The sequence below is a fragment of the Pyrus communis genome, chromosome 7, assembly GCF_963583255.1.
Source record: "Pyrus communis chromosome 7, drPyrComm1.1, whole genome shotgun sequence".
Classification (NCBI taxonomy): Eukaryota; Viridiplantae; Streptophyta; class Magnoliopsida; order Rosales; family Rosaceae; genus Pyrus; species Pyrus communis.
Window position 1 is genome coordinate 25,125,622 of NC_084809.1, and position 72,089 is coordinate 25,197,710.

At 38.3% G+C, this 72,089-nt stretch overlaps 5 protein-coding genes across 5 annotated transcripts; 1 reads left to right on the forward strand and 4 right to left on the reverse strand.

Moving 5' to 3' along the window:
* Window positions 1-2,861: 2,861 nt before the first annotated feature.
* Window positions 2,862-5,311, reverse strand: LOC137740142 (uncharacterized). Its single transcript, XM_068479955.1, has 5 exons — window positions 5,144-5,311; window positions 4,677-4,891; window positions 4,142-4,312; window positions 3,751-3,986; window positions 2,862-3,410 (listed from the first exon to the last, which is right to left on the reverse strand). The coding sequence occupies exons 1-5, from the start codon at window positions 5,211-5,213 to the stop codon at window positions 3,161-3,163; spliced, it is 942 nt and encodes a 313-aa protein (XP_068336056.1). The 5' UTR covers window positions 5,214-5,311; the 3' UTR covers window positions 2,862-3,160.
* A 2,838-nt stretch (window positions 5,312-8,149) lies between these two features.
* On the reverse strand, window positions 8,150-9,667 carry LOC137740727 (probable polyol transporter 4). The gene has a single exon (XM_068480547.1). It carries the CDS (start codon window positions 9,665-9,667, stop codon window positions 8,315-8,317), a length of 1,353 nt encoding a protein of 450 aa, XP_068336648.1. The 3' UTR covers window positions 8,150-8,314.
* Window positions 9,668-13,293: 3,626 nt separating this feature from the next.
* On the forward strand, window positions 13,294-16,733 carry LOC137739792 (protein STABILIZED1-like). Its single transcript, XM_068479502.1, has one exon. The coding sequence runs from the start codon at window positions 13,432-13,434 to the stop codon at window positions 16,510-16,512; it is 3,081 nt and encodes a 1,026-aa protein (XP_068335603.1). The 5' UTR covers window positions 13,294-13,431; the 3' UTR covers window positions 16,513-16,733.
* A 10,566-nt stretch (window positions 16,734-27,299) lies between these two features.
* Window positions 27,300-30,030, reverse strand: LOC137740307 (ethylene-responsive transcription factor ERF053-like). The gene has a single exon (XM_068480169.1). It carries the CDS (start codon window positions 29,516-29,518, stop codon window positions 28,166-28,168), a length of 1,353 nt encoding a protein of 450 aa, XP_068336270.1. The 5' UTR covers window positions 29,519-30,030; the 3' UTR covers window positions 27,300-28,165.
* A 35,251-nt stretch (window positions 30,031-65,281) lies between these two features.
* LOC137740312 (caffeoylshikimate esterase-like) lies at window positions 65,282-70,238 on the reverse strand. Its single transcript, XM_068480174.1, has 9 exons — window positions 69,967-70,238; window positions 69,662-69,873; window positions 68,991-69,020; window positions 68,658-68,784; window positions 68,420-68,566; window positions 67,329-67,459; window positions 67,069-67,206; window positions 66,768-66,866; window positions 65,282-65,788 (listed from the first exon to the last, which is right to left on the reverse strand). Exons 1-9 carry the CDS (start codon window positions 70,022-70,024, stop codon window positions 65,561-65,563), a joined length of 1,170 nt encoding a protein of 389 aa, XP_068336275.1. The 5' UTR covers window positions 70,025-70,238; the 3' UTR covers window positions 65,282-65,560.
* Window positions 70,239-72,089: the final 1,851 nt, after the last annotated feature.

The following is a 72,089-nucleotide window of genomic DNA, read 5'->3' on the forward strand; positions in this document are numbered from 1 at the left end:
GTGTCATTCACGCAACATGGTGTGCGTGGTTGCACTGTCTGCCAGACAACTAACTTCCTTACTAGACATACCTAGAAATAAATTGATTGAATTGGTCACATGCATAAATATAAGTCCATTCATTCAATTAAGAAATTCGAGAAAATAATATCCATTCAAAATAACAATCCATAATTCAAAACAAACCAAAACCAAACAAATTATTCCAAATACTTAGAAAAATTGTTCAAAATTAAACCAGAACCCTAGAAAAATAAGGGGGGGGGGAGGGGGGAAAGGCCAACCACTCCTAGTGGGTTCGACCACTAGGGATAAACACCCTAAAAACATGTCTAATTTATTCATCCATAGGAGCTGACGTCTCCTAAAAATATGATATCTCCATTGATATAATATCATCTTTTGGATGATTCACATGTGCAAAGTCAAACTCACGGCAAGAATAATACTTGGAAATAGCCTTTGGGGAAGCTCGGCATATGTGTGACCAATGATCCCTTGATCCATAGTGGTAGCACATGTCCAGTTCAGTAGAAGCAGGATGAACGGGAGCTTTGCCCTTATTCTTGAAGTTTGGGGCCTTAAGGGCAATTGGTGGACGCTGCTGGGTCACATTTCCTCCCTTAGGTACGACACTCTACTGACCTTGGGCCTGTGGCTGAGTTTGCCACCCATTGCCATGGCCACGACAGTTCTTTCGTCGTTTGTGGCTGCTAGAATTAGTCGCATACATTTCAGGCGTGGCGTTTAAACCAATGGGTCAAGCTTGATGATTTTTCATCAAAAGATAGTTCTACTTTGTAGCGAGAAGTAAAACAAAGATCAAATTTGAAAACTTGGTGAATTTCGGTGCCCTACATCCTTGCTGCAGGACAATATTGGTGGCATGGAAGGTCGAATAGGTATTCTCCTGTAGATCTGATTCGATTAGTTCCACTTTACAGAATTTCAATAGTGAATGGATTCTACAAACTTTGGAGTTATATTCATTCATGGACTTAAAGTCCTAAAAGCGAAGGTGCTGCCAATCGTGTTTTACTTTAGGCAAGTATATGTCTTTCTGGTGATCAAAACGGTCGGCTAAAGTAAACCAGAGGGTGCATGGGTCCTCCTCAGCAAGGTACTCGGTTTGTAGTGCATCATGGATATGTCTTCAAATGAAGACCATTGCAGTAGCCTTCTAAGCTTTGTCAACAGGTTTGTTGTCGATATGTGCCTTAATGGTGGCTCTAATACCCTTTGTAGTCAGATGGAACTTCACGTCTTGAACCCACTTCAGATAGTTTCTTCCGAAGACTTCTAGAGCGAAGAAATCAAGCTTGTTCAAGCTCGACATGTCCTTAAAACGGAGGGCAAAAAAACATGATTAGTCATATGGTAAGCCATAGACATATATCGTAGAACATACAAGTTCTATAGACATGTATTAGTTTAATTTATGCATGAAAACTACAGGTTTCATGTGGTATGTTTTGAATGAAAACTTCAGGTTTCAAATGCACTAAATTTGAACCTATAGGTTCAATTTAGTTTTTATGAACAATTAGCTCATAAGGAGAAGTTCCTACAAGAAACACAGAATGCAATATACTAATTTAAATATAATGGGTTTGAGTTTCTTTGGAACTCAAGTGTGAAAGTTTCATTACTACGAAAGTATGTCAACGGTTCAAAGTATAAAAATAAATTATTGAATCATTAATGTCCAAAAGTGATCTTCAGGTCAATAATTTTGGATTCATTATCAGATTAATGGACTGCATGCCACTTTTAATTAATTCAATAGATCGGGACCAAATAGGGTTGATCGTAGAAGAAAAATAAGACTAAAATAATAACATTGGGTAGAAAATACCATAGCCCAAAAATTTGGGTTGGGTGCAGTGAGCAAAAGAGCTCGGGTTGGGTACAGCTACAAAAGCAGCCCTTGGGGTGGTCTTCAGGCCACAAGACAAGTCTGGGAGCCCAGTAGCAACGGCTACTGGCGTTTAGACCAGGGAGTTAGGCACGGGAGTAGGCCCAGCAAAATGTTGGCTTGGGGTTTGCATGGGGAGCCCAGTTGAGGCTAGGTCTGGGTCGGGGCATGCTTCAACCCAGCAGACAAAGCTGCGGGGTGCGTGACACAGCCCAATGGGCTATGAGTTGCTACAAGCAGGGTCCAACCATGGGACAACGGGCCAAGAAAAGGCTGCAGGTTTTCTTGGATGGGTTTAAGGGTCTTCGGGCCCTAGAGATCTAAGCAGGTCGAAAGCCTGGGTTGTCTAGGTCAGTGTAGCAAACCCAAAGGGTGTTGCCATGTGGTCCACTTGTCTGAGTTTCAGGCCAGCGGTGGTTCATGGTGTCACGGTGGGTGTTACGGTGGTGGTGCCGCATGGTGCCCAAGAATTTTTTTTTTAAAAAATTTCGACACAGGTAGGGTTTTACAAACCCTAGATTTGCTTCTAATTTATTTTATATACATTGACTCACAAATTCTGCATAGCAAAAATAATTGCGTAATGCTTGAAACAAATATATATATATATATATATATATATATATATTGACAAATATATGAACATATACAATATATATATATATATCGTAAGGAAAATATAAATATAGAGGGGTTCATGCATCATGGGAAATGTTTTCATGCTTCGTGGATGTTTCAAATATCTTCTTTTATTTTAAGCGTACCTGATTAGCAGAAAACAAATATAAGCCCTTGAATTTTGTGGATGATAGCCTCCTCCTACGATCCGTCAATTCCTCAGCTTCTGGCAAGAGCGTGCTGATAACGTGTTGTAGACTTATTTGATTGAACGATCTTTATGGTTTAGAGAGAGAGGGGGCCGACGGCAATTAGAGAGAGGAGATAGTGATTTAATTGTGAGGTGTGTTTGTATCACCCCATTGTGCCTTTATTTATAGTAGTATAATAGGTAAGAACCCTTCTTTTTAGGATTACAATATTTAATAGGTAATCAACTCCTAATAGGAATATAAGATACATTCTCATATCTACTAGGATTTACACAATCACATTCTTATTCTAAATATGACTGCAACACATAGTACTCGTGTAACATATTTTCTGGTTCAAGAAGCATTTATCACTACATCAAATGATAATTGGTCTCACTCCTCAGGCACATTGGCAACATTGAGCATCTACTCATCAGATAGCAAGTTTGTCAAGGAATGTGAGGATCAGCTGGTTCACTTTCTCCGCAAGTTGTTCGTGCACAAAATGGCTCCCTTCTTCGATGAATGTAATCTCCAGATCCGGCACAAAATGTTTAACTGCCCCAGTGCGGATGTAGTCCTCCATCCCCGGAAACTTTAAGACGTAATCCTTCTCGCCCACGATCAGTAGAGATGGAGCCGAGACTTTGGGATCAGTTATACCGCAATCCACGGCTAAGGTTCTGCATCAATAAGGGCAATCTATATGTGAAATGATATTTCGCCAGAGATTCATTTTTAGACAAAACTAGATCATATATGCCTCCATCGTAACGCTAGAATCGTCAAACTTAATCACCAAATGGTGCGGCAACGTGCATCTTGTTACTAATAAATAAGGTTAAAGTGGGGCGATAATGGATCAATCAGATACTGCTATGTCATTCGATCAATAAGCATCGTATGTTTGACGAGAAGAGTATGACTTTAGTACTTCAAACCACATACTCACATCTTAGTTAACTGCTAGAGTAAAGAAAGGAAATCATTTCTTGTGAGAATAGAATCATTTTTTGTTACTACCTGTATGGAACTCGCAGTGGATAACGGAATCCAGATTTCTCGTACAAAGATGCATAGACATCAAGATCTTCTTCCGAAAACCCTGGCGGCAGAGGAGTTGCAGGGTCAAACAGGTCCATGATTTCTTGATCAGGGGCAGCTATTGGGATGTCGCTTCTAGAGAAGAGAATGTAGATGTTCCTAATCACCGTCTTCACATCAAAGCGGCCAAAATCTGCTTCTGCCCGCCCTGGCTCCTGAAATTAGGTAATAAGAACTTAAGTAGTACCATTGTGATTTATGTCATAGATCATAGATGAATAATTAAGTTTATGAATGATTGGAACATGACAGTGTGAATTATCAGCCAAAAATTGAAGGTATTGATGGAAAAATGAATGTATATACGTACCTGCCACCTTGATATGTAGAAGCCTTCAGGGAGGAGATGATTTTGGATAGCAGAGGGACCTGGTAGCATAAAAGGAACACCAAGTGTAACGACGCCAGATACCCGATCCGGGTGGAGAGCAGCTACTAAGTATGCAGGCAATGCTCCAAAATCTTTCCCAATAAGAAAAGTCTGTACGTACCAATAATCAAATTCTTTTAGGATGTGTGCATATAATTAACTTCAAGGATGTGTTAGACTTGTGTATGGTAGATCTACTATATACATGACACTTTGCAGGTGCGCTTACGAAGTGGATGCAAGTATTGTCTAAAATAGTGTAACAACATATACCGCAGAGAAATGAGAGCAGATCTGTACTGGTGGCTTGTTTACTTATCCATAAGAGGAATCAAAGTACTAAGTTGGATTCCGATTACGGGATACTCATGTGTTTACTTAAGTTAGATCAACAGAAATAATTACTGGTAATAGTATTACCTCGTTAATGGTATATATTCTATCAAACAAGTAGCTGAATAGTTAATAGTATTACCTTGTTAATTGCCAAAGAATCCAAAAGGGCAATGATATCGTGGACAAGGTCAATGAAGGTGTCCTTCTCAGGTTCAGCCGGCTGCTCGGAAAGTCCATATCCCCTGAAATCAATGGCTATTGCCCGGTAGCTTCTTTTCGCCATCGCAACCATTTGATGCCTCCATGTGTACCATATTTCTGGAAATCCATGAAGGAACACCACAGCCTTTGGACCTGCACAAATTCATCATCATTTCATTGTTTTTTTTTTTTTTTCTTTTTTCTTTTGACAACAAAATGAATACTACAAAGAAGATCCTCGACGAATTTTTAAACCGTACAAATCAAAACTAACCCTAGGTATGACCTCGTCCGGAAAAATTATAAAACCAAATACAAGAATGATTATACTTATGTCCTAAGTTCGCAAAAGCGTCCGGTGTCATGTTAAGATCAAATCACAACTTCTGGAAGGATCATATGTACCACTTCCGATTTCGGCTACGTGAAGCTTGAGTCCTCTTACTTCCACATGTTTTTGCTGGATATTTTCCATTACCGAGAGAGATGGAGAAAGAGACTGTGGACTCTTGAGTGAGGAGAAAATTGAACAAGATAGAGAGACTTGGAGAGAGGATAATAAGTCGTTAGATGATGTCAGTGCTTAGACCATTTGTTGTGCTGTCTTTACATTGAGTGAACCTAACCTAATCACACGAAGAAAAATAATAATAAATAAAACAAAGTTAAAAACTATTTGGTACGAGACTCTTCTCAGTATTGGTTTGGTACTGAGTTATTTTTATAAAAAGTTGTATAAAAAAAACTGAGCTCAAAAAAATGTTTGGTAAACACTTAAAAATACCTTATTTTCATAGTTTTGGATGAAAAAAAAAGAGTTGAAAACGTGAAGTAGCAAAAGTGAGTTTATTCTCACAGCACAGCAGAAGCAGTTTTTTTTCGAAGCATGGCAATACCAAACCAGCCCTTAAGGGGATCCCGCTTTACAGTAGCTGGAATGGAAGGAGCTGGATAAAATCACGTTGGCAACATTAAAGGGTTAGCCAATTGTCTATCAAAGTGTTTTACGTTCTGTTTTATCGAAGTGTTAAATTTAGAAGGGATATTTCGTTGTCTATCTATCTAGAGTGTGGCATCTCAATGACCTCAAAACAAAGCATCTAACAACAATGACCAGACAAAATTGATGAGAAGATTGCATCGCGCTCCTTCAAATGCGGGATAGAACTAGATTCAGTAACATCAATAAATAAAAAATAAAAAAAAAAGGAAGAAAAGTGGAAGTGGGAGGAGGGAAGGAAGAGACGCTACACCTTCCTTATCTCCCCTCTGTTGGCCTTATTTCCGTCTTGGCAGGGGGTAGCAGTGGCGATGGCAATGGGTGGTACAATAGGAGGTCCAACAAGCATATAAAGGATTGTTTCAACCTGCTTTTCCGCCATCGGCTCATGTGTTTTACACCGTTGGACTGAAAAAATTTCAAGATAATTTTCGTGGGTACTGTTGCGTTATTTATAGCCTCGGTAGTTATCTCCAAGATTTTGTTAAAGTTTATCTAGATCTTTTAAAAGTTACAATAATTTTAACCGTTAAATTAAATTTCAAAGATCCGGATTACTTGATCCGCAAACTTTGGTAGAAGAGCTTCGGAGAGAATCTCTTTCCATCCTCATATTTGAAAAAGCATGCCTGATGGGCACGTTCACACGCCACAGATGCTATTTGAAAAAGCAAGATGGCATTGGAAAGCAAGATGGTATCTCAAGGTTGATGGGCAGGTGTGATGGCTTTATCATGATAAAGCTAGTCGATAAGTCTTCCAATAAGAGCAAATCCATCGGGACCATTAGCCCGATGGACCGACGACTTCCCCATCCCAATAGTCCCAGCTACGAGCTCCAGCCCATGTGGGTGTGTGGGCTAAGGGGGGGCCTGAGCGAGAAGTCTAGCTGGAATTGGTGGCCCGAGAGCCTGAGGGCTGTGTGATGTGTGGTTGACATCAGGGTGACCCAATTTGTCCATTTTCCCTTGTCGGAATCTGGAAAAAGAATGGGATGCATGCAGGGAATTAAGCCCTCGAATTAAACCACAAGAATTGTAGCACAACAGGATTTAAAGTTCAAAAACACAAGATAGTGATAGAAACATCACCTGGGTTCGAGATTGAGAGCTCAAGCTCTCGGCTTCAATGGTAGGACCTCGCACCATGCACCGATGCCGCATGCAAGGCCATGGTTGGGTTCCTTGAGATCCAGGGATTCCAAAAATATTATTTTTGAGCTTGATTTGTTGAAGGTTTGAAGAGGAAGGAGGAAGAGAGCTCACAAGAGTGAGCTGGAAAAGAGGGAGAGAAAGAAAGAAAAAGGAAGAGAGAGATAGAAAGAAGAGAGAGAGAGAGAGAGAGAGAGAGAGAGAGGAAGAACCGGTCAAATGAGGGGAAAAAGGAAAAGGGTGATGGGGATGTCTGATGGATTGGGTGAGGAAAAAATACTAATATTTTATTGCCTATTGTCATGGTTATTTAGTTTAGGGGTAGAGATGCAAAAGGCAGTAACTGTTCATTAAAGGCAGTTACTGTTCACATGATGGATTCAATAGTGAGTTGCCCTAATGGGGCCTTTGCAACGCTGGAGCATTATTAATACAAACAGACAAAGGTTAATGCGGATTTAGTCATACAAATACAAAGCCCTGTGCAACATGAAAAGGACCTTCAACCCACAACACTCTACACGAAACTTTCTTAACACTTTGAGAATACATTAACTGCTCTAACATTCGTCAACACATATTCAGTTTGGATACATCTATGTGTTAACAACCGACGACACATTTCATTTGGTTAAACATCATTGGAGCCGTAGAATTAGTCGGATATTTGACCTTTTGCTAAACAAGGTCAATTGATTAGCTTTCTTGACGAAGCAAGATGTTACCCAAGTTACTTTTAGTGTTCGGCACACTGAACATTGAAAGCTGAATCATTATTAAACTTCATAGTAAAGGCATAACCTTGTCCTCGGGTTAGCAGAATTAGGTCGAGAGTATTCCTTCCTGAGCCAAAGTTGCTCGGTGTAGAAGTCAGTAGCGTGTTTCATCGCCACACCACCACATCCACCTCACTTGCCCAACCTAGCTCAATAACGAGCGAGTTGGCACGCCAACATTAGCAAACCATAAAAGAACGTATAGTTACTCAATCTACGTGCCACATAGGTTTTGTAATTTGCTTTAGCATCAACAAGGATGTTCATAATTCAAAAGCACTAAAAACATATAAAATATTTCTGCTAAACTTTCAAATGTTAATATTTTTCATTGATGTAAAATTGCATGCAAAGATAAGTAAGAACAGTAAGAATACTACCGTGAACGAATTTGATTCCGAAAAGTCTAATAGTTGTAAACCCTAATACAACTCAAACATGTAATGTGCCTCCCTCTGGTAGCTATCTTATTTGGTTGCAGAGAACTATTTATACAAGCGCAAGGTTCTATTTCGAAATTCACATCCAGCAACTTCATACTCACAATAGTTCCATTAGTGGTGTGAACGCTGTACCCCTTTTCAAACCGGTTGGAGGACGGTAAGACGTGGAAGATATATCTGTTCATCGAATGAGCTTTCCCGATCAATCATCCTTTCTGCACAAGGTGCTCGACATCTCCTAGTTCCACTTGACCTCCTTTCTGATCGTGTTCAGTTTGAAAAAGCAACTCAATCTGCTCCAATGACTTTCCTTTGGTTTCTGGAACAAAGGTGTAGACGAATGCAACAGAAAGAGAGGAAAATGCAGAAAAGATAAAGAATGTTCCACCAAATGAAATTGCATTGGAAACTGAGAGAAAAGACATGGCAACTAGGCCACTGCACACCCTATTACCCACTGCTCCAAGTGCTGCTGCTTGTGCACGCAACCTTAGAGGGAAGATTTCGGATGTCAAAACCCAGCAAACAGGTCCAATTCCAACAGAGAAGAAAGCTACGTTTCCGCAAACTAATAGAATTGCCATCACAACACCAAACTGTCCTTTCCCAAGAACAGATAGAGTAAATGCTAAACTGAACAAACAAATCGTCATTCCAATAGTGCTTATGTAGAGCAAGGGCTTTCTTCCGAGCTTGTCTATAAGGAGAATAGCGACCATTATAAAAACAGTCTTTGTAACACCCACCGCAACAGTTGCAGCAAGTACATTTTGTTTATCTTTAACTCCTGCTTCTTGGAAGATTTCAGGGCTGTAATACACAGTCGCATCTATTCCTGTTATCTGTTGAAAACATTGAATTCCAAAACCTGTGATAAGCATCCAACGAAGTGAAGGAGATGGACTCATTAGTTCACTCGTCACACTTTTCTCCTCATACTTCTCCGCACTGGAATTGTCAGCGGCTGCTAGTATTTCATTCAGTCTGTCCTCCACCTCACTTTCATTCTCATTTGTTTTCATCAACACTGATCTTGCCTCATCAACACGGTTCTGAAGGACCAACCACCTTGGAGACTCGGGGATTACGAAAAGTGCAAAACCAATGAAAATTGAAGGCGTAATTCCTACTGCAAGCATTATCCTCCAGTTTATATGTGCTGGGAGACCAGAAAATGCATAGTTTGAGACGTAGCCGAGTAAAATTCCCAGATTTATAAATATTTCCGGGAATGAGGTCAGTGAGCCTCTGTCAATAGTGGGTGATATCTCAGCAATATAAACAGGGGCAACCATGCCACCGAAGCCAATTCCAATGCCCGCCAAGAGTCTTCCGACCATCAATATTTCAAATGAAGGCGCAAGGGTCATTATAGCTGCACCTGTTTGAAAGACAACAGCAGCCAAGGCCATGGTCCACTTCCTACCAATGATATCTGATGTTTTACCACCACCTAAACTACCGAAAAGCGAAACAATGCTCAAAATCCCAACAAGAATTTCTTCTTGTACCTCGGTTATCTTTAAATCTTCCTGAATGAATATGATAGCTCCACTCATGACACCTACATCTGCCGATTAAAAATATATATATATATATATTCAAACACATATCTTCAGAGTCACCTTGTTCAAACACTTAAAAAAATGGGGTACGTTGAGAACAGGTATGACCATCATCTCTTTCGTTTACTAACGTGTTGCAAGGAGTTAGCTGCAAACAGTGTGAGAGGAGGGGATGGAAAGAGGAGATGAGATAATCCCGTAATATTTTCCCACATAAATAATGAGGAGATGTACACAAAATTGCCAATAAGACGTGAAAATTTTTCCAACAAAGTTTTAATGCAGTACTTATTAGACCCAAAAAATTAATTTAGGGACTAAATTTGGACAAATTATAGTCGAGCACGAAGAATGAAAAAACCCCAGAAATAGATCGAATCGTTCTGCTGTCATGTAGGATAAGTTTTGGAGTTATTCATAAATTGGAACAGAAGATTCTTAAAGCAATTAAGCACAACAGTTAACCAAATAAAGCAGATGATAACAGAACATACACGCCAACTAATAATGTCTGCCGACAGCAGCAGCTTCCTATAACAATAACAAACAGAACTCACCGCCTCTCAAGACATGTTCAAATTCCCCTCCCGTAGTTTTAGATTAAGTAAATAGAATATCACTCGTATAGAAAAACACAGAGCAGACATTATCGTACACACGAACAGATGTACATACACAAATACATGATTACGTACAAACGAATACACATTTTTATAGATACATCTATATAGATACACATGCATACGTAAAAGTTAAAGTAAGTAGTTATTTACCATAGCCAAGAAGAACATGGTTGAGAGAAGCAAAAATGGCGCAAGCGAGGACATATTTCCTGGTTTGTTTGCTCCGAATTTGTTGAAGATGGTGGCGAGAAGCAGCATCCTCGTATTTCTCTGTGAGCTCGACCTCGGACTCAGAATCCATCCTCTTGTACTTGTTCTTGGTCCCCAATGGAATCCCAGACAAACCGATTTCTCCATTTCCAATTTCTGGAACACCAACCAACCCCATCTCGATTTTCTTTCTGAATATCTCTGTTCGTTTCCAATCATAAAACTGGACGAACAGAGCACAACACCCAGATGTTGGTTTTTTGGGGGGTTTGGTTTGGTTTTTGTTTGACTGCCCAATACTTGGAGTCTATTGGAGGAGAACCATGGGTTTTGCTTGAGTTTTAGATCTGAAACAATAATTAATTAAAAAAAAGGCAGAGAAATAATTAGAAAAATACAAATTGAGATGCAGGCAAAGATGAGACCTTTCTGCAATGCAATGCAAGAAAGAAAACCCACTTGTGACAGTTTTACATGTGCAACCGGTTTAACGTCACAGGACCTCGAACTCTTGCTTGCTTAGGCTCAAACGGCGCTTTCTATGTGACAGCTGTGGAGATTGTCTGTATTTTTGTGTTCTAAATTATTAAAGAAGATGATGATAATCACATATTTTTATTTCTCGCACACTTTTTTTAATTTTCGACAATCGAATTGACTGAATTAAAAATATCAATGGACAAAATTGTGTGAAAAGTTAGAAGGGGTTTGTGAATAGCACTATGCCACTACGCATTACTAGATTTTTGTTGGTTAAGTGCAAGCCATATGAAACAAATTTACAACCACTTGATCTTATATTGTTAGATCAGATGATCATCAAGCATAAGAAACAAATTTGTTTGATATATTTAATTAATTTGGTATTAATATTTCCCTTCTTATGAGAAAGAATAGTTATGTGCTTTTCATGTAAGATTGTGTTGAAAGAAAAGTTGTGCCCTAAGAAAGTGCTAAGCTTGTCAAAAGACTAATGAGATGAGAAGTGGAAAAAAGGTTGTGGGAGAGGAGACAAATGGAAAATTAGTCAAAAGTAAGTTGGAAATTTGATTTTTTTTTTTTCCCTAAGGAATTTCTTTGTGACGCATTTACAAGACAAGCACCGCAAGAATCGACAAGACAATATTCATTCAAAGAAAAGGGGAAAGGATCCTCGTCGCATCTTTTTTGTGAGGATTCTGCATATCCTTCAATCACATATATTAATCGTATATCGTGCAACCAGTTTTTATCAGGTACTATTTATATTCAATTTTAAATAAAAAAATTTACAATGATTTCTGACCGCATGATATATGATGAAAATATGTGATTGAAAGATCCGGCGAGATCCTCACAAAGAGAATCCGGTGATGATCCTCCTGGGAAGAAAATAAAGGCCAATGCAATATTCATAGTTTGCACTCATTATTATGTGGATTAGTGGCATGCACCTCTATTGGGTAAAGATTTCCAAGTGTTTTTCATTATTCATTTGAAATAAGACATTACAAAATATCTAATATCGTCGACGGTTCAAATTTCGTCGGTGATTAATTTAACAATTTATCGTTTGATAAAAATAAAAATAAAAACAAGTTAAATTTTAATTTAAAAATTATTAGGATTGGAATAATACAAAACCAAATAAAAAATCAAAAATATTGATACGTCATCTGCCACCATATTAGAAAGTTGCTCTAAAAGGTCAGAATTTAGATGATTTACACAATCAAACCTACCTAATATTAACTATTACTAATTAAGGAAGATTTTCATTAATTAGCGTAAGTCAAATGTGTTAGGATGTATCATAACCTATAAATACAAGCTTTGTACAAGAGAAAGGACCACCGATCAAATACACAACTTGTCAATCTATATTATTTTCAATTCATATCCTAGCATAATGTAGCCCAATCTAAATTATTTCTTAGGTAATTCTCACTTTATTATACTAAAAAATTGTGAAATTTTCACTTTGCTACTCTAAGTTTTTTATTTATTTATTTATTTTTTTTATCTCACTTTCATACCTAAAATTACGATTTACTCCCAAAATCATATTTCTGTTAGTCTATGTGATAACTCGTCCCTAATTTTACGATTTTATTAATTTTAAAAGAGTGAATTGACGAGAATGCCCTAGAGGCAAGGATTTTGACTTCCGTTGACCGTATTTTCATGACGCGTACGAGTTACTATTTGTGTCATATTCTCGAAGTACTAGACGGTATGAACGCATAGGCGCAATTAGAATAGAAATCGGAGTTACGGTTAAAATTTTACAAAACATCGAATACTGAAGGCAAATTGGCAATTTCATGTTTAGGAATATTTTGTGTTGTTTGTGAGACATGTGGGGCCCACGCCCCATTCCCTCACCACTCCGAGACTCCCTATTTCTCGGGACACCTATCCTTCATTTTCAAGTCTCCCCATCTCATTTGCTCCACTAAATGGCTGCCCGTCATTTGCTCCATTGAACTTAAGATGTATGACAACTTAAACAAAAATGGGTAATTAGCCGGCCTAGCCTTGGGCGTAAACACAAATCACACTCACATCTTTTTTAACAAATCTAAGCCGAATAGTGGCACGCTTGTGCACCTAAACAAAAGAAAGACGAGAAATTCTTCTAGGCGGCCAAGTCCCTCCGAAAAGAGTGAAACAATCGGAACTCTAGGATTAGGCATAGGTTAATATTTAAATTCTTTGTTAACCATAGTTGAAGAGTAGACATGTTACAAATAAAATGATGATTCACCTATTCCAAAATAAAAAATTATTTATTAGACTAAACCGACTCTTCTTAAAAATCTCGTCCCATCCGACCTGAACCCGCTTTGTAGCCCGCCCATATTTAACCGACTCGGCATCTCTTTTGACCCGTATTCATATTCTTCCAACTTCTCCCAAATCGTAATCGTCTCTCTCGATCTCGCCATGGTGTTCATCACATCCCCCAATCACAAAACCCTAACCCTAAATCTAAACCCTAAGACCACCACTCTCCAAGCCCTAAAGCTCCAAATCGAGCAAAATTCCCACATACCCATTCCTCTGCAGCGCCTATTCATCTCCCAGAGCCTCCAATTGCTCACCCAATCCGACTCCGCCCTCCTCTCCGACCTCGGAATCCGACCCCTCTCAACCCTAACTCTTCACATCCCCGTATTCGGCGGCACCCAACCTCCCGCCGTCCCTAAACCCCGCCTCGAGTTCCTGAACTCCAAGCCTCCCCCGAATTATGTCGCCGGGCTCGGCCGTGGGGCCACTGGCTTTACCACCAGGTCTGATATCGGGCCCGCACGTGCCGCGCCCGACCTGCCTGATAGGTCGGCCACCACAATCGGAGGCGCTGCTGCTCCTGCTGCGCCGCCTGGGGTCGGCCGAGGGCGCGGGAAGCCCGACGAAGAGGAGGAGGATGAAGGGGAGGATAAAGGGTACGATGAGAATCAGAAGTTTGATGAATTCGAAGGGAATGATGTTGGGTTGTTTGCATCGGCGGAATATGATGATGAGGACAAGGAGGCTGATGCGGTGTGGGAAGCCATTGAGCAAAGAATGGACTCGCGGAGGAAGGACAGGAGAGAAGCACGGTTGAAAGAAGAGATTGAAAAGTACAGAGCTTCGAACCCAAAGATCACAGAGCAGTTCGCTACTCTGAAGAGGAAGTTGTACACTGTGTCTGCTCAGGAATGGGAGAGCATACCAGAAATTGGAGACTATTCGTCGAGGAACAAGAAGAAGAGATTTGAGAGCTTTGTGCCGGTGCCCGATACACTTTTAGAGAAAGCAAGACAGGAAAAGGAGCATGTTACGGCATTGGACCCCAAGAGTAGGGGAGCTGGTGGTACGGAGACTCCGTGGTCTCAAACTCCGGTTACGGATTTGACTGCTGTAGGTGAGGGTAGAGGTACTGTTTTGTCATTGAAATTAGATAGGCTTTCTGATTCTGTTTCTGGATTGACGGTTGTGGACCCGAAAGGGTACCTTACTGATCTTAAGAGTATGAAGATTACTAGTGATGCCGAGATTTCGGATATTAAAAAGGCTAGGTTGTTGCTTAAGAGTGTTATACAGACGAATCCAAAGCACCCACCTGGTTGGATTGCAGCTGCAAGGCTGGAGGAGGTGGCTGGGAAGATTCAGGCAGCTAGACAATTGATTCAGAAAGGGTGTGAAGAATGTCCTAAGAGTGAGGATGTGTGGTTAGAGGCGTGTAGGCTTTCAAGCCCTGATGAAGCTAAGTCCGTGATTTCTAAGGGAGTGAAGTCGATTCCCAATTCGGTGAAGTTGTGGATGCAGGCTGCGAAATTGGAGCGTGATGATTTGAATAGGAGCAGGGTATTGAGGAAAGGTTTGGAACACATTCCCGATTCTGTTAGGCTATGGAAGTCAGTGGTGGAGCTTGCCAATGAGGAGGATGCGAGACTTCTGCTTCATAGGGCTGTGGAGTGTTGTCCCTTGCACATTGAGTTATGGCTTGCACTTGCAAGATTGGAAACTTATGATAATGCGAGGAAGGTCCTTAATAGGGCAAGAGAGAAGTTATCAAAAGAGCCTGCCATTTGGATCACAGCAGCGAAGTTGGAGGAAGCTAATGGGAACACGGCCATGGTTGGGAAGATTATTGAAAGGGGTATAAGGGCTTTGCAAAGAGAAGGGTTGGCGATTGATAGAGAGGCATGGATGAAGGAGGCTGAAGCTGCTGAGCGTGCAGGGTCTGTTGCAACTTGCCAAGCAATCATTCGGAACACAATTGGGATTGGTGTGGAGGAAGAGGATAGAAAGAGGACATGGGTTGCTGATGCTGAGGAATGCAAGAAAAGGGGTTCCATTGAAACAGCCAGAGCTATTTATGCACACGCACTTACTGTCTTTCTAACCAAGAAGAGCATATGGCTCAAAGCCGCACAGCTTGAAAAGAGCCATGGGACTAGGGAATCTCTTGATGCCTTACTTCGTAAAGCGGTGACATACCGACCACAGGCTGAAGTCTTGTGGCTTATGGGAGCTAAGGAGAAGTGGCTTGCTGGGGATGTGCCTGCTGCTCGTGCCATCCTTCAAGAAGCTTATGCTGCCATTCCCAATTCTGAAGAAATTTGGCTTGCTGCATTTAAACTTGAATTTGAGAACCATGAACCAGAGAGAGCTAGAATGCTTCTTGCCAAAGCCCGAGAAAAGGGAGGCACTGAAAGAGTGTGGATGAAATCAGCAATTGTTGAGAGAGAATTAGGGAACATTAATGCGGAGAGGAAGTTGCTTGATGATGGGTTGAAGCGCTTCCCTTCCTTTTATAAATTATGGTTGATGCTTGGACAGCTAGAGGAACGCCTTGGTCATTTGGAGAAAGCCAAGGAGGCCTATGATTCGGGTCTGAAGTACTGCTCCAGTTCTATTCCACTGTGGCTTTCTCTTGCTAATCTTGAAGAGAAGATGACTGGTCTGAGTAAAGCTCGTGCAATTCTGACGATGGCCCGAAAGAAGAATCCTCAGAACCCTGAATTGTGGCTTGCTGCTGTTCGAGCTGAATTAAGGCATGGAAATAAGAAGGAAGCTGATATCTTGATGGCAAAGGCTTTGCAGGAGTGTCCCAATAGTGGTATATTGTGGGCTGCGTCCATTGAGATGGTACCCCGTCCACAACGGAAGACGAAGAGTATGGATGCCCTGAAGAAATGTGATCATGATCCCCATGTCATTGCTGCTGTGTCTAAGTTATTTTGGCATGACAGGAAGGTTGACAAAGCTAGGACTTGGCTTAACAGGGCAGTGACACTAGCGCCAGATATTGGGGATTTCTGGGCTTTATACTACAAATTTGAACTTCAACATGGAACCGATGAGAACCAGAAAGATGTACTTAAAAGGTGCATAGCTGCGGAACCAAAGCATGGTGAGAAATGGCAACCTATTTCAAAGGCCGTGGAGAACTCCCACCAACCAACTGAAGCCATCTTGAAGAAAGTGGTGGTTGCTCTTGGGAAGGAAGAGAGTGCAGCTGAACATAATAAACAGTAGTTCAAGCTGTTCTGTTCCAGGTTCTGCTGTAAAACTTTGTAATGTGGAAGCATGCTTCGCTGTAATTCTAGTTTTGCTCCTTTTATTGATAGTTCACTGCATAAATTCTCAGTATCAACAATGACGTAGCATGTCTATATTTGTTGTTCGATTTACAATGGTATGTGGCAACATATTTTTATTTATTGTTTGAATTACAATGGTTATGCGTTTTTCTTCCATTGTATGTTCAGGTTCCCCTGTAGATTTTTTTCGATCACTTTTCTCGTTTCAATTCAAGCGTTGTACGTTATGTTGCATTTTTTATTTTCTGACTACAGCAGCTCTTATGGTTTTCCCTCTGTGGTTGTATCCAACGGTATCACGCTGCGTTCTGTCTTACCTTCATTTTCCGCTCTTTTGCTAGTTTATGTTGAATCTACTTGTGCATTGATTGACTTAAACCGTGTAATCCAAGATCCAGTTGGTACTGTGCTTCTTTGATTCCTTACCTGAATTTTGTATGCGAATTGAACAGTTGCTTGTAAGAATGTATTTCTCATATCGGATCACCTCGTTATTTAACCCTGGATTTGGCACTGAAATGAATGACTATACCTACTGCTACTTTTATTTCTGTATTACTGCCATGCCAATTAACAGGAGCTTCTTCCGTTGTCGGGAAATAACTGTCTTTGACGTACTAAGGTTTTGTCTTATTGTTTGGTTTTTGGTTTGAGTTTATAGAAGGGGGTTCCCAGTTCCCTCTGGTAGGGGTTTTCTGAAAGGTTAAACTGCTGTTTTGCCCCTCCATTGTGTTTTGCAGCTCACCCCTCCTCCCTTTCCCTTTCTCACCGTTTGAATATATGCCGAGTGAAGTGTGTCGTACCAAATTTCTCATTCTGACACAGTTGCAATATATACACATACGTAATATGTATCCTCGTAATGTTCATATCCAGTCGTTCAATAACAAATACCATTCAAAGTTTACAGATTCTGTTTCTGGGTTGACGGTTGAGGAACAAGAAGAAGACATTCAAGAGCTTTCTGGTGGTGGCCGCTGCGCTTTCAAACAAGGCAGGACAGGAACCGGAGTCGAAAGGGTACCCTTACTGATCTTAAGAATATGAATACTACTAGTGATGCCGAGATTTCAAATTTATATGGTGTTGGACATTTTCTGTAGTAAATAAGCATTTTCCGTCGTGTCCTCACTCTGTCTGGTTTGTGGTTTGAGTTTTATAAAAGGGGTTTCCTCAAGGGCTAATAGAAATAGGGAGAGAGTATGGAAGGAGGAGCCGACGAATTCTTCAGTCGTACCACGTTTCATATTCCTGTACATATATCCCTCGATCGTATATTGTGTATTCCATTGGATGTGGACATATATATAATGGTAATCCTACGGAACAGAGTCCCTTGTACATTTTGTTCTTTGGTAAACTCTTGTAGATTGTTTTGTTACCAATATCTTTATCTGGTAAAAAATCCAGGAAAGAACAAGCTCTTTTCTCTCCTCCCGTGAGAGATCTTTTCTCCTCTTGTGAGAATCTTTCTTACCTTTGTGTGGGTGTTCTTCATTTCGTTAAATTCGCATCACCGCTGGCCCTAGCTGTGGCTAGGGTCGGTTGTAATCTCATGGTTTTCCTTTCTTTTCCCTTTCTCTTTGCTCTCTCTGTTGTCTGCACTTTTCCCCATCCCTGCAATTCTCAATTTCCTCATGTGGAGTCTTCCCTTGCTTTTGATCACACCATCTCTAAATCTAATTCCCAATCATCCGATTCTTCCATCTCCTTGATCCATCCCCTTCCACTCCCCTCCCTCCATCTCCCTTCCATCCATCTCCTTTCATCTTTTTCATCAGTTTGACTCGATTCCAATCATCTTCCGCATATATTCACCGCGATACTGCACAGATTTACGAGAAGATGTGTAGAGCTTCAACTCGGGTGTTCGCACCACCATCCTTGTTGGCCTTCCCTAATGTTTTCCCTTGGTGGCGATGTTGCTTGCTTTCTTGTGGCGGGCTTCGCTTTCTTGTGGCGGGCTTCATTTACTTTGTGGTAACGGTCGGTATGGTGGTCCCTGGTGGATGATGCATCCTTCTTCATCAAGTCTGGTTCTCGATGTTGGTTTTCGATCAATTTGCTTATTTGTTGTCGTTAGTTTTCTCTCTCTCTCTCTCTCTCTCTCTCTCTCTCTCTCTCTCTCTCTCTCTCTCTCTCTCTCTCTCTCTCTCTCTGTGTTGATCATGAAGCATTGTGAGCATAAGAAGAGTACATTGCTTGCTTGCTGTTTTGCCCTAGATCGAGCAGTATGGTTCTCGAATTCCTTGTTACGTTTTGTATGCCAAGTAAGAAACTATTTCAGTGAATCTTCTGTCTCATATGGTTTTCGATTTTCTCTGCTCAATCTCAAGATTACAGATTAGAGGGTGGAAGAAATGATGCAAGTATGCAAGGGGAACATATTTATTCACTTGTATCCTATTGTTGACCCCAAAAACTATCAAACCTACGTGGTGCACAACTCGAGCAATTAATAAGCTACCTATGTCCTTCGATTGTGTGCAGGGTGTGCCAACTCGTCGGCCGGGGAGTAAAATACGTTGATGTCATGTTGGGCACATTGCTGACTTCTCGATCTTGCGATTGCCGTCAAAGAAGGAACACTTCTTGGCCTTCGGGTTCTAGAACCTGAAGACAAGGTTGCTAGTTCTGCGAAGTTTAATATCAAATGCGGCTTTCAACGTGCTGAATGTAGTAACCTGGTAACACCTCATTTCGCCGAGAAGGCTGATGAGATGACCTCTACCAACAAGGACTAAAAAAATCCTTCTTGATAGAGACTTGGATAAATAACCAGTGGGTCTCGAAGCAATGTTGTTTATCTAAACTGAAGATGCTCCTCGGTCGACTGATTCTACGACTCCAGTGCTGTTTATCCAAACTGAAGATGTCGCTGGTTGCATTCACAGTGTTGTTTATCCAAACTGAGATGTGTTGGCCGGAAGAAAGGGGAAGAGGAAAAAATCTCAAAGGTTGTTGAAAAGATTTGCGCAGGGCAATTTATGTGTTGATTTTAAGGGGCTTTAAATGTTGCCTGCAACTCTGTATTTATAGCATCCATACTTTTTTGCTTGGCACAGCTTGATAATTTTGTAGAAACCAACTGAAACTCAAACTATTAGAATGAAAGACTGATTCGTGGCATAGCCTATCTTCCAGATGGCTGACTTTTTAAACAAAATAAAAGCCTATCTAGGCTTATCACATCACATCGGAAGCCTAGCCCACCTAGGCTTCTTATCTCATCATCAAAACTCCATCAGTAGCCTTGCTTTATCCGGAAATGGATCCTCTCCGAGGCAACCCCGCGAGATCCTCCTGACCAGTGTTAATGGGCCGTTGGATTTTTATCCAACGGCTACAATTATTATAACTTTTAGAAGGCATCTCTATTTGTAGCCGTTGGATAAAAATCCAATGGCCCATTAACACTGATCAGGAGGATCCCCGAGGGGTTGCCTCGGAGAGGATCCATTTCTGCTTTATCCTATTAAGCCGTCGCTCATAGCCAAGACTCCCAATGCAAACTAATAATTGCAATATTAGCTACTCACTTAAGATGCCATCTTCCATCAAATACCACTTTGCACAGGAGACCTAATGATGCATGACTCACGTGGCCAAAACAATGCCACAAATGCAAAACATATCCCCAATATCTTTGCATGTTGTTACCTGATGACATGCCTTAATGCACATCCATATTCCCCATATTCCATCATTATTCAAATCAATTGGGGAATTAGGCAACACTAAGTTGAAATAATTCAATATATTACTAAAAGATAAATATTATAATTAAAACACAATATTATCCCTCCATAATAATTAAAATCATCTCAACCATTGGTCTAGAATTCTGCTCACTCAACTGCCTCGATTGCTAGGACTGATGGTGCAAAATTGGGTCCAAACACCTATGTATGGCTCCTAAGTCGATTGTTTGAAATGGCAATTTTAACCACATGTGTTTAATTAATATATTTTTTTCACCACATGGACCACCAACAAAACTTGGCCTCCCCCTGAAAAAAAGAAAAAAAAAATCCTATATAGTCATAAAGTTAGGACTAAATCAATTTTATCACTATAAGGCGGTTATTACAAAACAGATGTGCATTTAAATATAACTTAATGAAGGTCATACTAATACGAAAAACAATAATAGTGGTGGAGCATTCCAATTTTCGGTATTTAACGTTAGAAACTGAGATACACCTAATCTTGCTCTTTCTGTTTGAAACAATTTTGTCTTCCCCATATTATTATATCTTTAGAATCAGTAGTTTTATAAGAAGAAATCACTTGCTACATTACTCTTTAATTTTATGCTAAAGTCTATCATGTAAAGGTAATCAAGTTGGATACCAAAATTCCATGCCATTAAGTTGTACACATGCTTGAGAAACTACAAACATTTTTTCCTTCAACAAAGACGAGTCCATGTTGACAAAGTATTATGTGTAATACTTGCAAACTCAAAGACATGAAATGAACTCTAAAAATTAAAAGTATTGTCCTGAATAACTTTAGAGAAATATTCTAGTTCATATATTAATACTTTAAAGCATTGTCCCAAACAACCATAACCCATAATTGATCTTAACGTACATAATTATACAATGTTGGATGTCCCACTAAACTTTAGTAATCTATTAATAGTTTAAAGCATTGTCCCAAATAACCATAACCCATAATTTTCCTTGACAATACACATTGACCAACCTTGCATCGGTGAAGCAATCATCTACTCTCGAGCCGATCGAGGGTTAATTGTTTTAGTTTTCAACCTATAAATTTTGAGCGTTAACATAACGGAAGAAGGTGCTTCGACCCACCATAAGATATAAACTCAGAAAGAGAATGTAGAGGAGGACTTGGGATGGAGCTCTATTAAACTATGGAGGGTTGCTCCAAAACATAAGGTGAAGATATGGGGAAGGGGGAGGGAAAAAAGATCATTTCCGGATCCATTCCACCAAATCCTCTCAATCCATTAATCCGAGCCCTTGAAATTTGATTAAACGGTTACAAACATGGCCCCCTTTAAATGTTATAATAACTTTAGCCGTTGGATCAAATTTCAAGAACTTGGATTGATGGATTGAGAGGATTTGGTGGAAGGGATTCGAAGAGGATCGCTTTCCAATGGGGAGGCCCTGGATAAGGCATGAAAGAGAAAGAAAAAAAAAACGTAGAAAAGGAGTCTACTGTTAAGTCGAAGCCATATCTAGGGGCCGACTGTTGGAGGAGAAAAAGTTGTAGAGTTTTCCTTTGGGATGCATGAGAAGAGAGACGGGGTAAGAAACTTATCATTGGCACTTCAAACATATTATATTTAGCTAAAAATTTCACTTATGAGAAAAGCACGAAGAAAATTTTAAAGTGTCAACAATTAGTTTTGTTTTCAAAAAGTTTCCTAAATCTTAATTCAATTCTCTGTCATTGTCGATCTTCCAATAACATTTGGAGAAGTACATAATTTTGGAATAAAAAAGTTTCAAAGACATATGTAAGCTACACACTCATGGGCAACATAATCATCATTATCTTGTAGCAATCCCTGTGACATAATTAAATTAAAATATTTAGGTTATGGCTGGCTTTGGCTCAGGCTCACCACTATTTCAGATATTTTGAATTCTTCAAGATGATCTTTACCAACAAGGACTAAAAAATCTTTCTTGACAGAGACTTGGATAAATAACCAGTAGGTCTCGAAGCAGTATTGTTTATCCAAACTGAAGATGCTCCTCGGTCGGCTGATTCTACGGCTCCAGTGCTGTTTATCCAAACTGAAGATGTCACCAATTGCCTTCATAGTACTGTTTATCCAAACTGAAGATGTGTTGGCCGGAAGAAAGGGAAAGAGGAAAAAATCTCAAAGGTTGTTGAAAAGATTTGCGTAGGGCAATTTATGTGTTGATTTTAAGGGGCTTTAAATGTTGCCTGCAACTTTGTATTTATAACATCCATACTTTTTTGCTTGGCACAACTTGATAATTTCGTAGAAACCAACTGAAAGTCAAACTATTAGAATGAAAGACTAATTCATGGCATAGCCAATCTTCTAGATGGCTGACTTTTTAAACAAAATAAAAGCCTATCTAGGCTTATCACATCACATCGGAAGCCTAGCCCACCTAGGCTTCTTATCTCATCATCAAAACTCCATTAGTAGCCTTGCTTTATCCGGAAATGGATCCTCTCCGAGGCAACCCCGTGAGATCCTCCTGACCAGTGTTAATGGGCCATTGGATTTTTATCCAACGGCTACAATTATTATAACTTTTAGAGGGCCTTCCTGTTTAAAGCCGTTGGATAAAAATCCAACGGCCCACTAACACTGGTCAGGAGGATCCCGAGGGGTTGCCTTAGAGAGGATCCATTTCTGCTTTATCCTATTAAGCCGTCACTCATAGCCAAGACTCCTAATGCAAACTATAAAGCTTCTTTTTTTCTTTTTTTTTTCCCACGACATTTGTCCAGGTGCAACCATGCATGCAAAGTGAATTGCAATTTAATAGCAATATCAGCTACTCACTTGAGATGCCATCTTCCATCAAATACCACTTTGCACAGGAGACCTAATGATGAATGACTCACGGGGCCAAAACAATACCACAAATGCAAAACATATCCCCAATATCTTTGCATGCTGTTATCTGATGCCGTGCCTTAATGCACATCCATATTCCCCATATTTCATCATTATTCCAATCAATTGGGGAATTAGGCAACACTAAGTTGAAATAATTCAATATATTACTAAAAGATAAATACTATGATTAAAACACAATATTATCCCTCCATAATAATTAAAATCATCTCAACCATTGGTCTAGAATTCTGCTCACTCAACTGCCTCGATTGCTAGGATCGATGGTGCAAAATTGGGTCCAAACACCCATGTATAGCTCCTAAGTTGATTATTTGAAATGCCAATTTTAACCACATGTGTTTAATTAATTAATTTTGTTTTCACCACATGGACCACCAACAAAACTTGGCCTAACGTCCCTTTTGTATTTAACAATTTTAGATTAACTAGCGGCGGAAGGAAGCTGTGGAAACCAGACTTGTAGTCAGAGGAGGCTGAAATACTTCTGTGAGTCTTTCCAGCTCCCGGAAGAGATGGATAATCGTAACTTGTCACCAATTATCTCCCTTAAAAAAATAAAAAATAAACATCCTATGTAGTCATAAAGTTAGGACTAAATCAATTTTATCACTATAAGGCGGTTATTACAGAAAAGATGTGCAGTTAAATATATAACTTAATGATTATATCTTTAGAATCACTAGTTTTATATGAAGAACTACTGAACTTAATCACTTGCTACCATTAATCTTTAATTTTATGCTAAAGTCTATCATGTAAAGGTAATCAAGTTGGATACCAAAATTTCATGCCATTAAGTTGTACACATGCTTGAGAAACTACAAACATTTTTTCCTTCAACAAGGACGAGTCCATGTTGACAAAGTAATACATGTAATACTCGCAAACTCAAAGACGTGAAATGAACTCTAAAAATTAAAAGTATTGTCCTGAATAACTTTAGAGAAATATTCTAGTTCATATATTAATAGTTTAAAGCATTGTCCCAAACAACTATAACCCATAATTGATCTTAACGTACACAATTATACAATGTTGGATCTCCCACTAAACTTTGGTAATCTACTAATAGTTTAAAGCATTGTCCCAAATAACCATAACCCATAATTTTCCTTGACAATACACACTGACCAACCTTGCATCGGTGAAGCAATCAGCTGCTCCCGAGCTGATCGAGGGTTAATTGTTTTAGTTTTTAACCTATAAATTTTGAGCGTTAACATAACGGAAGAAGGTGCTTCGACCCACCATAAGATATAAAATCAGAAAGAGAATGTAGAGGAGGTCTTGGGATGGAGCTCTATTAAACTATGGAGGGTTGCTCCAAAACATAAAGTGAAGACATGGGGAAGGGGGAGGGAAAAAGATCATCTCCGGATCCGTTCCACCAAATCCTCTCAATCCATTAATCCGAGCCCTTGAAATTTGATTCAACGACTACAAACAGGGACCCTTTTAAATGTTATAATAACTTTAGCCGTTAGATCAAATTTCAATGACTTGAATTGATGGATTGAGAGGATTTGGTGAAAGGGATCCGGAGAGGATCGCTTTCCAAGGGGGAGGCCCTGGATAAGGCATGAAAGAGAAAGAAAAAAAAAACGTAGAAAAGGAGTCTACTGCTGACCCGAAGCCATATCAAGGGGCCGATTGTTGGAGGAGAAAAAGTTGTAGAGTTTTCCTTTGGGATGCATGAGAAGAGAGATGGTGCAAGAAACTTATCATTGGCACTTCAGACATATTATATTTAGCTAAAAAAATTTCACTTATGAGAAAAGCACGAAGAAAATTTTAAAGTGTCAACACTTAATTTTGTTTTCAAAATGTTTCCTAGATCTTAATTCAATTCTCTGTCTTTGTCGATCTTCCAAAAACATTTGGAGAAGTGCATAATTTTGGAATTAAAAAGTTTCAAAGACATATGTAAGCTACACAACTCATGGGCAACATAATCATCATTATCTTGTAGCAGTCCCTGTGACATAATTAAATTAAAATATTTAGGTTATGGCTGGCTCTGGCTCAGGCTCACCACTATTTCGGATATTTTGAATTCTTCATATTAATTTAAGGGTAACTTGGGATTCAGATCCTTTCTGGATCTAAGAATTTTGAGCTTACAAATCAATTGATCCGATCCGTTGAAATTTAATCTAACGGTTACAATTATTATAACTTTTAGTATGACTTCCTATTTGTAGCCGTTAGATTAAATTTCAACGGAATCCTTAGATCCGATAACTTGAACCTAAATCATTGATTTAAATAGGGAAATAGCTCTATGATTTGTAATTAAATCATGTTTTTTGTCACTACTTGATCGTTATCGTGCCGTCACAAGTAAGAAATTTTGATTCATCTCATGGGACGGCGACGACCGGCCCCACCTCTCACCATCGTTCACTCAGTCACTCCTATCAAAACCATCAAAATAATTAATGTCGAAAGTGCTCTTCATTTTCTAACATTTTTTTATTATTTTTTATGGAGTTTTCTAATATTTTTATCAATCGGCTTATTTTGGTGTTCATTCAAATTAATCATTAGTCATTTAGTATTACGATTTAGTAATATTTTTTTTATTTGTAAGTGAGATGTTTTATATTCAATTCTCACCAAATGCGAAATTGAACCACATTAGTATGACAAGATAATTGTAAAGCTTAACTTACTCTCTCACTTTCTTAATGTAAATAATATCATTTGTTAAAAAAAAAAATAGTAAACACCTTATATAAAATTAATTTCATTCGTTATCATGCTTTCGTGAACAACTTTAATAAGAAATTGATTCCCACTCTTCCTCATTTCAATTATTCCTCAATTCAACTTATCCCATTCAAATTACGAATTAATAAAAAAGTCAATGAAATGTTATGAGATGTCTTATACATTTTGTCCTCCAATTTTCGATAAGGATCCAATGAGAAGATTCAACGACTAAAAATCCAAATCTAAAACATATCAAATTTTTTTTGAATAAAAGCTGAAAGTTACAAATGTATTCGAAATAAATTAGGTAGGTGATTGGACGACCATCGTGCAGGTGCGGGTGGTGACTAGGTCCTTTTGTTCATTGTGCTTAAAGTTAAAATGTTAGACGAACTCCCAAAATATCAAGTGCATCTGCAATTATGCAAAAAATTTGGGTGCTATAAAGTATTGTTTTGATTTTTAACTGTTAGGTTTTGATTTGTATATTTTTTTTAAACAAAAAATTAACGGTTAATATACGTAGAGTGTTGTTGGGTACTTCAAAGTACTTTAAAAAGTCTTTGTGGTTATGTGGTCCTCTTGTCCTTCTGCGGATTTTCAATAAAAATTATTGTCATTTAATTGAAAAACGGTGTTGGTGAAGAGTAGGCCCTATTCTTTTTTGAAAGGAAGAATTGGTCACATTCATTGCAAAGGAGGAGTTTTAAGGAAATTTTGGGACAGATCCTTGCTAGTTGTGTCATTAGTAGTGGCGAATTCAGAATTTTAATTTAGGTGTATGTGGTATATAAACTCTGTGAGGTGTTCTTAGTTCTTACCTAAGTTTCCTTGTTGGTAGGTGGGCCTTAGCGATGTGGCGTCAAGAAATTGAGGAGGGAAGTTGGATGAAGAAATATGACTAAAGTGATGAATTTGGGTGAAATGGAGGAGAAAATCCAAAAGTAGCTGCTTGTGGGTAGAAAAAGATAGATGCAAGCTAGTGCCACAATGTCTTGTCCGGTTGCTAATTGGAAAAAACTGCTGCTTCTTCCAAAAAAATACTTCGAGTATTTTTGGAATACAATTTTTTTTTTCTAAAAACATTTTCAATCATTTAATAGAACTTCATCAGCTATCATATTTACCATACAAATCTATTATTTATAGTCTTAATTCACTAGAATTCGAATGTTTTTTTTTTTTTTTTTTTTTTTTTTAATTTGGTTTACTTATATTTTGTTGAGGAAACTCCACTTTGAATTTTAAACTAATATTTCTAGTGTGTTGACATTGTCAAGTTAAAAGATTACCAGCACTCATCCACACATTTCTTTTTGAAGCCTGCACACACATGCATTCTCAATGGCAAGAAACTCAATACTAAAAATAAACAGAGAAAGAACAAGATAAATTAAGAGAAGCAGTAGAAACTGAAGGCTCACACACGATAACATTGCATTCTCAATGACAAGAAACTTATTACTAAAAATAAACAGAGAAAGAACAAGATAAATCAAGAGAAGCAGTAGAAACTGAAGGCTCACACACGATAATAATGCATAAAGGAGATACATCTACAAATACGTAATATGACAAAGGATGATCACATCCAAAACGTACAAATCCTATATATAATTTGGCTTTTCCATGCCAGGAGCTGAAAGACGACAGCTCGTGATGGTTTGACCGATTGAGAAGGAGATCACAAAACCGTCTCTCTCTATTGCGGTCCAGCCTTTACTAATCTACTACATCGACACAGCCAAAATAAAAACTAAAAACATGCTCGTGAACAATACACAGCGGTGACCCTTCCTACCTACGCATACTATATTATTTACTTTACAAGATAATTGACTATAGTTCTACTCTCTAACAACAAAAACTAAGGCATGGCCCAAATAAAAGCATGAACCAGATTGCCACCACTGCTGAAAGGCCTGAAAAAAAACAAGACAAAAAAAGCAGCCTTTGTGCAGCAGATTGGTACGAAACTTGAAGCTTCAAAGATCCCTTGTAATAAAAAGTCACAAGGCTTCTAGGATCATAGGTTGCTTTTTGAAAATCGGCAACCAGCTGTGATGACAAAGTAGGAGGGGCGATGACGACTAAACTGATGTCTAAGAAGCATAACGGAGAAGTTTGAAATGCAATTTCTGACAGGGTTCCGGAAAAATGGAACGAGTGAGAAATGATGAGGGAAATGGGCTAAAACTAGTTCTACAACCTAGAGGTGTGACCGTGTGAGTGTGAAGTGCAGAGCTCAAATTTAAAATAAATGAACTTTTCAATCCTGGTCCTTCCAAAAGAGGTTCTTCATGGGATATGAAGAGGAAGAAGAGGAACCAGATCCCGAACCCGAACCTGAATTCTGAATCGCTTGTTGAGGATTAATGTTAATGTTATAGTCCTGCTGATTTGGATTGGTAAAAGGGAGATCTGATTGCAGCAAAAGACTGTTGTTGGTGTCCAAATCATCCCACACGGGACTACCTGGACCCCAACCTGCAGGAATTGCATTAAGCCAATCTTCTGCCATATCCCCCCAAACAATTTCCTTTTGCTGTGAACTCCCTCCTCCAGCACCATCCGTATTCGCCTCAACTTCGTCAATCGCTTTAGCCTCGCTTGACTCCAGTCCCGAATCATTGTCAGTACTATTCTCTTCTTGGGTGTGTGGAATTGGTGGCGGCGGCATTGCCTCTATATTCGAAGCGCTTCCCTTGATTTTTTGAGGTTGCTTGCGGTGCCTGGTTGGTTTTGAACCTTCATGCCTTGGAGGCGAAATAGTGGCTGAACTTGGAGCTGATGAAACTGAAACATCTGATTTGTCTTTATTGAGAAAAAGCTCAGGGAAATTGAGCCTGGCATTCTCTCCTCTCAACTTGAAGGCCTCGCGGTCGTAAGCCATGGCGGCATCTTCAGCTGTGTCAAAGGTGCCAAGCCAGAGGCGAGTCCTGTTTCGAGGAAGGCGGATTTCAGCTACCCATTTGCCCCAATGCCGTTGCCTCACTCCCCTGTAAAGTTTTGTAGTATTATAAGGCATTGCCGGGGGTCGTAACATTGGCCTGCCATCTGGTCCCAACCTGTTCATCATCATCACCCTCCCTCTTGGACTCAAATTCAAAGCGTCACTCCAATGCTGAAGCATTTTCTGGTGCTGCTGCCAACTCACCGACTCTCCGACAAAAGGCGATGGATAACTCATCCCCTGCTGCTGCTGCTGGTGGGATTCAAAAGAAATCATTTGCTGCGGATTTTGTTGCTGTTGCTGTTGAATTGGTGAGGGAAACATAGGCAAATTTGTGGGGTTGAACGGGTGGGGGAATTGCATCATAGGCTGTTGAGATCCGTCGAAAGAAAAAGGAAAAACTATTTTTGAAGAGGAAGAAGATGGATGGGGAGCGATGATTGGCGAAGGTGTTTGATGATGAGCTAAAGAAGGTGAAGCTTGAATTGGGTCTTGCCTTTCAGGGCTCTTGACTTTCTTGAGAGGCCTATTCGACGCCGTTGAAGCCTCACTAAAACCGGGCTTCCATGGCGGCCTCTCGAAGGAAAAATCAAGTTCCTTGTCTTTGTTCGCCTCCCATTCTCCGCTTGTTTCCATCTTAGACTTACCACTCTTTTTTGGTGAAGACATTGTTGCTCGCTTGCTTGCTTTACCTGCTCGCTTTCTCTTTGAAACTCTCAAATATAGGAAATTCAAGAAACAAATTGAGATGGGTCACGCAAGAAAAAGGGAAAATCGAATCCGATGATTCGAGAATTCAAATCAGAAAAAACAGAAGAGATGAAAATTAAAGTACCCAGATGAAAGTTTTGGCCTATGGAATAAATAAACAAAAATAATAATAAAGATTGAATTTTGGAGTCTCGGTTTCGATTTCAATAGCTGATCCGATCGAACAAAAAACAGAATCGGATGCCGAAAGCGCAGATCCTTGAAGAACCCATCTGAATTATCTGAATCCAGAAACTTGAAATCAACAAAGAGAGCGAGCAGGGGACGGCAAGTAACGAATATCCGCGCCGACGAAGTGTAGGGTGTATTGTTTGCGTGCGGATATGAAGTTCTTGGGTGGCAGAAGAAGAAGAAGCAGGGGAGCTAGGACAGAGGACTTTTGTGAGGAGAGGCAGAGGAGGAAGATGGGTTTATAAGGCTCGGGATAAAAGATTTGAATTGGGACTTTTTTAGAAAAGAGAGAGAATTTGTAGAATGCTCGGGATTGGTTGTCTTTGTTTGGGACCCACACGGCTTGGTATTTCTGGGTTTCCTTGCTTCCACTCCAATTTCTCTCTCCCACCTTCCCCAAAAGGGAAGGCACATCTACATCACTTTACCTGTCTTTTTAACTGCATTAAAAGCGGAAATTATTATTGATATTTTAAAATTTGAAAGAAAAATACATTTGTAAATAGTGTAAAATAAAATTTTAAGAGTGATAATAACACTTCTTTTAAAAGCTAATACATTATTTTATTTCTAGAAATAATAAGAAGCTTTCCGACTTTGAACTTCCGTGTTTTCTTTGAACTCTTTCTTTTTTCTTCTATTGAGAGAAATTCTAGGATGGGCACTTGAGCTAAAAACCAAAACCAAAACTCAAACCGAACTGAACAATATCAGACGACTACTAATAATCTAAAATCGAACAGAAATTGAATCGAACATCTATATAAAAAAATAATTTTGGACTTTTTAAAGTTTATAACAACTAATGGAAGTTATATTTTTATGTTTTAGTATTGTGTAGAGTTGACCAATTCGAATTCAAGCATCACCTTTCTTACTTCTCCAAGACAATCTCAAGCTTTTAGTTCACAAGAGTCCATGACTTCTCATCAATTGCTTTTGCTTTCACAATGTCTAGGGTCTTTCCAAATATTGCATTCTCAAGTTCATATATCTTCTCAAGCCAGTTCACAAGCTCAATGGCCTCCTAAACCTTCAAAGAATAAGTGTCCAAAAAAGGACAGGAAAAGGGTTGGATGATTCAAAATTTCAAAGTAGCGACTTTTTTTTTTTCCGAAAGAATGATAATGGATTTGGCGAGTTGAGCTACGCATAAGACTTGGTTGTCAGACTACAAAAGTAGAAACCTTACTCTCTAAACCCATACAATGTTGGAAGAAAGAACCAATACACTAGGATTAGTCATCAACTACAAGTAGGCTACTTCATTCCTACTCAGAGCGATTAGAAATGGCTAACTCCCTGAAAAAATGAACCCCCCCCTCTCCCCCACCACACCCCCCCCGGGGGTCCCCTATCTCTGAATTTATTAAATAAAGAAAGTGAAAATAAAAGAATACAAGCGGAGGGACGGAGCCAAAACCCGCTAAGAGAAAAACAAAGAAACACACCAAAACTTTTTTGTTGAATTGCATGAAATCAAAACCAAAGTAGTGACTTGCTACAAGTGAGGCACAAGCCGAAACCAATATTGTTTGAAACCGAACCAAACAAAAATTACGGTTCTTACCCCAAACTGCTCCGAACTAAACTGAAATAAATTTCAGTTTTACACTAAAACCACACCAACCAAATTGTGGCTACTCCTAATAAATTAAAAAAAAAAAAATCAATGACCAAAAACAAGAAATGATCACAAAAGCAGAAATTGCGATGCAAGTATGTCACTCTAATTAAACAAATCAAGAAATATATTTTATTGGCTTATGGACGGTTAAGTGACGTATTCTTTTAGGATACAAACATTGCTAAAATACATCGTTGTGTATGAAAAAAAAAATGATACTTTGGCTAAACTCGTATTGAAGATGATTACTCAACTAGAAAATTAATGGATCAAAATAGTTACTCGCACCCTAAAAATTCATATTCTTCACCTTGAAATAATATTCTTATATTGACGAACTAATTTGGATCATCAACCACCACATCAGTAGCAATTGGAGCATTAAAATACTGCTTAATTTGTTGATGATAATATGAAATTGAGGAAATTTCCTTTCTACACAAATTGTAAAAAAGAGCGGTGGGTAAATATGTGACCAAGAAATTGAAGAAATCATTTTTAAAGATTGAAGTCATAATTTGCATGAAGATTGAACACCAACAGTGAAAAGAATTAGGTCATTGGAGAAAATTGAAATGATCTAGAAAAACACCAACGGTGAAAAGAATTAGGTCATCGGAGAAAATTGAATTGATCTAGATTATTATGTTCTGATCCTTCTCGTACAAAACATTGAAAGCCGGATTTGGAATAGTGGTCAATCTTTCAAAAGGATTAGAAAGAAATTGAGAAGGCATTGGTTTAGATCTATCAACAGCGCCAACCAATTTGTATAGACAAAAGATCGACGCGAAAAGTTGTGGGACCATGAGTTTGGGCCTCGACTGCTGTTGACTTTCAAAACTACGTAGCCTACGTGGGGCACAAACCGAATAGTTAATAAGCTAACTACGTCATTAGGTTGAATGCAGGACGTGCCAACTCGTCGGCCGAGCTCAACTGGGGAGTGAATGAATGTTGGTGTGGCGTTTGGTGTGCTACTAACTTCTTGATCTCGTGATTGCGACTGAGGAAGGAACATGTCTCGGCCTTCGAGTTCGAGAGCCTAAAGATAAGGTTGTTAGTTCTGCGAAGTTCACAAATCGTTGGAGTCAGGTTCAGTGACTGTAATTATATTCATGAGAATATAAGAGCGCCGAATTAGTACCAAATTGTAGGGACATAAGTACTCAAAAGAGATGTGTGTCTTGATTGTAAATATGGTTCGGTCGTCTAAATGCCGAACTTTGAAATGCATGTTTGAGTATCCAATCATAAAATATCAAATTTGGCTTTCAGTATGCCGAATGTTACGTAACCTGGTAACACCACACTTTGTCGAGAAGGCTAATGAGACGACCTCTTCCAACAAGGACTCAAAGATTCCTTGTTTCCTTGTTGATTGAGACTTGGATAGATAATCAGTCGGTCTCAAAACAGTGCTATTTATCCAAACTGAAGGTGCTCTTCGGTCGGCTAATTTTACAACTCCAGTGTTGTTTATCCAAACTGAAGATGTTGTCGGTTGCCAACACAATGTTGTTTATCCAAAATGAAGATGTATTGATGGAAAAAAGGTAAAATAAAAATATCACAAGGTGCTTGAGACGTTTCGCATAGAGCGAGAATTTGCACAAGGCATATTTGTGTGTTGATTTGAAGAGCCTTGAATGATGCCCTCCCTTCTCTATTTATAGTAGCAGTTCCGCATGGCTGAAGTAGAGTCCCATTCGGACTATAATTCGTTGATAAAATCCAAATAGGTTTCGGCCAACCTTAGTTCATGTAGGATTCTAAATTCAACCCTATTATCCTCCAGGTTCAACCCTTGATTCTTGGCATCTTTTCTTATTCGAAGCATAATTGGCCTTTGAGGACTCCTTGTTATACTAGGACTCGACCAACCCTTCTATTCGGATAAAACTATGTTATGATAGCATTCGATCGAACCTCACTGGGCTGGGCTTTTCTTGAGAATATTCTGAGATACATTATGTCCTATATACTGGGTCAAGCCCATAATTATCCTCAGCCAAACATGTCATTTTGGGTCTAAACAACTGTGTAGTGGCCGAAGTGGCTATAGGTCATCGAACCTAGTGGCTCAGATCAAGCCAAGGTTCTCAAATAGACCTTGGGATTAGAGATTCTGAATCTCTTGGATTGGAAGGTGGGGTTTGTTCTGTCGAGAAAGACCTGTTTATCCCTTAAGTAATCGACTCCTAATGGTATTCCAATTAGGATAGTATCCTGGGAATCTCTGTAATCAAGGAATTAGTTTGCACCGCAAATAATCATAATCCTAAAAGGAACAAAATTATTTCCTTGATTCCCTCAAGGATTCTCCTGGCTTAAAGGAATTACCATCCTTATATGATGTGTCACTAATATGAAATAAGCTCGTTCAGTAATAATCTAATCATCAACATTCACAACATTTCGTTTAGAATTTGGTAATTGTATTGAGTGAATAAACATTTCTTACCGCAGTCATTCCTTATTCTCTGATCACAAGTCGTTTGGGTTTGAAGTTCTCCCAAATATTATCCACAATACCCTATTACTATTATTCTTTTCAATTATTAATAGAACTCGCCATCGTTTATTCTCAGTTAAGAAAACTATAGCACCTTTGAAACTGTAACTAATCTTTGATTTTGACTAGACTTATTGCTCTCTTAATATATTAGGTTATTGCTACTTTAGAATTCATTGGATGTTTATCGGATGTGCATAAGAAACCCCTGAAGGAGTAAAGCAAATTTTTGGGGTGGCAAAAAGGTCAAACAAGCAACTATTTCGAACAAAGATACGTCACCAAAATTCCAACCCCAGCCGGCCATGCATGATTTATTAAAATTAAATTACATAACGTAATACTTTTTTTTTTTAATTTAGATATATGTTTTTGGTCTATATTCTTATATTATTTTTTTTTTATTGAAAGAAGATTTAGTCAGCATTTTATGATTTATCCATGGAACAAATCCAATACAGGAAAGTCAACCTCAACACTAAACCAATCAAGGCCACTGTTAATTATGTGCAGTGATTAAAGTATTCAGGTTAAATTACATGAAATGCTCACTTGTGATTTCGTCCAATTGTCACACAAGTTCTTACCGTTAAACATTTACAAAATTTCACCATCTTAATTATTTAGATACATCCATTTAGTACTACGATCTAGTGGTATTCTTTTTCACTTGTAAGTAAGAGGTCTTAAGTTCTATTAAGCGAATTTGAATCACAATATTGCGAGTTCATTATGAGATTAAGGCTAACCCCTCTGGTTAGTATGAATAATATCATTTGTTAAAAAAATTGTCTAGATACAATTACCACTGGGAGGGCCAATAGTTGGGACAAATTCAAGCCTGTATTTACACAACATGTCTTAAGTTTGATTCCTGGCGCTAACTAAACACATAATAGTGGTCAATGAGAGACTGAAATACATCTATGAACTTTCTTGACCCTAAAAGAGTGGATTATCATGACAAAGTCACAACTGGTTTCCATTTTAATCTTCAAAATGTCTAATACAATGAGGAATTATTTTCTGTTACATATAGTCAAATATTTACACTTGCATAACTAAATGCCTATGTATTTGCAATGCAAGGACGTTGTTTTTTTTTTTTTTTTTTTCTTTCTTATACAAGAGATAGTGAAGAAGAAGAATCGAACCGAAATTTTTAGTAAAATAATAAAATACTCGTAGTTAACTGAACAACAGACTTTTAGGGAGAGAGGTAACGAGGTTTGGTAGCAAGCATATTTATGGGGGAGTTGTGCTTGCGCGCATGCAGTACAAGTGATCCACGACTCCACGTTAGGGTCTCTCACTTTCGGTGGAAGCATTAGACAATAGCCCGTTTGTCTTTGCACAGGTCAACAACCACAAAACAGTTTCCTCCGAGGTTCGGTGGAGAATCGGCACTTGTCGGTACGTGGTCTACTCCTGCACTCTCTAATCATTCTCTCTCTCTTTCTTTATTTTTTTATTTGAATATTTGTCCAAGTCCACTAAACAAGGTTGTTCTTCTTTTTATACATATCACGTTCCTCAAAGATTTTTATCTTGTAGAGTCAAATAGGAATAAACAATAATAAAAGAGGCAGCATATTAAGGACGAGGGGAGGATAACAATAACGTTCCGTCCAAAAAGAAAAACAAAAAAGTTATTCCGTTTCTGTAATTAACATTATGTTTTTTGTATCTTTGATATATCAGTAATACTATTGCTAAAGTAATGTTTGGATGAACAATTTCCAATCAAGTCAAATTAATTAAGTTTGTGATTAGAAACACAGTCTATGAATTTTGCAACGACATATAAGAGACTTACAAATGTCTATTTTCAAGTAATTATTTATAATTTTTCTCACGTATCTTTGTATTATTCATGAATTGCACTTCTAATTTCCAATATACAACATTTTACAGTTCATTTCTCACTAATTTGGCGTCAATCTCTTCAATAATCTCACCAAAACATAGCTCAAAATAAAACAAAAACTATCCAACTTAATTATTACACGTATATGCATAAGCATAACCAAAATAAGCTTTTCTTTGTCGAATTTGGGAATGAGATCTGACCTAAAGGAAAGGAAAGGAAAGAACTTGGGAATGATATGTGGCTTTCATTCGAGCATGCATTGTGGTTGCTTTTAGATCTCTTCTTCTTCTCCTCCTCCTCCTCAAAACCACCATTAATGATTTAGGGTCCAATAAAAAGGCCAGTCTTTTTCTTTGACTGCGTACCTCTCAAATAATAGAGGGTTTAGCAATCGTAAAGCATTAGGCATGCATTGCATGCGCGTTGTCATGGAATAATTGGGCTGACGAAATTCCTACGTACAGTTGTAAGCAAAAACCACGCATATGTATATATAAATGCTATGGACTCTTTCCATATATGTGATTCAAAAGCATTATTATTCCTTGTTTTGCGTACAAAGAAGTCACATCTATATATATGCCCAAATGTGTAAATTTAACTGCATATGAAACTATTCATTACCTATTCATTAGACAAAACGAGAGAAAATCTTTGCTAGAAATCTATTTTCATTATTAAAAGCAGGACGGAAATGATGAATTTCTCTGTTTATTTTGTTTTGTACTAATTTTAGTCAAGAAAATAAGGTGAGAAAAACGTAGCAGAAGGGCCCCCGAGATAAGGTTACATTAAGTATGCAAAGTAAAAACCTAACAGCCTTTGAAACTCATGCAAGTCAATACGAAAGAAGCGAAAGTATTCTGCAACTACTGATGGTTGAATAATAATCAAATTAAGGTGGTGTTATCTTCTACAGATGTGAGATAGAACACGTTTTTATTTTGATTTATCAGCAGACAAGATTATATCATCCCTAGTGAAGGTGTATAGAAGAAATCCAAACAGCAAATGAAAGAGCAGCTACATAAATACTTGAGGTAAGATAGATCATCCATTATTTATTTTTATTTTTTATTTTTGGCCGGTCAAGAGAATACAAAATGTAAAACCAATTGGCAAGAATGCCCTATAATTTCAGCACGCAATTTCAGCACGAGCCAAACACGTGAATCATGTCCATAACGGTAGATGTGGATGTCGCTTGTTTGCTCTTATAGCAATAGCATAAAAAATTACATGGATAGCATTGTTGAGTGGCAGCGGGACTTTGGTGACTGCTGTTGCGCTAATTTTTTTTCACTATTCATATTTTAATTTATTAAAACCTAAACGGAGTAAGAATAAAGTTAAGTATTATGACACGTATTGGTATATCAGAGAAGAGTTGCGAATGAGACACGAATTTTGGGATAGCAAATACATACGTGGTCTATACAATGTTAATCTTTTGCATAAATGATCTCCAAAGGGTAATCTAATACATAAACAGTTTCGATTATCAAGTAGCATAGCAGGGTGAGAAAGAGAGTAAAGAAAGCAAAATAAAAAGATCGAAATGAAAAGGTTATTAGCATTCCTCAACATGATAATTATGATCACTTAATAAATACTTATGTTAGACTTTATTTGATATGGGATATTCTCAATATGATAGTTATATATTTGATTGATGCACATTATAGTTTGCAATCCGGTAAAATTTGTTTTTTATTAATTATTATAGTCAGTCAATATAATACTCATGAGTGGTGAGTGCATGGAAATCGTTCACATAAACGAGAGATTTTTCAGGATGTCGGAATATGGATTAGTATATCATGTGTTGCTATACAAGTGATGAGATATTTATGTTAAAAAAATTACTAACTTAAAAAATAAAACTCTTTTCCACTTTTATATATAATGAGCATAGTGTACCATCAGTATGAGTCCTCATGGTGGAAAAGCATGCTATATAAGCCAAATTTTACAACAAGACCCAAGCTAATATGTATGATTAACAATCATTTTCCTTTAGTTAATTCCTTCCCGAATTATTAACTATATCTCTTCTCCAAAAACTTTGGTGCAAGCAATGTCTGCCACAATGTAGACTGGACACGTATTATCTACCAATGGCGATTGATGGAGAATGCAGGAAGCTGTGTTCTGCTGCCATTGGCTAGTTAATTGCAAAACATAGGTTTCCTCGAAACCATTTGATCAAGTCCATTCCATATATACATATACATATAATTATATACTATTTTATCAATCTAGAGCTTAATGATGAGGTTTATAAAGTTAACTCTAGCTAATCGGCCAATTAGGGGATGTGTTTTGCACTAATCCGAAAGAAGCCATAATCATCCTTGCTGGACCATTAATTCTGGTAATGGCCTAGATTTTGAATAAAATATGCATAATTAATCAAGTTCTTGATGCTGATGAGTTGAGGATTGGCTATGGCCGACTGATCAATAGCAATCGTGGTCTGGTCTCCACGCGCTTCCCTTGCAGTGTTAATTTAATGTACAGTTCTTCCCGCCAGAGGTTTGTTGATAATTATATATATAAATATATTACTTCAATATTTACGAATTTTTTTTGGACAAAGGTAAATTTTATTACCAAGGTCAATTCTGCAAAAGATAGGATCACTAAGATTGAATTTAAGTGGAATCTTCAATAGTGGTACTGAGAGTGTCCTTAGAGTATACCAAATAAGTATAGCTATCATTCTTCTCTTCTGACACAGCAACAAAATTTCAATCAGTATAGAAAAGAAGTGATACAAAATTTCTTTCTTCCTTAGCGTTTCACACTAAGCTATTTGATCCGTAGCGCAATCATTAAGTAAGCAAGCTGCACAAAAGATGTTCAAATACAAAGCACAACAAAAGAAATAGACCCCATATCCAAAGCTGCACAACAGAGGGCCCGAAACACAAGTTGGAGCCCAAAAATAGGAATACACTAAACAAAAAACCTAGCCTTTTGCAAACACTGTCGCCGCCTGAACAAAGCATCCCAATCAGCGTGATTCAACACTTTCGACCGCCGCCAAGAATCCAGATGCCAGATAAGAGGAAAATGGAGACTTTAGCATCCTGCATTGCACACCACGCCGAATGCAACCACAAATCGAAAGAAGTTAGTGGACAACTCACTAGCGACAGTGCCAATAAATGCAAACAAATGGAAGGTGGTGGTGTGTATACCCGAGCCAAGCTCTATTCACCTTCCGAAAGAACTGCAACCAAATGCGGTGAAGAAGAGTGATTGCATATCAAAATTGAGGTTGCAATGATGAAGGACAGAGCTAACACAGAAAGGGAGTGGAGGAAATGGAAGATTCATATTGAGGTCGATTGATGAGAGACATGGAAGTGGATGGACATCAAGGATTTGAGGAAATAAGAAATCGGGGTTGAGGGTTTAGAATGAGAGACATGCAGATCGAAAATGAATTTGGGTTTGAAGAGCAAGGGCGATGGAGATGGCAGGGAAGGGGAAAAGAAGCAGAAGAAACCGAAAAGAGAAAAGAAAGAGAAGATAAAAAGTATGGGAAGGTTGATACCGACCATGGCCACAACTAAGGTTGGCGACTACAAATTTTAATAATAAGGAAAACACTCACATGATGGTGAGAAAAACTCTCACTCAGAGATAAAATTTCAGAATTTTTGTTTTTGAAGTAGGAAGCCAATCCATATCAAGAACATTTTAATGGAACAATAAAAGAGAAATAATCAACAGAAAAATATTAAATTAAAGATAAGATAATACTTGCATTCCCTCTATGGGAGATGAGCTCATTTCCCTTTTGCAACTAATGTATCTTGACCATACAAATTTTATAATTGGAACCATTCATTTTCTTAACCTTCATTTGAAGATTACCCCTATAAAAAAAATTATTTCAATCAGAGATTATTTAGTCATTCATATGTATAGAACAAATTGACGGTGTTGGTATAAAGTAATATATTCATAATGAAGCGTCTATTTATTTGATACTTTCAAATGATTAAACGATTTCTAATTTGAATGATTTTTTTTGTAGGATTTATCTTCGAATGATGATTAATAAATTGAACAGTTCCAATCAATAATTTTATTCAGTTAAGATACAATACTTGCAAATAGCGAAATATGTGCATCTCCAAGATGCAAGTATTAATCTTAAAAATAAGGCCATAAGCTTTAGTAGATAGCACAACATATTTATATAAATTATATAATCCATAATTTTGATAGGTAATAGTTGGAACATTGTTTTTTTATTGCATAATGGAATATCTACTTGTTCCAAGCCCAGATAAGCCTTGCGATCATTAGTGGAGAATGTTGGAAAGTATGCACCAACAAGCATAAACTTATAAATACTTAACTGGTGTGATGTGATCTAGTAACTTTTTGTGGTGGCTGGTCCCAAAATACAACAAAATAACTAGTTTAGAAGCATCCCCATGTTTTTCATGAGCACCTAATTCAAATGATGATTCAGGATAGTTGAAAGATCCTAGTACATCCTGAATTATCTTAGTACGTCATAATTGTCGTGTGCGACTTAGATTTGATATTTGTTGGCCTATTTTGTATATGAAGGATTATCTTATTATGTAGTTTGTGCGTATAGTATGGATTTATATTTGAAATGATTACAAACTGAGAGGATTAATAGAGAACCGTTACCCTAGTGTCACAAAGTTACGTGTATGCTTAATTAGTGTAGTTCTTAATACCACTTAGTACTATGGTATAGTTGACACACCCCCATCCGGAATGTCCACTTGGACTCCGAATTGAGCTGTGCTGGCCGACACTAGAGGGTGACTAAACCATAAAGGGTAGGAGTACCCATGTGAGCGGGAATGAACTCACTTCACACGTGATGCTAGAGCATAAGTAAAGTACAGTAAAGTAGGATAAGGTTTATACTATCAGGAGTACTCTTTTATACCAACTTTTGCCAAGAATCCTTGTCGACACAAAAGCTCTGCTACTAAAACCTGGAAGGGCGAAAAACAAGGGTGAGTGAGCCTAAAAATAAAGTTTGTAAAGCCTTTTTGGAAATGTAATAACCTCTCACCGTAAAACAAGTATAGTTTCCAAATATAACATACTAGGTATAGTATGAAAATACTTACCGTAAATAGTAAAATCATCAAGGATGCAATACTTCATAATACTTCGTAACTAAACACATAACACCTGGTAATCTCAATATCTCGAATAAACAAACATATCATATCGAATGCTCATTGACATATGCTGAGACACGAGTTCATGCCGATGTATTTTGACATGAACAAGACTGGGTGTAATAATGGTTTACACTCGAATACTACAATTACGTGAAGATTGGCGCTATGCAAATCACATACGAGTTCTAATTGCCTATAAAAATTTAGGACAAGATTGGCAACTACAATGGATCCAAAGTGAGCATACGATGCAATGTGAACATACAGGTGAAAGACTGGCCCAGGCTCCGAGCGAGTACTAACACCAGTGCAACAACGATGAGCATATAATGTAAATATGATGCCACGGTAAATTGATAATTTGATAATTCTAATCAATGCAATGTTATTCATGACCGTAAATCCCATTAAGGCATCAATAATAATACGCATACCTGTGCATCTCATATGACGTAGCATAATTTCATAATTTCTATCAATGCACTAAATCTTATAAATGTTAAGCTAATCTAGGCGTGTCGTAGAAAATTCTTTATAACATATTTAATGGAAACTAACATATTATATATATATATATATATATGTGTGTGTGTGTGTGTGTAACGACCCCGAAAATTTATATTTGGAAGCAAATACTAAGATAGGCCCAAAATTTATTTCGGAAGATAATCACCAAATTCCTTATCTTAGACAATTTCCAAGAAAAGATTAAATCTCAGTTATTTTATTATGGCTGCATCTAACCTTCTTGTTAGACTGCCTACGTACTTTACGAAGGGATCAAGCCATTTGTAGTTCACAAATTCAATTTCTAACTCATTTCCGAAAATCATTTAAGTGACTAACAATCACTAACTAGATTCAAACAAGTGAATCACACCCAATGCATATCAAATATGGTTTCAGAATATCAAAATTGGCTTTAAAAGACGGCATTGGCTCACTGGCCAAGCACCGCCGCGCGTGGCGGTCGGCCGCCCCGACTCGTTGGAAATTTCAACTATTTCTAAAAATTCTCAAAAATTACAGAAATGCAGATCTCAAAGAGTAGAACAAACTTTATACCTGCGGCAAAGTCCAATTTGACCGAAAAAATCTTCAATTCTGCTCACACTCGTCGGAAAACCCTAGAATAGGTGTTTGTCAATTTGCCACCTCTGGTGTTTCGCCACCCCTACAACTAATTGGGCTTTGTTCTAGGCTTCGTAGGGAGTCTAATGGTGGTGATGATTGATGGTGAGGGTTTCAAAATCGGCCGATCGCCACCCTTGAACTCGCCGCACCCCGTGCGGTTTTCACATAATCAAGGCCAATTTTGTATGAAATTTGGGGTGGATTAGGTAGAGGGAAGGCCATGGAGTGATTTCCCAAGATATGATTGATGTGGTTCACCAAAAAAAACCAACGAAAAGCACTGGAGAAGACAAAGGAAATGGGTCAGGTCACGCGGGTCAAAGGGCGGACTCGGTTCTCTCCCTCTCCTCTCTCTCCTTTCCCCTTATTTCCTTATTTTTTGATTGGTCCCCCTCCCCTCCTTCCTCCTTTCTCCCTTTCTCTTATTTTCTTTTAATCTCAGCCGTCCATTTCCTTCAATTGTTTTCTTTTCCTTTCATCCTAGCCACACATGTGGCAAAACCTTTGCTCCAGATTTTCTGGAGCCTTCTAAATGAGGACCAAATTACAAAAATGTCCGTAGCTTCAAATGTTAATAACTTTTTCGTTATAAATCTGTTTCACGAACGGTTTTCACCTACGCGTTCGTGGGATCGAGTTCTATCCAAATATGCTAAGAAATACATAAAAATATATGAGGATAAAATACGGTCCTCGTAAACTTACGTTTAGTCAACTAGGGACATTTTCATTATTTCACTTTCAAATTTTTTTTTCCCACATAATAATATATTTTTAAATATTTCTAGGGTATTACAATACACAAACACACACACACACACACACACACCAACACACACACACACACACACACACTATATATAAAAGAAAAGATCTACTCACAAATATTTGTGAGGTCGTAGCTGTTCAAATGAGTAAATATGGATCGTTGATGCTAACCGTACCTAAACATAATGGGGACCTATTAGTAAAACTCAATTAAAACGTTTGAATTTGGAGAAATGGACGGTGGATTCGAAATCAACGTGTTGAGATGCGTTAAGAAGTGTCCTAGGCAATTTTCGTAAAATGTCGACGAAAAGTCAACGGTCAACCCTTAAAAGTTAACTGAGTCGTCAAGACGGTCAATTATGTTAAAACTTTGGAATGTCGCTAAATGGATGTAAAAAACGAACTTGGGGTATTGAAATTAGCCTAGAAGGGTTTCCGAAAAAAATTACGAAAACGTCAACACGAGGAATATTCTGAGCCCATTCGGAACTGGGCCTAGCTGGAATAATGGCCGAAAAGTTTGGGCCAGGTTTGGGCTTAAGGCCTTTTATTTTTTTTTAAGGCCTTTTATTTTTTTATATTGGATCAGATTCACCCGATGAACTCGCAGGTTTGCATTTTCTGTGAAAGAGAAAGCCGAAAAATATCCGGCTTCGATCAACCCTAAATCACTAACAAAACTAGCTATTTAATATACCAAATTGAAGCTCAAAGGGCGAGGAATCAAAGTATACCATTACAGTTTCCGGCCATGGTTGAAAAATGTCTGGAAAACACTTGCAAGTCTCTCAGGTTTGCCGAAAAAATCTGGAAAAACTACTCGAGTGCATTTTCAATTACCTTCACTAAGTAAACAGATTTTTAACACTCAAACTCCAGCATAAGATCTAAGCAATAAGAAGGAAGAGATCCATGGATTCCTAACCCTTACCTTAGTAAGAAAATCATGAAGCCTTGTCGAAAAATATGGAGGTCGAGGTTTGGGTTTGAGTTCGTAAGCTAGGGTCTCGGTCTAGGCACAGGTTCATGAGTCAATCAACAATCACCAAGGAGAGAGTCTGTGAAGGTGGTGCTCTACGGAATGGCGAGTAGTGGTGGTGAAGTGGCATGGTCTGTTTGCAGAGAATGAGAAAGAGATAACTAAGAGAGTTTGAGAGAGTTTGAAAGAAATTGAGTTTTCTAGAGGAGGGGACATGAGATTGGGCAGAAGTGGGGTGTAGGCCCCACGTGGCTCACAAAACAATACAGAATATCCTTCAAAATGAAATTACCAAATTGCCCTTATGCTTCTTAGTTCTGTATAGTCTTCATCGTAGCTCTAAATTCGATTTCGCTTGCACCCACACATTCGTAGCAATGAGTACTACAATAATATGGTAAAATAATAGTTCATACACGTCACGAAATGACGGTCAATAAAAGTCAACATTCTCGCATCTACGGGCATTTTTGTCAATTCACTTTTTTTTTTAAATTAATAATCGTAAAATTAGGGACAGGTTGTTACAATATTGGTATCCCCTCTTCACTTTTAAGTGAGCGGTCTTAGGTTTGATTCTCGTTAAAGGTGAATTTGAACCACATTGCTAGCCCATTGTGAGGCTAAACCTCACTCATTCAGCTTAGACCAACTTCAACCCATGGGATAAACCTTAAAATATTAGCTTTAAAACCCCCCTCCAAACCATCTCCAACCATTGGGCTAAATTAAGCCATGGGGAGAAAATATATCTTTGGGCTAGATTCCCCCCAGGATTTAAACCTAGCTTAAATTATTCTAGACCCACCAAAATGTCATATTTCAAACAAATTTTTTATTTATAATCTAACGACTATGATCAAATGAGATCAAATATAATGCTAAAAAAAAAAAAAAAAGATTTAACGGCCGCAAAATTAAATCTAACATCTAAAATAATTTAAGAAAATAATTTAAATCAAATTTCACTTCAAACTTTATAAATACCTATGTATTTGAATAATTTTTAATTACTTATCAGAATTTAAATATTTTTAGATTAAATTTTCATAAAAATAAATTAGTATAATCTACATAAAAATTTTATTTTAAAAAAAAAAATTATTGAGAAAAAAAGGCTAAAATCATTATTTAATAATCCTAGGCTAAAATTTTAAGCCATAAGAGTTGAAGGTGAAAAGCAGTTTATGGGTTTTGGCTTAAAATTTTCTGGTTTAAATTTTTAAATTTTATCCTTGCGAGAACAAACTTCATGAATCAAACTATAGGAAAAAAAAAATAAGAGAGAGAGAGAGAGAGAGAGAGAGAGAGAGAGAGAGAGAGAGAGAGAGAGAGAGAGAGAGAGAGAGAGAGAGAGAGAGAGAGAGAGAGACAAAGCATCTCTCACCTATAAGTTATTAGTGTCCAGTGCAATAATTGTTAGGTTCTGTTCATGACTTTGTATTTTTCTTCAAAAAAGCGCTTTGATTGCTTTTAACTATGAAATGAAGTTGTGAGAGGAAGAATAATCTTAGGTTTAAGAATGATATTATTAAGGCTTAATTGTAGCAGTATTCTCTGAACTTTACTCATAGTTTAATTTTAGTTCATGAAATCTCATATTAATTTATTTAGTCCTTGAACTTAACATTGGTGCACCATTGATCATTTTCACTAAGGCTGTATTTTTTTCCATTAAATTTTTTTTATTTGTTTTTTTATTTAGGTTTTTCTATTGTTTTTTGAAGTTTTAAGTTGAAGCTTTTAATATACCCCTAAATTTAACGGAAAAATAGACAACTTAGTGAAAATGACCAATAGTACATCACATTGTTAAGTTTGAGAACTAAAAAAAAACTAGGATTTTTTAATATGGGTCCACTTTTATGTCTGTTTTGAATGAAATCCACTAATATTACATCCTTATAGGTGGAATCAGCAAGTAGACCTCAGCAGCTAAAGTGTCCATGATTTTAAAATAAATTACATCAATTGCCATTGTATTTTAACACAATTCATCCAGAAATTAACGTAAATTAGATTTGGGAAAATTAATTTATTATTATGTAAGGTTCTAAAAGATACTAGGCGCTAGTCAGGCGGTGGGCGGATTTAAGTAAATTTGTTATATTTCTTGTAAATAAGTGTCTATTTATACTTAAAATATATATAATTACATCATAAATTACAAAATAGAATTACATATATATTATGAAGTATTGAAACATTATGAAAATAAGGGGACCAAACATATAATTTGTTTTCATTTTAGTATTCAACAAGTTTCTTACAATTTATTAAAAAAAATAATGCAAAATGGTAGTTATCTATTTTCTGTTTAGGTGAGTCGCAACCTAGGCAGGGTATCTAGGCGTGTTTGGGCAGGCTAGGTGGGTGCCTAGGCGGTCTAGACGGGCACTTCAGAAGGTCTAGGCACTCTTTCTAAATTTTCTAACGCCTAGGCATTAATTGAGACAGTGACAGCGTTAGGCAGAGATTTTTAGAACAGTGTTATTATGTACCATCGTTGGGGAAAGGGTATGTCATATAGGTATGTTAATTTGCTGCGGTCTTCATTTTTATTTCTTCTCTGTATATCTCTAGTATTTGTGCCTTGCGAAAGGGTTATGCAACCTGTGATGGTGGAATTGTTTTTCTACCTATGTGGGGTGAATGGGGTTTATAATACCTCTTGGTCGGAACTCAGAAGCTCCCATCGCTACAACAATTATGCTAATTTGTTGGTTTTAAACATATCTTCTTTTTAATGTTAATTTTTGTCTACCTGAATTGGTGGAAAATTTAGTCTAAAATTTGCTTGAATTCTATTGTTCTTCTCGTCGAGCAGATATTATTATTATTATTGTTTGAGCATCTATGATTTTTTTTTTTTGAACAAAAAATATTATCTACACTAAGTGAGGGAGTTGGCTAAGTCTCACAATGACCATCAATAATGTAGTTCAAAGTCACATTTGGCTAGAATCGAACCTAAGACCTCTCACTTACAAGTGAAAAATGAATACTACTAAACCGTGGTATTTAGGGGTGGGCACGGTGCGGTTCGGTGCGGTTTCACCCCTAAATTGGAACCGGAACCGAAATATATTAACGGTTCGATTCGGTGCGGTTCCACTTAAATTTATGACTAGAACATTACGGTTCGGTCTACACCGGTTCCGATTCGGTTCTTGCCGGTTTACGGTTCCTAATAATAAATTATTTGAACACCAAATCATTATGCATTCAAATACATTTTCTAAAACTGATTACATAAAGTTGCATACAACACATCTTTTTTAATGCAAATGTCTTTGGTAGTGGCATCAAGTCAACAAAAAGAGACAACTAAAATACATATGCACTGGTCAATCAGTCAACAAAAAAAAAAATGATGAAACAAATTGCAAGTTTTCAGACTTCAGAGAGCAAGCAAGAAGCAGCAGCTCCTGTACACAATTTTTCAACCTATTTTTCAACCTATTATACCATGACATGTGTGTGTGTATATAATTTATTTATTTATTATTAATAAAACGGTTTGGTTCGGTTCGGCCGGTTCTTGGTCATTCAAAACCGGAACCGGTTTGAACGGTTCGGTTCGGTTTTTCACTTAAAGTTGACTTTTCCGGTCAACACGGTTTTTTTCGGTTTTTTTTCTTACGGTTCGATGCGGTTTTGCGGTTTGGCGGTTTTTATGCCCACCCCTAGTGGTATTAAGAGGAATGCTCAAATTCGCCCTTCAATATCTATTATTAGTCTAAATGGATGAGGATTTAAAAAAGAGGCAGAAGATCAACGTGCATATTGTTAATAAAATTTAAGAGAAGTATCGTGTTACTTTTTCGTAAAATTAAGGGATTATCATAACTTATCAGTTATAACTAATCATAAGAATAAGGGTACGCAAAAAAAATAAAAAATAAAATAAGGAATGACAATACAAATGTGGAATTGTAGTCATTGGATCTAATTTATATATATGATATTAAATTGGATTAATATCAAAATTTTCCAAAAAACGAACACAAAAGTTCAGAAACTAAAATTAAACTAAGGGAAAGTTTAAAAACTATTGCTACAATTAAGCTTTAATATATAGCACATGTTTGGGTTAATATTTGAACATTGGGCTTAGATGAAGGAAAGCCAAAGAGTGCCTAATTAAAGGGGATTTGCCCGAAGCCCAACATCAAACCCAAGGGCAGATTGAAGCCTTCTCAACCAAGATATAGGCCACGTGCTTACCATTGAAGTGACAAGTGATGGAGACTAACTTATGACCAGCCAAAGAACACTTTCTAGTGGCATTCCAAGTAAAAAACTGATGACTCACTACCCTCCAAGTGTTTTTGGACAAGAACAAAGTTACAGCAGTCGAGCTAATTTTCCTATAAAAGGAGGAAGAGGCCCCAGAGACAAGGACACTCAACCAATCAAACAAACAAACATACAAACTCTGCTCTCAATCTAGATTTGCATCCAAAAGCTGAAATCAACCCAGATTTAGTCATTTTTTAGTGACAAGCTATCTCTTGTCTAGTTTAAAGCTCTGCTATCTCCCTTAGTGGCATAGTATCAATTCCCTTGTGTAAACTTGTTTACCATCCATCCTTTTTTAGCATATAAACCTCTGTTAATTCAAAGAGAAGTAACTGCAAGAAATTCTACCTTGCCATACACGATGAAATCTTGCCCGAAACTCTTTGTTTGTTTTCTAAGTTAATAAATCTATTACTTAATGCACTCTCCAGTATGTATTAAAGTCATATCCACCTGCTTTCCTACTTTAAGAGTCTTATTTGTATCTGGATCTGGTTAGTTTAGTGAATATGTCTTCATTAAAAGCAATATAGGACCAAACAAATGACTTAAGGGGCTTTGGACTCCCTTCATTCGAACATACAATACCATGAACTAAAAGTACTTCTTTACAAGGCAAGAAAAAGAACTTAATGTGGACTTGACAACCCTTTAATAACAAGAAGTCCGAGTAACTTGGGACGCAAGTAATCGACTTAAAACACTCTTGTTCTACATCTGCTACACTGAGATTGCAGTGGCACGCCTAGCACTTAATTAGTTTTGATTGCGAGCCTCAAGGCCTATACCTAAGGCCCTACAAAAGCACCTTTCAGAACTAATTTCGTCCTCTTCTTGTAACAGATCAACAAGCAAGAGCCCGACTACACCTCGAAAGTCCCAATCCCTTGGGGAGCTGTGATGAGGTCCGAGGATCATTCTCCAGAGTAATCTTCGCCCGAACATAGTTTTGGCACGTTCGATGGGACATTTATAGTCTTGTATGCCAAGAAAGAGAAGGAAGGAGAAAACCTTTAGGTGGAACACAGAATACAGGCCACCTTAGTGTCTACCAAGATTGAGCATGACAAATCATTTAGAGAATTTTCTTTCCTTGCAAGGACTAGCTATTCTAGATAACCCGATTTTATCCGAAAAGTGAGGAGGGAAGGTGATCAATGAAGATTTGCAAGCCACCATGGTACAAGTGCTGAAAAGTATGGAGAAAATGACTCTGGAAACCAGAAGAGAAGTAAGCAGATTCTGTTCGTTAATAAGGAGTTTGTAAAAGAAGATTAGATATGGAGTACTTTACTCTAAAGAATGGTTATGTCAGGCAAATGATGAGGGAATAGAGCCCTGAGAAAGAACCAGTTACCCCCCTTTTTCCTCTGCTTAAGGAAATGAGGGATAAAGGAAAAAATAAAGAAGGATCTGGAGCTAGTCAGCCAGTATTGAAGATCTTGAAAACAAAGTTGCACAACCCCATATTATTTTCACTAAGTAGTAGGAGGTGGAATGGGCAAGAAAGAAGGAAATATGGGATGCCCTAGTTAATCGGAGAATATAGTGGAAAATACAAGCCTACAAAGGTAGACAAGTCTCATCCTTATAGGCCCTCACCATTGGCCAGTAAGGGAGATGACGCTAAATGGAGACAACTTGACCCAAGGAAGGAAACCTTATCGGGCAATGATCGCAGCCCAAAATGGGGAGGCCCACATACCCCATACAACAATACAGCTAACTAGCAACTCAAAGATGAGTTAGTTGAATTAAGAATGATGGTGGCCTAGAATGCTCAACCTCATGCTCGCCCGCTGTTCAGGATTACTTACCAGAAGCTATACCTGGAGTACATTGATGAGCAGAATCCTTTTCCACTCAACTTCAAGATGCCCGCGTTTCCAACTTTTAGTGGGGAGGATAGCAATGTATCCTTTAGAGATCACATCTTTAAGTTCTCCAACCATTGTGTGGTATTCGAAGACAATCCTAATTATAAGTTAAGATTTTTTGGGAACTCGTTGGTCGGCCTAGCATCTCAATGATATTCTCTGTTGCCCCCCCCAATTCTATTGCTAACTGGGGGCAAATGGAGATGACTTTCCATGAACATTTCTATAGGATGGAGCCCGAGATGTTTATTAATGACCTAGTGGAGGTGAAGTAATACGAACATGAGTCTGCGGAAGACTTCGTGATGAGGTTTAGAAGGACAAGAATGAGATGCCAATTCCCTATCAATCATGCCCAACTCATATCCATTGCTCAGAAGGCTTTGAGGCTACATTTAGGGAAAATGTTTTATGATGTATAATTCAATGAGTTACAAGAGTTGGTAATTGCTGCCATAAAGTACGAAAAGTTGTTACTTGAGGAACAGTAAGTGAAGCACTCATTTAAGGCTCTTTTTTTTTTTATTTTATTTTTTATAAAGATAAAGCTGCAATTCACCAAGTGGAGTTTGAAGAAGCTGAGCCAGAACAAAATGATGGCCATAGAAGAGAAGGGATAGACATGTGTGCGGCAGAGATTACTACTCCCTTTAAACCTTTAATAATGAAAGGTTTAGTTCAACTAGTCAAGGATTAGAAAGTGGTGATGAATGGTGGTGGATTTGTCCCTATGAAAAAGATGCCTAAACCAAAAGACTTAAGAGGAAAGAAGTATTACAAGCTGCACTATACCTTCAATCACTCCATAACCAACTATGTCTAGTTTAGGGATTGGATACAAGACCTAATAGTGAAGGGAAAGTTGCTGTTAGAAAAACCACAGGCCAATATGATGGTTCACACGGATCCCTTCCCGGAAGTCCTAATAAACATGATCAACCTAACTAGGGGTGAAAAATGGAAAGGAAAAGCCACCTGGGAAGTGAAAGCAGAAAGAAGGCAAGTTGACAGGTCTACAGAAGGAACTATCAAGCTGCCCGAGAAACCCAAAACAACCATAGTTAAAGGGTTAGTGTTATGTATCAAATGTCAGGGTGAATGTGAGTCAAAAGGACCAGCATCATGGGCCATTATTGATCAAAAGTTGATCAGAAGAAAGGAGAAAGAGGAACAAGAAGCCTGCAAAAGTATCATGCGGGCAGCTGAGAAAGAAATCTCCAAAGATGTTTTCCAAAGGTTGGGAGGAGATTCTCAACCAAAGGGTTTATTAGAGGTATTCAGAAATTATGAAGCCTCTGAAGAGGTGGAGGACAGAGAAGTCAAAGTACCAAAATGGGTGGATGTAAAGCCTCCCCAACCAAGTTCCAATGATGTCCGAATGAAGGGAAGAACAAAAAACATTATATCCCCATTCACCAAGAAAGATTCTGCCCAACTCGGGCCAAAATGGTACATGGTTGGAAAGGATGGGAGACCCATCAAAGAAATAGGAGCCTTTATGATCAAGAGAGTCTAGATGCAGCACAAAGGCCACATGGACTCATTAAAAGTCCCTGCTACATCAGAAACCTTTGAAAATGTGAAGTTTCAGAAAATGCCTCATGGGGGAAGAAACCAACTTCATTGGAGAACCAAAAATGAGGTAGAAAAGGCTAATAGCAAAACAGAGAGGGAAGAAGATCATGTGCCACAAAACCCTTATCCTGGGAAGTATAGAATCTTGAGGAGAGCTCAAGAAGACATGTTAATGATGCCAACACCAATATGGAGCCTAGAGCTAATATGTTTTGGAACTATCTTGCCTAAGAGGGGGATACCCTCACCATTGTTGGTTGATACTCTTTGTGAAGTTCCAGGACAAATGCCAAACTTTGGTATAACTCAAGAGGAAGCGCTGCTTGAACTAATGCTGCCCAAAGAAGCACATGCCTAGTTAGATAAATTTATGGACCATATTGAGGGCAAGAAGGAGGACTTACCTAAACCTAGCAACTTTCACGTAAACATGACATATGTTTTATCTGCCATGTTTTACGCCGAGCCAGATCAACCTACCATAATAGAGGGTGATTACTTGGCAACAGAACCTATGATGGCATATGTTAGTGTTGAAGAAGCAGGAAAAGAGGAGTCGGGCAGAACAGGTTTGCCCGAGCTCACAAAAAAAGAGCCCGAGAGAGTATACTCAGATAAAATGGTCTTTAGTTGCCTGAGTTTGGCTCTAGCTAACCATTTTAAACCTATATATGTAACTGCTCATCTGGAATGAGGACCTTTGAAAAGGGTTTTAATTGATAGAGGAGCTGAGGTCAATGTGTTACCATATAAGCAGATGAAAAATGTGTGTAGAAGCGAGGAAGATCCCATCCCTACAAATCTAACAGTTTCTAGTTTCTCTAGAGCCATCACTATAACTCATGGGATATTACCCTTGGAGGTTGACTTGGGCTCCAAGCAAATCATGCTAGCCTTCTTTGTTGTGGATAGTACTTCCACCTATAAAGCTTTACTCGGCCGAGATTGGATTCATCAGAGTCTCTTTGTGCCTTCCACCTTACATCAACAAGTAATAGTTTACCACGAGGAATGAGTCATGGGATCAGGATTTTGGGAAATGGTGGAGGCCGAGTCATGGCCATTTCTCCCCATTACCAATGTGGTAGAAACCAACTTTTATAATCCTAGTATTAGGATTCTCTAGTGCTTAACAGCTGATAAGAACGGCCGCCCGACTAAGGTGACGGCCCAAAAGCTTTTGGAGCAAGGATTGTTCCTCACCAGGGAAGAATAGGATAGACCCCATATTGTCCCAACTCCCGAACACTAGTAATGTCAAAACAAAGAAGAAAGAACCAAATGGTTGCAGTTAGGTCCTTAATCAAGAGACCATTGGTGTATGGGAAAGAAAGAAAGCAAGAATTGAGATAAGTAAAGATGAAGAAGAAGTACATTTCATTTCATGTAAAAAGGATTACAACAGATCCTAGCCTAACAACTTTGCATCCTCGGCCAGGGCAGCTATTCTAGAAAAGTAAGTCTGCATAATAATAAAATTTTGCTTGGTTCTCCAAGATACGTGTTGTTATTGGTAAGTTGGTTCTTTGAGTCCTCCACTTCTTGAGAGATATTCTCCATGTCCTCTACTTTCTTGGAAAGATGATTGGTTAGGCTCATCTTCTCGGCCTTGAGTGAAGAAAGTTGATTTTCCAATCTTTGAATCTTGGCGTCAACCACTGCGATCCTATCTTCCATCACTGATCTTTCCTCTACTAACTGTTAGAGTGTGGCTGATGTCTTTGTGTGTTTTTCTTGGAAACATTTAACTTTATTAAATGCTCGCTCCGCCTTTTGATACTGATCCCTCAAGGCCTGCAGATTCTCAAAGAAACTGAGAAATGACTCATATTGAGCCTTTGACAGTAATTGAGCGTTGTAGAGTTCGGTGAGAGCCTTATCAGCATCATGAAGGATCTTAAGACTGAAGGAAGCAGTGAAGTCCCTCTTCATCCAATCCTTGAAAATTTGACGAATATTTTGAAGAAGAAGAGATTCAAATGAAGGTGAAGGAGATTGCAGCTTGGTCTTGATCTGCCCAAACTTCTTGACCAGTTGGGATAAAGACATTGCTAAAGGAGTAGATGATAGAGGTTGAGACATTTCTCCAACACCTTTAGCAGTAGCAGAAAGGGCAGCTTCAGTTGGCAGAGAGGATAAGATTTTTAGAACAAGAGCAGAAATGGAAGTGGTAGCAGTAGTTTTGATCTTCTTCTTAGGCTTAGGGATAGGGGTCTCTGTAACCCTAGAAGCTAGAGGAGGCTGAGGAAGTTACATTAGGCATGGAAGAGATTGGCCCAAGTCATCTCCAGGGCCCTATTGCAAACCAAGAAAAACAAAGTTAGGAAAATGACTATAATTCAAAATAAAGAAAGGTAAGATGAGGGAAGTAATATACCTGAATAGAGCCCAAGGCCTTGGAAGGAGGGGTAGTGACTCCTGGTTGCTGGGGGGGATCACTCCCACTGACTGGGGAAGGAGGAATTATGCCTAAGCCCTCACCAAAGGCCTATGAATATCAAAGATAAAGAGTAAATGTCAGTAACTAAGTTATGGAAAAGAAGATATAAGTGAAGGTACTTTTATACCTAAGCAGGGTCTTGAGTAGAAGGAGGAAGCTTTTTTGTAATGGTTGTTTGATAAGGAGAAACCCGTAGCTAATTACCTCTGAGACCACAAGGATCTTAGGGAATATGGGTTCCTCGAAGGTTGTTGATGCTGGTTGGAATTCCTGCGCAGGTGATGGCTAGGAGAAATAAGACAGAAAATAAGTATAAATAAAAAGGGGTGGTTAAGAGTTAAGATAGAAAAATTCAGACTAGAAGTACTCACCGGATTGCTGTCCTTTTCCACAAAGTGCAACATCTCCCCATTGGACTGGTCAAATTGAGAAGTAGGAGCCACCACTAAGGGATGAGAAGTTGAAGGAATAGAAGAAGAACCGTGCCCGACTTGAGAAGCAGATTCTCAAACCTTAGCCTACAAAAGTGAAAGATAAGTGTTAAAGCTCCAAGATTGGTAAAGATACAAGTCTAAAGAATGAAAAAGAAACATACCTTTGAAGACTTAGCCCGAGGAAGAGAATTTTGCACTATTCGGGGCCTTAGGTGGAGAGATCATTTCTTCCCATGGCTTATTTCAGGTGTTCGGGCAAAGAGTTAAGAAAAGAAAGAGATTAAGGGAATAATCTTGAGAAGCAAGCCATACCTCTAGTGCTGCAAGGGTGGAATCTTGCATATCCTTGGCCTTTTGATACATCTCGGCCCCTAGTGGATCCTCCCTTGAAATAATGTTAGGCTTCTTGGTTACTTGAGGCCCTAGATTCGACGAAAATGAAGTTATTAGCTCTTAAACACAAAAATGCAAGTAAGAAGGGAAGGTTGAAACAAAATTCACTTACTGGAAGCTTTCTGTTTCTTCTTACCCACGCCCGCCTCAACCATAGAAGCAGAAGACTTGGAGGATTTAACGGCCTGTGCCCTTGCTCTTTTCTTTAAAGGGGTTTCCCGCTGACTAGGGGTGGAGAGTTGAGCTCAATATCGCTCTTTAGGCTCAGACTCAGAAGTTTCTACTACTGTTGCCCGAGTCCGACGCATTGCCTGATGCTCCACTACAAGTTCTGTCTTACCCTCAGAGTCTCCAAGTAACTCTGAAACATCCCCACTTGCTCCATCATTTTGTCTTTCTGCTTCAGCCATGGCTTTTTGAAGAACAAAGGCATCCCCAACCTCTTCATCTTGCCCGACATCCATCTCGGCGAGGTTGCCTTGAGCTGCAAGTGTACAGAAACCAAGAAAAGTATTAGAAGAAGGTAGATTTATAAAATTTCATAAAATTACAAGTTAAAAATGTAAGAGGTACCTATCATAAGGAGTTGGTTCTTCTGATGAATCATTTCCTTCCAACTTTTAAGCTCACTCGGCTTAGGATAAGACTTGATGGACAGATGCTTGAAAATGCAGTTATGTGCTTCGCGTAAGTTTCCTCCATACTTCTTAGTCCACCTTGCTGCCCACCAAGAAGCGAAGCTTGAAGTACATTCGAAATTGAGGGCTATAGGTTTTCTGGCAACCTTGCTCATGACCTCAAGGCTGTGTCAGGCAGCTTAGAAAATGACTTTTGGTGGGGAGTGAAGACGATATGAGGTGCCACATTGAACAGAGTCAAAGAATGGGATTGGAATAGCTTGTCTGAAGCCCAGCAACCTGTTACAGAAGTTTGGATGATAAACTTCTAGCCCGCGCTCGTAAAGGTCGCTTCTCACACCCTAAGCCAGGTCCCTCGACTGGATGCAGCTGATAAATTTCTCCCTACATAAGGGGCTGGTGTCTTCTCCAAATCCGTCTTGAAAAGCTTAGTCAGAAAACCAAGGATACCTTATAAGAACTGAAGCTCTCCACACCAAGTCTGCCCGAGTCCTGTAAACTCTAAAGAAATAGAGACGAGCGAATGTACAGTGATTGGTTGGAGAACCTTCAGTTATAATTTGGGCAAGAGCAACTCCTTTGGGGAATTCAAAGTTGGGAGCCCGAAGCTCGAGGAAATACCATTGAAGCCAAAGCTGAATCGTCCAAGTAGGACCATTAAGGTTGGTTTCAAATAGTTCACCCTTAGTAATCTCATACAGGAGATGATAGAGATGAGTAAGGAGGAAGGGGCCCATTGCCATATCATCAAAATTATGCAGAACATTTACTAAAAGGATCTACTGGACTTTTACTCCATTGAACTTGTTGGGGAAAACATGCTTGTTGAGCCAGTATAGTAGAAAATACATATGCTTCTGATCTTTGTTGGTGTTGGAGGATGAGGGGCCAAATTCTTTTTTCACAAACGGGATAAAACCCGTGAAAAAAGTGCCATAACTCTTGAATGTCGTAGAGTTATACTCCAATTGAATTATAGGACCAAAGTTGCCTGAGCTCTCAGCAGTTAGGAGAGAATGAGGTGCCCAATCATGAGTGACGCTTATAACCCTGCCCGAGAGCCCAAGCCCGAAAACCTGCACCATATCTAGGATAATCAAGGTCATTGGACCCATCCTAAAGTCAAAGGTATTGGCGCTCGAGTTACAGAAAATGAGTACAGTTGTCAGCAACTCGGGCTTAGCAATCACAATTGACTTGGACAACATTATCAGCTCATAAGTTTTGCTGTTCATCCATTTCCTTTTAAAGATGGGCTTGAGCTCGTTTATCGATTATGTCCATGCCTCATCCTTCATAAGTGGGAAGCCGCGATGGTGGTTTGACCATTTAGAAGAAGAAATGCCCGACTTAGCCTGAAATGGGTTAGGGGTATACCAATTCTCCCTAGTCATGTTGTTTTTAATCGAAATTAGGATTGGATAAGTCCATGCAGGTCCCAAGGAGTGTACTCATCCTTCCTTGAAGAAAAGTTCAGTGTGCAAGCTTACCTGATGGCGATGCAGACCATTGAGTAAACGGCGGATGGTGGAAATGCCTGCACCAGATTCGCAGGAAGATTGAGTTCGAGCAACTTTGGGTGCCATTGGATGATTTTAAGGAGAAGATGGGAAGAAAAGTTGGAATTAGAAGTAAAGACTGAGAAAGAATGAGAGAAGTTTTTGGAAAGTCTGAAGGCTCTGAGAATTCTGGGAAGTTTTGGGAATTCGAAAGTTTGAAGTTACTAAGGTATTTAGCCAAAGGGTCTAAGTGAGAATTATATAGTGAGCAGTTAATTGACAATGGAATTCGTGGGTTAGTGCAAAGGTTTAGTTCATCATGGCTGTTTTAGCAAGTCCCGAGTAAAGGCATGCGACGACTATTTAATCATTAGCGTCTTGGGTTGCAGACTCAACAATGATTAAAGAGGGCACTGTTTGGGTTAATATTTGAACATTGGGCTTAGATGAAGAAAACCCTAAGAGTGCCTAATTAAAGGGGATCTTCCCGAAGCCTAGCATCAAGCCCAATGGCAGATTGAAGCCTTCTTAGCCAAGATATAGGCTATGTGCTTACCATTAAAGTGATAAGTGATGAAGACTAACCTATTACCATCCAAAGAACACTTTCTAGTGGCATTCCAATTAAAAAATTGATGACTCACTACCCTTCAAGTGCTTTCAGGCAAGAATAAAGTTACAGCAGTTGGGCTAATTTGCTTATAAAATGAGGAAGAGACCCTAGAGACAAGGATACTCAACCAATCAAACAAACAAATATACAAACTTTGCTCTTAAGCCAGATTTACATCCAAAAGCTGAAATCAACCCAGATTCAGTCCTTTTTTAGTGACAAGCTATCTCTTATCCAGTTTAAAGCTCTGCTATCTCGCTTAGTGGCGTAGTATTGATTCCCTCGTGTAAACTTGTTTACCATCCAACCATTTTTAGCATATAAACCCTTGTTAATTCAAAGAGAAGCAACTGCAAGAAGTTCAACCTTGCTATACAAGGTGAAATCTTGCGCAAAGCTCTTTGTTTGTTTACTAAGTTAATAGATCTATTACTTAATGCATTCTCCAGTATGTATTCAAGTCATATCCACCTGCTTTCCTACTTTAAGAGTCTTATTTTTATGAGGATCTAGTTAGTTTAATGAATATGTCTTCATTAAAAGCAATCTAGGACCAAACAAATGACTTAAAGGGCTTTGGACTTCCTTCATTTGAACATACAAAACCATGAACTAAAAGTCCTTGTTTACAAGGCAAGAAAAAGAATTGAATGTGGACTTAACCCATCTGCAACAATCCTTTGATAACAAGAAGTCCGAGTAACTTGGGATGTAAGTAATCGACTTAAAATACTCTTGTTCTACATCTGCTATACTGAGATAGCAATGGCACACCTAGCACGTAGTTAGTTTTGATTGCGAGCCTCAAGGCCTACACCTACGGCAAAGGCACCTTTCAGAACTAACTCTGTCCTCTTCTTGTAGCACATCAACAAGTAGGGGCCTGACTACACCTCCAAAGTGCCAATCTTTTGGAGAGCTGTGCTGAGGTCCGAGGATCATTCTCCAAAGAAATCTTCACCCAAACAGCACCTCTTCTTTCATTGAGGGAAAAAGAAAAATACAGCATGGCACTTGTAGACTCCTTTATTGGATCCTGTATTTGTATGAGAACCCCTACCTTGTTGAGCCTATTAAGAATAAGAGGTCTAATAATAGGGCTGGCCCAATAATTAATTCATGTTGAGGTAAGGGTTGTCTAAATTTAAGAAGTGGGCTTTCTGAATTTCAAAGTTGGAACTTCGAAGAGGAGTTTTCATAGAATTATACGAGCTAAAGGTCCATTACCAACAACAACAATATTATCCACAACTTGGTAATTACCAAATGCATAATTCATCATCTGGGATTTTTTCATAAGACAGTTTTGGTATTAGTTGGAGTGAGGTAGGATATTTGAACTAGAGTAATGCTATTCATACCATATTTTTATACCACATTTCTATACCACCTTAGGTGGCATCTGATGTGGACAACCACATCATTTGAAAAATTTGCAAAACCCAAGGAAATGAAGGAAAAAGATACCTTGTATACCACAATCATCATTTAATTAACTAGTTTTTTTTTTTTTAATTATTAGTTTATGAAATAATGAACTAAATTTAAAAATCTGATTAATTCAAATGATGTGGCTGTCCACATCAAATGCCACCTAAGGTGGTATGAAAATGTGATACAAAAATATGGTATGAATAACATTACCCTTTGAACTATTATTTCTCTTTGTCTATGGCCAATGTGGGATTCAACTTGCCCCTTTATGTGTGGGACACAATTAGTGGGTCACACATGGGAGATACACACATCGACAACAACGTGGTGTCAAGGGGACTCACCCTATGCGTAGGGCCAAAAGACCCACCATTATCGCGAGAGGTCAAGGGGGCCCACCTATCACGTGGCAGTACGAGCTCGCTCCATATGTAGCCAAGGGGACTCACCATAAGCATGAGGTTAAGGGACCCACCTATCATGTGGTAGTACAAACCCGCTATCTGGCTCTGATACCATGACAAGAGATGGGTCAAAGGCCCACCTCCAACAATACCGATAGTGTACCAAACTTGGTAATTACCACTTACACAATTCGTTAGGTGTGAGATTTTATCACAGAAGATCTTGATGATATTTAAACTATTATCTCTCTTTCTAGGCCGATGTGGGATTCAATAGTTTCTATAATGCATAGAGCAACATGAATGACAATATTGTATCTAAATATCTACACCATATTAATATTGTTATAGTGACATATTGGTACTCATTGGAAAGCTTAATTATTTAGCATTTTGGTTTATTATTATTTAAGGATATTTTGGTATTTTAAGTCTTTGGTTTTCTTGTAGATTAAGGATTTGGATTCCTTCCTTCTTAAGGATTAGGTTTGACTATTTATGAATAAGGTGTTTTCTTATTGAGTTAATACAAGTTAGTCAAGATATAATCCTCAATTTGTAACCGTTTCGACAATCTTGCTTATTTAGTTTCCGTTCAATAATAATGTTCATAGCCTATCTTTTGTTTGTTCTTGGTACTCTCACTTTCAACTTCAACGAATTTTAAATATAAACACTGCATATTTCTTTAATTTCAGAGTTCTTGAAAACATCGAAGGAAGCATTTTCCAACCCAAAACTCATTTTTCTTTCCCAGCACTAGATCGTCACTTGATGAGCTCGTGACTCCAAGGTCTTTGTCCCAAAAGGATTCTTGATCATTTTCTTTAGGGTAAATTACACAAAACTACTCAATTATTAGTCCCACCACAATCTCAGACCTCATGTTTTAAACATTGCAATGTCATAGCTTAATTTATGAATTTGTTGCAATGTCATACATCCGTTAATTAATTTGTTAAATTGACCATTAAATGATTACGTGGCAAATGCAGGGCCCATATATTACTGATGTGGCAGCCAACTTGTGCCAACTAATAAAATTATGTAATTATTTTAATTATTTTAATTCATTTAAAATATTATTTAAAAAAAAAAAAAATCAACCTCATGACCCTCACCCCACCCATCTCTCTCGCGCCACACATGAACCCATAACCACCATTTTTGCAAAAGCAGTCAAACCCAATTTCTGAATTGTAAATGGCCCAGCCAAGAAAATTAAAGAAAGCCATGTGATTTACATCAAAGGAAGAAAAGAAAACCAAATTAAGCAAACAAGCAAGAATGGGCTGAGGAGCGAATTTGGGGTAAATGCAGGAGGAGTCGAGGAACATGAACTTCTTGACTCTGAATCAGTTGGCGCCATCAATGACGCTAGTTTGGATCTAGAGATTGATAGCAATGAAATCATTGTATTCATGAGGGCAGAGTCGACGAGATCACTGTTGCAATGTGAAAGGGAGAAATGGAGAGAGAATACGAGAGGGAATGGGAGAGAAAATGATGGGTTAGTGGTTCTGGGTTTAGGCATGGCGAGAGAGAAAGGGTTGGGATGGTGTTTCTGGGTTCTGTGGAAGGAAAGAGATAGGTGGGGTGAGTGTCGAGCTAGGTTTCTTTTTTCAATTTTGAAAAAAAATAATAATATTTAAATGAATTAAAATAAGGGTTGTTTTATTGGCACCCTATATTTTGTTGATTTCATCCCACGTACTAAAAACACCATTCATCTACATTTTAAATTAAAAAATATCTCAATACACCCCACATTCTTTCCTAAGCTACCCTTACACCCTAAAATTTTCACATACACCCCACATCAAACCCGCATATTCATCTTCACAAACTTGTTTCCTCCAGTTTTCTTTTCAATTTTCATATCAGTAACCTATATAATTCTTCAATCTTTTTTTCAGTCGAAATGGCTTTTCATTAAAGTAAGGGCAAAAGGACACAAGCCTCACCCAAACAGACTCGAGGGCAAAAGGGTTTAAGTCTTGCAATTGTATGTAAATATATTGAAGTGATGGAGTTTCACATTGAGTTGTCAAACTTTTACGGAAAGCTTGTTCATTCTTTTCTGGAAAGATAGTCATATTGCTTATGTGAGAGCGTAGAAGTAAATTTTAGGCATGACTCAAAGAAAGAACTTGGGGTGTATTTAGAATCTTCTTTTTAATTTGTAGAACATTTTAGGGCTTAAATAGTCATTTTATGAGCAATTTAATATTAAATTATTATGTGGGGTATAATCAACAAAATATGGGATGTTAATAAAAACCTAAAATAATTTTAATAATTATTATTAGTTGTATGACCATAGACACAAGTTGACTACCACGTCAGCAAAAATATGGGCCCTGCATTGCCATGTCATCACTCAACAATCAATTTGACAGATTAATTAATCGAGGTATGACTCAACAAATTTATAAATTAAGGTATGTCATTGCAATGTTTAAAATATAAGGTATGAGATTGTGATGCGATCCATAGTTAAGGTAGTTGTGTGTAATTTATCCTTTTCTTTAATTTCAGTTGTATATTGTACAAGAATATAGCATAGATCATCCTTATGCATTGTAGCAATTAGGGAGGACCTCCTTAAGTAGGCGGGACGCTTTGCAAAAGAGTCTGAACGAACGACAACTTTCCTAACACTATCAACAAACTTGGCGTATGCATCAACGTCCTCAAGTAAGTTAGCTTTTAGCAGTGTACAAACTTCTGGAAACTCTCCAACCTCAAACTCAGTGGATCTTTCACAACTACCTTTGTGAGCAGATTTCCCCTTCTTAGTAGACGAATTAGTCACGGCAGAAGGAGGAGCAAGCCCAGATGCCACCTTAGCAGCAGAATCCATTTTCCTACTCTTCATAGCGGTGAGCCTCTTAAAAACGGAGCTAGACTTAGCTCCCGACGGACGCTTCGATACAAACCCGAACACTAGAGGCACCGTCGAACTCTTCCGCTAGGCAAGTCTCTCAACAAAGGATGCGGTTACTTTCTGAGCAGCATGTTTCATAGGCCCGGGCTCAACGGTCATCTTCACCCCTTGGGGGAAGTTAGATCAATGACAAGCTTATCAGCGGCAGATGAGCTCCCACAAGTAGCAGAAGAAGTCATTGGCTTCTTCTCAACCGAAGGCTCACAAACAGGTGAGGAAAACCTCTTCTTTCCACCACTATTGGCAATAAGCTCTACAGTAGCGATCGGGCGAGCCAACGCCTCATCCTTTATCCGCTTTATCTCTTCCCTCGGGGGCAGGCCACCTTTCTCCAGGCGAAAAGGGCTCAGCAGCTAGCGCCACTCACGGTACTCAACTGGAATACCCAAGGCAACGTTCACTTTCTTCATATATGCCGACGTCCTTAGAGTTGACCCAAACTCCGAATCTACACAAAGTAACAAATATCAATAAATTGAAGTGATGGAGCAGCTCAACGAAAATTCAAGCAGGACAGGAATGAAGCAGTTCACTTACCATTGATAAAGGTATTTGGGACGCGCAGCTTAAGAGAAGAGTCAGACTTCCACTCTCCACTCACCTCTAAGGTATCTCTCGCCTACTCATGGTCACCTTTGCAAGACACATCGAACAGCCTATGGTGAGATCTTAACTGCCCCACGTCCTCTTTGTGGCCGATCTCAAAGAAATACCAAAAATCAGTTATGGTCAAGCCAAGCTTAAAGAACCTGCTCAAATTCTAGAATCTGACCATCGCACGAACTGCATTTGGGGAGCATTGAGCGGGCGTGCATTTCATGGAGCAAATCACCTCCTGGAAAAGACACATTATGGGAAAAGTAAATCCCAACACAAAGTAACATAGATGGAATTTGATAGCTCTCTTCCTAGCAGAGGCACCTTCTCCACATGGTTCATGGCCACTATCATCCTTCACCCACTTGATGCGAACCCAAGACGAAATCACATGCTTGTACGCCTTAAGAAAATCTCGAAACAGCTCGTCGGAATTAATCTTGACATGCGTAGCCTTAAAGTAACCCACCTTGCCGAAAGAACCACCTTGACGATACAAAGGTGGAGGATATTCATCACTTTTGCGGTCGGAGGAAGACATCTCAGAGTTTTTGCAAAAAGCACGAAGAAAAAAATATGCCTAAGAAAAGCAGCACAGATGTGGCCCAACAAGAAGGGAGGCCCGCGCCTCCTTCCTCTCCTCTCCTCCACGCGCAAGGCGCCCTAGGAAGAAAACCCAGGCCTCACAGCCCAGGTCCTACGCACAGAAAGGTCGGCCCACGCCGGTCCCTCTCCTTCTTTTCCTATTGCCCAGGCACCAGCACAGTAGCCATGGAGACCCAGCCCAAGCCGATCTCCCCATGCCAGCCAACACCCTTGCCGCACCACCTGTAGCATGTGGCTTCCATGCCACACCATTCATGCATCCTTGGCACCCACCAAGCCAATTTTTCAAGCCCCAAGGCTCCTAAAAATTCAAGAAGAAGAAAAAATTCAAAATTTTCTTACCTTGGTGTGGCATGGAAAAGAAGAAGAACAACGAGAAACGACTCTTTGCAAGGGCAAGAAAAGAAGAACGCTAGGGGAGGGGGAAGAAAAAATATCCTCTGGCTTATTTTTCTTGTTGGAATAATGATTGTTCTCCAAATTTATTTAAGCCCCTGCTTAAGGCAGAATTAAATAGGTATTGGGGGCAATTATTTTCCTTTTCCTAGAAGAAATCTATCTCCAAATCAAGAAGAATATCAAGTTCGAATTGGGTAACAACTCTACAAATCAAGCAGCTTGGGATTTCTACACCTACTACCTTTTCCATGCGAGTAGATAGTAGGTGTGGGGACATTTGTGGAGCCTAAAATGATCCCAAAAAATTCTAAAGACGACACGTGAACTTTTATTCAAGAAGGACAAGATTGCCCTCAATAAATGGGCAGGCTTCTCAGATGCACCCACGCGCAGCTCACATCCCTAAAAGATTCAGCAGCTGAACACAACTGCCCACAGCTCACCTGCCATTGGCAAGGAACGATTAATTATCCAAATCCTATCTTTAATACATTCCTAATTGCAGATTGACTCCAATCAAGTAAGTAATCCTAATTTAATTCAATTAAGGATTATTACCCTATTATCTCCTATTAAATATCTTGAGAATATTTAGAGAATATGTCTCCATTAAACCTTATATGGCCGACCCTAACCCTATAAATACCCCACATTCTACCAAATTGAAGGGGCTTTTGCAACCCTAAAAAGCCTTAAACACTTTACTCTCTCAAAGAAACTAACTTAGGCATCGAAGATCCGTTGACTTAAACCCCCCCCCACCCCCCCCCCCCCCCCCCCAAAAAAAACCGACCCTCATGGGCGCGTGAGGCTTAGGTCTTTGATAAAAGGTATTGATTGTTTTGTAGGTGCATTTTCGTCCAGACTGTAGACGACGGAAATTTGCATCTACAATATTCCAAACTAATTATTCACTGCCACGTAAAAAAATCAAACATATGGTAGCTCGTTATTGGTTTTGAATACAGCGGTGTCGTTGTGTAACACATTTGTGGGTAAGAAAGCCACATTCCCCACAGCCCACTTGGACTGCATTTGTTTGTACCTTTCTAAGTGGACAAAAGAAGAAAATGACAATTCATATATGTATTTTTTTTTTCTTTTCAAATGGATGGATAACATTCACTCTTCTAGCAAAGAACTGGTCCTCCATTCCTCAAGGCTACAATCCAATACAGGTTCTGATAAAGTCAAATTCCAGTTTTAATTAAATAAATACTAATTAAATCAAACAGTAAATTAACTAACTATAATAACTTCTACAAGAAGTTAAAATTTTATTCACCAAGCATGAGGGAAAAAATTACAAAAGCTCCAGCCTCCCTTAGGAAAATGGAGAAATACACAATTTATTTGAATTGTGTGCCATAAATAATACAATAATCCAATGTTATTCAGCAAAAAATCAGTACATTCACAATAGACACTCATCCAGTGCTTCTTATTCTTCCCCTTCCCTACCCTTTTACTCAAATACACGTCAAGAACATGAATGCGGGTGCCCTCAAATGCACACGGAGAAGTTAGCTGCCTGTTAGTTTTTCGCTGTGCTCATTAAGCCATGAAATGATGTCGCTAAAAACTCGAATTATCATTTCATCTGGCTCACCCTCCAAAAGGGAATGATAGGCATCCATGTAAAGGATGAGCTTCTTGTCGGAACTGCTTGCCTTTTCGTGCAGGACCTTACTTACAGATGGATCAGTTACAATGTCAGCCTCTCCATGCAGGATTAATAATGGAAGAGAGACCTGTAATGAAATTTATTAGAAGTGACCTAATAAATTTAGAATTCTATATGCTACTGCTGCTAAATTATACTGAAATACACTGAACTTTTCGGGTAAACCGTAAAACATAATATCTAAAATTTGAAATAAAATTGTGTCTTTGTTGAAAAGACAGAGCCAACTAACACCGGTTGTGCAGTCCCCTGCACTGTCCCCAAAGAATAAGAAACTACCACGACCTGTTAGATTCTGTTTCAACATTTTACAAACTTTTCGGCCAGTTTTGCGTTCAACTAACATATATTGAATCTAGTGGAAATTTCAGAAATGATGTGTAGGGTTTTGTTGACAGAAAGATACCTAACATAGGTTTACTGGCTGTGAAGGTCCTAATTAGTACATCTTGGTTCTAGAGTCAAATAGGGGTCTGCAAGCAAGACTCAGGTTGGATCTGAGTGCAATACCACTGATCTTCATTGGTCTAAAAGAAATGAAGCCCAACCTGAACCTCAATAAGCAGAAGCTAAACCAAATAGCGTCATGTCAAACTGGATCAGAAAAATGGTTTCTAAGAAAACACATCATCAATGGTCCATGGAAATGTGGTGTATTTGTCCTGTGCTACTGCTACTTCATATCACAGATCATAATCTAAAAGAGCAGGTTATATATGTAAATATTAAAGTCGTATTTATTTCCTTTTTGGATTTGTAATCCAGACAAACTGTAATGGGTTAAAGTTACTTCAGATGCAACCAAACATCTGTGGGTTAAACTTAATAAGAATTACCACCTAGTTATGTAGACACCGGAACTGTTAACCACCAGAAAGAACAAAGAAGAGATTACGGAATATGCAGCAATAGGCGTTACATATTAAGGGAAAAGGTTCACACTGAACATACTGGATAGAACTTGATGCAATCAAAGGAAACTAAAATGGTCGCTCAATTGGTTTAGAAATTAACTGTAATAAAAAAGGAGTCATGGATTGGCATACTTCTTCCAATTGGTGTTCTATCTCTTCAGTAGTTCGGAGCATTTCTAGAGCAGTTTCCAGCCGTGGTTTATCCTTGTAAGCAATAACATTATAGGCTGTCTGCATTCAGGAAAATGAACAAATTATCAGCCACAACTTCTGCAAGAAGATTAAAAAGAAATGACGCATCAAATCATGGCATGGATAACTAATTAGCACAACTTGAGAAAGCTAGTAAATTAGCATTACCACCCATCTTATGGACATAAGACCCTCCATGTTTTCACTACTTGAAACTATTCATCAAAGAAAAGATACTAACCATTTCTCTTTTCTTCAACTCTCTAAATGCTGCCTCAGCCAGATTCTTTTGTGGAACCAATTTTTGCTTTGGAAGGAACTTGGCCACACCAATCAGGATTTGTGTTAGTAGCCATGGTGGAACCATGTCATCTGCAATCTACAAAAAAAAAAAAAAAAAACAAAAAACAAAAAACAAATTTACACCTTTAAGTGAACGAAGGTGAAAATTAAAGAAAAATCTTCTTCCTAATGCTAACTCAACAAAGTTATGGAATTTACCTTGCACATTGGTGCAACTAGTATTGCGCCATTCCATGCGCTAGGTTGTTTTAGGTGAGCTTTCAGTGCTACAGCTCCACCCAAGGACTGTCCAAAGAGAAAGGTCGGGAGTGTACGTAACTCAGGCTGCTCTGCGCTCCAAATCAAAGTTTGTAAATATTAACAATTGAAATGAAGATGGCGTTTTGTCTATTTTCTTGTTCAAGGAACAGACAGACCAGACATATCCTTTAGTCTATCACTTGATTGTTCCATGGGGTGAAAAAAAAAAAAAAAAAAAAAAAGATCTATCATCAGCCAAGCAAGGCCGGCCCTGAAATTTTGAGGGCCTTGTGTGAAATTTTAACTGAAACTCTTACGAAGAACCATGAAAAGAAGTTACAAATTATTTTTTTAGTTTTTCCTATAAAATAGTTTCAGCACATAAATTTTAAAAACATATGATCATGTGGTAGGTGGATATGCATTTCCTGCATCAAAGAGCACCTAGTTTTGAATTTTTTGGGTGTTTTTTTTTATTATTGTTTTTTAACTTGTAGCATAGCGCAAATGTTGCGCAGCGAGTACCACTTGTGCTAATTGCATATCCTGTTTTCTTGCTGTACAAAAAAATATATATATATACGCATATTTATATGTAGTATGTATACACTCGGGGGCTTTAAAAATTAGGGCCCTGTGGGGTGCACCACTGCACTCCCTCAGGTCCGGCCCTGCAACCAAGGAGTTTAATTCTCTATTTCAGATGCAAAGTACAAAAGAATAAGTAGCTGAGAAGAGCTACATTACGTCATGAATAAAACTTTCCCTGAATTTGGTTTTTGACATCACTTTTCATCTGCTAATTTTTTAGGGTTGGAGGAGGTCATGAGTGAGCAAATTAATTTTTTATATTTAGAGCAGTTTCAATCCCTCTACCTAATATTTTCTAGTGCATTTCATACCAATGTATCCTAATCCCTTGGTACTTGGAAATCCGTCATCCAAACACCCCATTAGAGTTCATTTGACACTCAGATTTCCAGGTCCATACTTCTCACTGACTCACATTAGAAAGTTCTAACAGGAAGGTTAATATATATTTAGCATACCTTTGACTTTGGAGTAATGCTCAATGACATCATCTACAAGTCGGTCAAAGCTGGGAATATGGCAATGAAGACCTTCGGAGAGACCAAAGCCAGGGTAATCCATTGCAAAAACTCCGTACCCATTTGATGCCAGCTTCCTTGCAATTCCTGTAGATATCATGAAATGATTAGGTTCCACAAAGGAGCATGTCAAACGCAGAAATTTGGTCAGCAAATACTCTCATCACAGGTTACATGCCTTCAAAGAAAAAAGTGCAAGTATCTCCGTAGCCATGACAGTAACACACTATTGCCTTGGGACGAGATGTCGCTGGAAGCCAACTCTTGCAGAAGATCTCCAGTCCCCTGGAGTTCACCTCATATGACTACACAATAGAATTTGCTGTGATCATCTTCAAACGAAAAATAGACCGCAGAAACTTTGGAAATCTAAAACAGGGGCCCAATGCTTATGAATAACGTATCCTAGCATGTTACATGATCGCTTAACTTAATTATAGGTAAGCGGAGAAACTTGAAATGACATAAGTACGACAATGTAAGTTGATTACCATCGTAAAAGAGTTATTACCTCCTCCATTTTCAATCCATCAGTTGGTGTCTGCAAATTAACCAAAAAATAAAACAATAAACATTACTAAATTTAAAAAATGTCTGCAACCCCTTAACAATTACATAACATCCTGAACTCGAACTACCATTTAAGAAACACGACCGAAAAAATCAAAGCAAAATAGTATAAATAGCAAGTTTCAGTAGCGGTTCGTGCGGCCGTGTGTGGACTGCAAGACTGAACCGAAAACAAACTCAGGGACAATTTTTTTGAGCAGCAATAATAATGTCAATGTTAAAAATAAAAAAATAAAAAAACAAAAAAAATAAAAATAAAAAAAACAAAACAAAAAATTAATTTACTTTGAAAAATAGTGCATCCATTCCTCCCAACCACTTATTCTCATTGACCCATTTACAATTTTCCGTGTCAATCATCACCAACCCACTACAAAACCCAATTACACTCAAACAAATTACAACGTGCACGAAATTTTCGAGCTATATTCTAATCTAATCTAAATTACTTAGCGGGATTCAAACTTAGGTGCAGGCCGAACACACTCCACTAGCGAACTTGGCCACCTACAACTCAATCTAAATAAAACAATCCCACAAAAAATAATGAATAAAAAGTCCACTTTACCAATACCATAAGTAAACAGAGAGAAAAACAGCCAAACAAAATACCTTGAACAGAAAGTGGTCAATCCCAAGCTGAATTTCCTTGAAGGCCTCACGAGCGCGCCTTCTGGCGGGAGCTTCATCCATGTTTGCATCCAGAAGCTTCTGCAGTTTCTCGTCGACGCCTGGCAGCTGCCGCTTCTTGGGCGCCATTGCTGCTGCTTCTGTGCTCTTCTTCCTCTTTCTAAGTCGGAAACAAAACGAGACCGCCCTGAGCTCTGAAACGTTTCGAACGGAGTTTCTTTCTGGAGTCAGAAACGAGAACAACCAAATGATAAATCAACTGGACCGGGAAGTAAGGTCGATTGTACCGGGAAGAGAAAAAGGGTGGCGACTGTATCTGTATGGCTTGGCGAGTTTCAACGCCATCTGAGATTTTATTAAATTAATGATTAATTGTAGAAATAAATGGAATCGCCGAGTGGGAGGACGCCAAACCAAATGGGAATCTGACTTTTCGGAAATTAAAATAATTTAATTATGTTATCTACAGACTTGAAGCGATCTGGTTGGGAAGTCTTTAATATTGATTATTGAACAAATAAAAAGAAAAAAAAATGATGGAGGAAATAATTTGAGAGAGAATGAGATAATTCTATTTGAACTTTTATTTTTATTTTTTTGTAGTATGTTTTAATGTGAAGCATTAGTCATTTTTATATAGTGATGTGACTAATTTAATAAAGGGAATCAAGTGTTACAATCAATTGAGGAATGAATGAGCAATTTATTTGAGGAATCAATGGCTTAATGGTTCTAACATTTACCTTTTTTTTTTTTTTTTTTTTTTTTTAGTATATCGATATTTTTATACTATGGGGAGGGGAGTTCGGTTAAGCCACACAATGGATTATAACATTTACTTGAGAAATGAATAGTTATTTGAGGAATTAATAGCCTAGTGGTTACAACAGCTACATCAATTGGAGGACGGACATAAAATTTCTTGTAACACTCTTCTTTGGATGTTCATAAATTGCTCAGTTAGGTAATCACAGGGACTCCATGTCAATGTCTCGTCTTTGTCTCTCTCAAAAATAAAGGTATGCTATTTACATGGATGACCTAGAAAAATCGGTAATCGCCATGGGTAGAACGTCAAAACTCCTTAAGAGGACTTCCATGACTTCAGGCATGGCTCAAGTGACGGATGACCGTACCATAATTGGTGTCTCATTAAAAAGCTTTCTAAGCAAAAGTCAGTGGGATAAAAAACTTAAATGAGGCAAAAAAAGTACACGGGCCAAAACGTTGGCATCTTCGAGATGCCTTTCCCCTAACTAGCACATGACTGGATGCTTCCTTGAACATTGGCATCGTCAAGATGCCTTACGCTAGCTCTGAAAGGCTGCGTAACCCATTGTTGGAATATTTAAATTATTATTATTATTATTATTATTATTATTATTATTATAATATTTATTAATTGAATGGAAATTAGAAGCGGAGGCTTTTGGTAAATAGATGTGTCTATTCAAATGAAGAGTTGCAACTTTTGATTCTTCATGAATAGTCACATGCATTCCAAAGAGGTATCTCTAGTTCTATAAATAGGAAAGCCCCCTATAATCATAAATAAATTTTCATTGTTTTACAAAATCATACATAGAGTACACTAAATATTAGAGAGTCTCTTTAAGTCCATATGAGAGAGTTTTTCAACACAATCGTAATTCATGGAGCCTTGTGATTTGAAGTGCTATTATTAGAAGAATGTGGTCGTTGTATCTTGATAGACAAGCATTGATCAACCATGAGCACCGTAGTGGGGCGTAAACTTGTCTTAAGAACATAGTGTCTAACACTTGTCTCAAGAACATAGTGTCTAACACTTGTCTCAATCGAATTTTCAGGTTTTTCTAATCCATTATATCATGTTCATTTAACATTGGTTACTCATGTGCATTCATTAATTTTGATATATAATTGCATGAATTGTTTCTTAATTTTCTATGTGAATTAATACAGCAATTAGACCCTATTTATCCAGCAACCAATACCTCTAACGTGCTTCTAAAATGAGCTCTTAGGCAATAATTTGGTAAATAGGTCAACATTAAGGAGAGCTTTAGAAGTGTAGAATACAACTAGTTGAGCCCCCAACTTTTCTCATATGAGGACAAAGATCACTGCTACTTTGAATACAGCTAGATAGATGTACAAATTCTCCTATGCCTCTAGCTTGGATGGTAAAAGAGGTAACGTCAAGTATTTCTTCAAGTCCTAGAACGCCTTATCTTGGAAACTTGTCTTGCAAAGCATGTATCTTGGGGAAGTTTAATCCTCAACCCTCAACTACAAAGATTATTCACGACCCCTAAAGTTTCTTCAGAAGATTCAATGGGATATTTGTGGACCTATTGATGCGTGATTTATACGCACACAAATTAAACCCTCTTTTCGTCAAATTATAGTATATGTATAAGTAGGGATC

Bases quoted from the DNA above. Each gene is read 5' to 3' on its own strand.
- LOC137740307 (XM_068480169.1), bottom strand. From the start codon at position 29,518: ATGTCTTCACCAAAAAAGAGTGGTAAGTCTAAGATGGAAACAAGCGGA.
- LOC137740312 (XM_068480174.1), bottom strand. From the start codon at position 70,024: ATGGCGTTGAAACTCGCCAAGCCATACAGATACAGTCGCCACCCTTTT. The intron at 69,021-69,661 runs GTATTTTGTTTG...GTTAATTTGCAG, and splicing joins TTGACCACTTTCTGTTCAAG to ACACCAACTGATGGATTGAA. The intron at 68,785-68,990 runs GTAATAACTCTT...TCTATTGTGTAG, and splicing joins ATGGATTGAAAATGGAGGAG to TCATATGAGGTGAACTCCAG.
- LOC137740727 (XM_068480547.1), bottom strand. From the start codon at position 9,667: ATGAGTGGAGCTATCATATTCATTCAGGAAGATTTAAAGATAACCGAG.
- LOC137739792 (XM_068479502.1), top strand. From the start codon at position 13,432: ATGGTGTTCATCACATCCCCCAATCACAAAACCCTAACCCTAAATCTA.
- LOC137740142 (XM_068479955.1), bottom strand. From the start codon at position 5,213: ATGGAAAATATCCAGCAAAAACATGTGGAAGTAAGAGGACTCAAGCTT. The intron at 4,892-5,143 runs GTACATATGATC...GAATTTGTGCAG, and splicing joins CGTAGCCGAAATCGGAAGTG to GTCCAAAGGCTGTGGTGTTC. The intron at 3,411-3,750 runs GTAGTAACAAAA...TTATTGATGCAG, and splicing joins CCACTGCGAGTTCCATACAG to AACCTTAGCCGTGGATTGCG.